The 71,845-nt window shown below is 45.4% G+C and overlaps 1 protein-coding gene and 1 long non-coding RNA gene across 2 annotated transcripts; one reads left to right on the top strand and one right to left on the bottom strand.

Annotated features, from left to right (window-relative positions):
• The first annotated feature begins 3,690 nt into the window (after window positions 1-3,690).
• On the top strand, window positions 3,691-9,076 carry SOX9 (SRY-box transcription factor 9). The gene is made up of 3 exons (XM_035301651.3): window positions 3,691-4,487; window positions 5,390-5,643; window positions 6,202-9,076. The coding sequence occupies exons 1-3, from the start codon at window positions 4,057-4,059 to the stop codon at window positions 7,044-7,046; spliced, it is 1,530 nt and encodes a 509-aa protein (XP_035157542.1). The 5' UTR covers window positions 3,691-4,056; the 3' UTR covers window positions 7,047-9,076.
• Window positions 9,077-23,807: 14,731 nt separating this feature from the next.
• Window positions 23,808-57,828, bottom strand: LOC144582881 (uncharacterized). The gene is made up of 2 exons (XR_013536405.1): window positions 57,696-57,828; window positions 23,808-24,251 (listed from the first exon to the last, which is right to left on the bottom strand). It is a non-coding gene; the product is annotated as an uncharacterized LOC144582881 (long non-coding RNA).
• Window positions 57,829-71,845: the final 14,017 nt, after the last annotated feature.

The raw sequence follows: 71,845 nt of genomic DNA on the forward strand, positions 1-71,845 counted from the left end.
ATTTTCCTTTAGCTGTTGCTGTCCAGCCCAGCGCCAGTCCTGAGACTGGCTTACCTGCCGCTCCCTTCCAAAAGGAACTCGTGTCCGGCATGAAGAGCGAACGATAAACACTCTCCAAGCCCCTCGAAAAGTACTAATTACAGGAGTGGCTGGGGAGCCCGGGACACGGGGACCTGTCCACCCAGGGATTGGAGTCGTTTGCCTGCAAGGGACCTGGCTCAAGGAACTGGAATGGAGAAGGGGCATCCCCTTCTCCCATCACCTCTAATGAAAACACTGCCCGGGGCTGAGATCCTTGGGGGACGCCGCTCACCGCACCAAATTTTCCTAAGGACAGAGGCGTCCCTACTGAAAACGGATTTAAACACCATCCCCATTTTTGCTAAGGAAGTTTGGATAGGGAGGTTGTGGTCCTTAATTCCTCAGATGAAAGGAAGCCCATCCGCTCGCATCCCACACCCCTATCCTGAGCACTGCGCGTTTGCGCGAAACTCGCCCAGGGCCAGCAAATCTAGGCTCGGGTCTCAGCTCCCGCATAGACCCGGAGGAGAGATTGGCGGCCCCCGCTGGGGAAATTGAGCCCGGCGCCGGCCCTGGACGTGCAAGAGGGGGAAGGCGGGGAGTTCCCAGACCTCGGTTTCCCGAGGACTTCCCTGGGGAACCACTCGCACCTCCGTGTCTCCGCTCCCGGCGCAGACCTCGCGGCGCTTGCTCCAGAGCGGGTATCCGAAAGCACGTCCCGAACGTGGAGACTCGCCCTCCGTCTCCTGCCTCTTGACCTGCGCCCTTCCCCTCCCTTGCCGCCTCAGTTGGAGGACCCTGGCTCGTTTGGCTCCTGGCAAAACGCTCTGGCTGACACTGGGTCAACAGCCTCAGTTTCCAGATCTGTAACGTGAACATCAGGGGCGGGGTTCCTTTCCCTCTACCTGTGTCTGAGGTCCTCTGGTCGGGGACTGCGCGCGTCTTCCTGGGTCAGGGAGGAGGGATCGGGGCGACCTGAGAAAGGCACCACGAAGCGAATGGACCCCCTGAATGGGGAAAGGGGAGTGGACACCAGGAGGCCCCTGAAGAAATGCAGGACCGATCCACTCGCGCGAATTGACGGCGCCACTCACTAGACTTGGCCTGACCGTGGCAACACTTGGCACCTGGGGGACAGGGGCCTTCTCCTGGCCTCAGTCCCCAAATTCTGGTGTGGAATAGAAACGTCTGGCATCTCGAGCGCTCTCTTTTAACCCGGTTCTCTATAGATATAAGTTATATCTCTGAGCTGCGCAGAGGTGGATCCGGACAGGAGGGAATATCGCGTAGGAATTCCTGCAAATATAAATCTCAGCAGCAAAGCAGTCCAGATTGAGTGGAACACACCACCCCCAGCCACCACCATCCAAATTCTCCCTGGTTCTCGGAGTCGGAGACAGTTTCTGGGCTTTTGGCGCCCTCTCTGGATACAGATGAAAACTGCAGACCATTTTTCAGTCGCCTGTTGATTATAAGTTTTCAAGAAGATAGAAAATTCAAAAATGCTTGCATCAAACCAACGGGAAATATATAAAGCACCGTCGTTTATGATATGAAAGTCTATATATTAGTATCGTATTGCATAGTTGCATTAAAAATATATTTATGCATATACATATATATCTTGACAAATATTTAGCGAAATATTCCAAAATATCATGAAGTCACAGCCCTCTTCAGTGACTTTATCCCAGCAAACTTGGTAATTACAATAAAACACAACTAAGTACAAACGACCTGGCTAAAATGTCTGCCCGATGGTCTCCGAGTCTCCTGAATCAGGTGTCTGAAAATTACACAGTTATACTGTACACACAATGCCTTTCTACCCAGGACGCAGAAATGGGTCCACACGATGCAGACTTTTTTCTCTTAGGAAAGGACGATGCTTTTCCTACACTTTCTGAAACTAATCACAGAGCTATGAATACAAAGCTAGCTATTGTGTGCAGATCTCTTAAATTTGTAAAGGAGCTATAGGGCACCCGAAACATCCCATTTGAAGAAGTTAACTTCGTTTAAAAAAAAAAAAAAAAAATACTGTTGAACAAGGCTGTAACTTACTACCTTATGAAGTTCCATTTCCTGTAAGAAGAGTCGGGCTTCTTCCGAAGAAAATGAGAGAAAACAAGATTTTTAAAAATTCTTCCAGAAGGACATTGATTTGGATCTTGCGATAGTGTTCTCACTTCGCACATTAGAAAGGAAAATAAAAAGTTTTTCATATGATGTGGGCCGATTCACCGTAAAAATAATTTAATGAGAGGCAAATTTTTGCAAGAGCCCAAAAAGCGGAGGGGGAGTTTAAAATTAAGAGTTTTCCAATGTTGTGCGTTTATTTGAGATTATAAAAGCCCGGAACCCGCAAGCGACCAAGATTTTTCTTCTGTCCCAGAGCAGATAGCTCCGCACTTACCCAACCTGGCACTAAGCATTTCGTGTAAGCACAAAGGTTGTGCTCAAATCACACTTAAAATACATCAGAGACACTACCAATGCCTCCCCCAGAACTCCCAACTGCATGAAGGTCTCAACCGCCCGGACTAGAGTCAGAAGCGCAGGCACTTCACCCCTTCAGGTGTTTAGTAAATGCCAGGAAAAGCAGGCAAGCACCACGACTCCGCCAAAGTGGAGCGTTTTGTCTGCGGTGGTGCCCATCTGTTTTTTGGCCTTTTACAAACCAAGTGACCGGCCCGGGCCTCGCGGCTCCGGACGGCCGCACTGGCAAACTTCGATCTCTCAAAGCCAGAGCAGTCTGCACATTCTCCCCAGACAGGGGGGACTCGGCTGACGTTTTTGACTCGGCCAGGAAGCAAAGACCAAAACGTCAGCGCAGTAGCCCCGTTACTAAGGAGCGTCGGCGGGGTCGGGGGGTAGAGGGGGCCGGAGGAGGACTTGTCAGAGTTCAAGGTCGGTGTGGCGCGGGGCGGCCCCGAGAGCACTGGGCTCCTGCGGCATCGCCAAGGCCGCCGCTTCCAGCCTTCTTGGGGACTTAGCGCTTCTTTCCATTGACTCCCTTTGCAAAAGCTCAGCCGAAACCTGACCAGCCGCACCAGCCCCGGCGAACCTGAGCATGTTAATCTATTTATATGGATTATTTCGGAGGAACAGCGGGCGTTGAGTCACCAAAACATTTGCTTCAAAAGACTATTTCTAAGCACTTTTGCAGGCAGGCAGGCAGGCTCCAGGCGCGCAAACTCGGCTACGCATTAAGGATCGGCTGCCTTTCGAATACTGCAAACTCCAGCTAAGTTCCCGGTGCCGCGGAGAGAGCAGTGAAAAGAAATGTCGGATCTACTGGGGATAGATCCCAGTCTAGACACACACACTTGCACACACGCACACCCAAAGATTCGCGCAGAGAAGGCACTAAAACTCTGGCATTCCGAGAGTACGACAAACTTACACACTTGAAGTCCCGGGTCCCCCGCCTTCCCCGCAGCATCCCCCCCCCCAGCCCCCACTACCCCACCATCCACCCTTTGGCTGCGCTCCCCTCCCCTCTCCTCCCCTCCCGTCTCGTCACCCAGCCCAGTGCCACAATCCTTCTCCCTCCTCCAAAATCGGGTCCAATCAGCTTCCTGCCAACCCTGGGACTGCCGCGCTGTGATTGGCCGAAGTCTCTAAGGTGAGGCGGGTATTTATTGAGGAGACCCTGGGCTGGGAGTTGGAGAGCCGAGAGCGGAGCTCGAAACTGACTGGAAACTTTAGTGGCGCGGAGACTCGCCAGTTTCAACCCCGGAAACTTCTTTGCAGGAGGAGAAGAAAAGGGGTGCAAGTGCCCTACTTTTGCTCTTTTTCCTCCCCTCCTCCTCTCCAATTCGCTTTCCCCCACTTGGAGCGGGCAGCTGCGGACTGGCCACCCCGCGCCCTCCTAAGTGCCCGCCGCCGCAGCCGGCCGACGTGCCAGCCTCCCTGGGAGTTGCTCGCTCCGCGTCCGGGCAGCCTAGGGGAGAGGAGCCCGCGCCTCGAGTCCCCGAGCCGCTGCGGCTTCTCGCCTTTCCCAGCCACCCGCCCCCTGCCCCGGGCCCGCGTATGAATCTCCTGGACCCCTTCATGAAGATGACCGACGAGCAGGAGAAGGGCCTGTCCGGCGCCCCCAGCCCCACCATGTCCGAGGACTCCGCGGGCTCGCCCTGCCCATCGGGCTCCGGCTCCGACACCGAGAACACGCGGCCCCAGGAGAACACGTTCCCCAAGGGTGAGCCCGACCTGAAGAAGGAGAGCGAGGAGGACAAGTTCCCTGTGTGCATCCGCGAGGCGGTCAGCCAGGTGCTCAAGGGCTACGACTGGACGCTGGTGCCCATGCCGGTGCGCGTCAATGGCTCCAGCAAGAACAAGCCGCACGTCAAGCGGCCCATGAACGCCTTCATGGTGTGGGCGCAGGCGGCGCGCAGGAAGCTCGCGGACCAGTACCCGCACTTGCACAACGCCGAGCTCAGCAAGACGCTGGGCAAGCTCTGGAGGTACGGGTGCCTGGTGGGGGTGGCGCGGCAGGGTGGGCATCGCGGCTGCGGGGGTGCTGGCCCGGGCTGGCTTTTCCCGCCCCGCCTCCTAGCGCCCAGGAGTTGCCATTCCGGGAGCCGACTGGATCGGGCTGGGAGTAGGAACGGGGTGTAACTGGGGCTCAGAGTTTGACAAAGTTCTGGCTTTGCTCTCGGGGACGAGGAGGAGGGGGTGGTAAGTGGAAGGGGAGGAGGAGGTAGCCGGAGGATGGGCGAAGGCTGGTGGGAGACTGGGAGATGGAAGGAGGGGCTGCCAGCCTGCTCTATGGTCGCCTGGAAGCTCAATCGGGGCGGGGGTGGGGGGAGTGAAGTTTGCCTCCCCCCACCCCGCCCCTTAAAACTGCACTCTGTCTTGCAGTCCCCTACACCCATGGAGGGGGCAGGGGAGAAACTGAGGTTGGAGGAGACCCTTGGCAGGAATTGTGAGGGGGAGGAGGGAGGCTGCTTGAAATAGGTGGGAGTATGGGGGGGTGAGAATTGGGGAGTTTCTTACAGCTTAATTTGGGGGAATGTTTTTAGAAGGTGTTGGGTTGGGGGCGATAACTCCAGCAGCAAAGGCGTTTAGGGGGCAGCAGCAGGAGTTGTTTTCATCTCCAGCGTTTCCAAAATAGAAATAGAAGGGAAGGGGCGGGAGGGGGCGGGGAGTGACCGCTCAGGTCGGACTGCAAGAACTTATTTATTTATTTTTTTTTTTTAAGAAAAGTTATGAGCTGTGGTTGGAGGGAGGAGGGAAGATGGGGTTGCCGGCAAAGGAAGCCGAGTGGTCCTGATCGCCGCCTGCTCCCCAGGGACCTGACAGTTCGGCGGGTTTCACTGACCCCCCTCCCTCGTTTTCTCTATGCCCCCCGCCCCGCCCCGCGCAGACTTCTGAACGAGAGCGAGAAGCGGCCCTTCGTGGAGGAGGCGGAGCGGCTGCGCGTGCAGCACAAGAAGGACCATCCGGATTACAAGTACCAGCCCCGGCGGAGGAAGTCGGTGAAGAACGGGCAGGCGGAGGCCGAGGAGGCCACGGAGCAGACGCACATCTCCCCCAACGCCATCTTCAAGGCGCTGCAGGCCGACTCGCCGCACTCCTCCTCTGGCATGAGCGAGGTGCACTCCCCCGGCGAGCACTCGGGTGAGTCGCCCCTCGGCCCCGCGGGACACACCACCCCCTGCCCTCTACCTGGGAGATTCTTCGTAGAGACTTGACGCTTCTCGGGAGGGACACGCCACCCTTTGCGCCTGTCCCACTTCCCTCTCCACCCAGAGCCTAAGAGGCACCCAGACAGACACAGGCGCGCGTACACACACACAAACACACCCCTCAATCCCAGCATCCGAAGAGATTCGTGTTTTGTTTTTTCTTTATTGGGAGGTAAAATGCCCTTACAGCCCTACAAGACCTCCCCCTTTCTTCCCTTTGCACCCCACCCCAAAAGCACACACAGGGCTCTTCTACAAGTAGCAATTTGGTCTTCCGGACCCTCCAGGCCCCAGACCCTCACCTGATAAAAGGGGGCTGTCCAGTGTGTACTGGCGGGTTAATCATTGGGCGACTTATCTCCTGTGCAGCGCGCCTCCCGCGCGGGTGCGGGCCCTTATTGCCCTGTCGCAGCGAGGGAGGGTGCCTGAGACCAGGGCGTCTGCGCAGCCCGTGTTGACTTTCCCGTGCTTGTTCTTTTATCGTCCGCAGGTCAATCCCAGGGCCCGCCGACCCCACCCACCACCCCCAAAACCGACGTGCAGCCGGGCAAGGCTGACCTGAAGCGAGAGGGGCGCCCCCTACCCGAGGGGGGCAGACAGCCCCCCATCGACTTCCGCGACGTGGACATCGGCGAGCTGAGCAGCGACGTCATCTCCAACATAGAGACCTTCGACGTCAACGAGTTTGACCAGTACCTGCCGCCCAATGGCCACCCGGGGGTGCCGGCCACGCACGGCCAGGTCACCTACACGGGCAGCTATGGCATCAGCAGCACCGCGGCCACCCCGGCGGGCGCAGGCCACGTGTGGATGTCCAAGCAGCAGGCGCCACCGCCGCCGCCCCCGCAGCAGCCCCCGCAGGCCCCGCCGGCCCCGCAGGCGCCCCCCCAGCCACAGGCCGCGCCCCCACAGCAGCCGGCCGCGCCCCCGCAGCAGCCGCAGGCGCACACGCTGACCGCTCTGAGCAGCGAGCCAGGCCAGTCCCAGCGAACGCACATCAAGACGGAGCAGCTGAGCCCCAGCCACTATAGCGAGCAGCAGCACTCGCCCCAGCAGATCGCCTACAGCCCCTTCAGCCTGCCGCACTACAGCCCCTCCTACCCGCCCATCACCCGCTCGCAGTACGACTACACCGACCACCAGAACTCCAGCTCCTACTACAGCCACGCGGCGGGCCAGGGCACCGGCCTCTACTCCACCTTCACCTACATGAACCCCGCCCAGCGCCCCATGTACACCCCCATCGCCGACACCTCCGGGGTCCCTTCTATCCCTCAGACCCACAGCCCCCAGCACTGGGAACAACCCGTCTACACACAGCTCACCCGACCTTGAGGAGGCCTCCCACAAAGGGCGAAGATGGCCGAGATGATCCTAAACAAAACCGAAGAGAGAGAGGACCAGCCAGAATTCCCTTTGGACATTTGTTTTTTTTCTTTTTTGTTTGTTTTTTTTTCTTCTTCTTCTTCCTTAAAGACATGTAAGCTAAAGGCAACTCGTACCCAGATTTCCAAGACAGAAACGTGACCTATCCAAGCGCATTACCCACTTGTGGCGAATCAATGGCCAGGCCAAACCGTGGCTAAATGGACCAGCGAAATCGACGAGAAACTGGACTTTTGAAACCCTCTTGAGAGCAAGCGCGGAGGATGATGGAGAATCGTTGGGATCGGTGTGCTCAATCTCTCTGCCTTCTTTGACTTTGTAATTATTTTTTAGCAGTAATTAAAGAAAGAAGTCCTCTGTGAGGAATATTCTCTATTTTAAATATTTTTAGTATGTACTGTGTATGATTCATTACCATTTTGAGGGGATTTATACATATTTTAGATAAAATTAAATGCTCTTATTTTTCCAACAGCTAAACTACTCTTTAGTTGAAAAGTGTGCCCTAGCTTTTCTTGCAAACAGAGTATTTTTGTACAGATCTGTTTTGTCTTACAAAAAAAAAAGCCTGTTGTATTAACATTTTTAAAAAATTGTGTTATGTGATCAGTTTTGGGGGTTAGCTTTGCTTAATTCTCAGGCTTTCCGATTCAAGGAGGAGCTGCCTTAAAAAGAAAAATAAAGGCCTTATTTTGCAATTATGGGAGTAAACAATAGTCTAGAGAAGCATTTGGTAAGCTTTATCGTATATATATTTTTTACACAAGAGAAAAACACCTTGAGCCTTAAATCCATGCTGCTGGGAAATACTTGTGCTCTCGTTTAGTACATTCTCCTGCCTTGGCTTCTTCACTGCAGTCTTAAGAAAGAGGTAAAAGGCAAGCAAAGGAGACGAAATCTGTTCTGGGAATGTTTCAGCAGCCAATAATTGCCCGAGCCACAGTCCCCTGGTTGCCTGCCTGGGCCCCATGTGGAAGGCAGATGCCTGCTCTCGCTCTGTCACCTGTGCCTCTCTGAACACCAGCAGTTAACCTTCAAGACATTCCACATGCTAAAATTATTTATTTTGTAAGGAGAGGTTTTAATTAAAAAAAAAAAAAAACTTCCTTTCTTTTTTTTTAATTTTACCTTCTTTAAAATAGGTTGTTGGAAACTTCCTCAAAGGGTATGGTCATCTGTTGTTAAATTATGTTCTTAACTGTAACCAGTTTTTTTTTTTTATTTATCTCTTTAATCTTTTTTTTTTATTATTAAAAACAAGTTTCTTTGGATTCCTCATCCTAGATTTGTATAAATGCCTTTTTGTCCGTCCCTTTTTTTTCTTTGTTGTTTTTGTTGAAAACAAACTGGAAACTTGTTTCTCTTTATGTACAAATGAGAGATTGCAAATGTAGTGTATCACTGAGTCATTTGCAGTGTTTTCTGCCACAGACCTTTGGGCTGCCCTATATTGTGTGTGTGTGTGTGTGTGTGTGTGTGTGTGTGTGTGTATGTGTTGACACAAAACAATGCAAGCATGTGTCATCGATATTCTGCATCTTCTCTTGGAGTGAAGGAGGCTAACCTGGAGGGGATCAGCCCACTGACAGACCTTAATCTTAATTACTGCTGTGGCTGGAGAGTTTGAGGATTGCTTTTTAAAAAAGACAGCAAACTTTTTTTTATTTAAAAAAAGATATATTAACAGTTTTAGAAGTCAGTAGAATAAAATCTTAAAGCACTCATAATATGGCATCCTTCAATTTCTGTATAAAAGCAGATCTTTTAAAAAAGATATTTCTGTAACTTAAGAATCCTGGCATTTAAATCATATTTTGTCTTTAGGTAAGCTTTGGTTTGTGTTCCTGTTTTGTTTGTTTCACTTGTTTCCCTCCCACCCCCAAACCTTTTGTTCTCTCTGTGAAACTTACCTTTCCTTTTTTCTTTTTTTTTTTGTATATTATTGTTTACAATAAATATACATTGCATTAAAAATAAAATGGCCCTGTGGATTTATTCACACAGTTCTCCTGTTGGATGATTTGGCAAATTTGAGCATAAAAGACAAAAGTGCTGATTGATGTGATGTTTTCGGTTTTTTTAAGTGCTCCTTTGGCAATCCTAGAAAACGCGCGGAGGAAAAGACTGGGTATCTCCAAAAATCTAGGCAGAATAATCTTACCACTCCAATAGGTCACACAGAAAATTACATGTCAGCAGTTGCCCACTCTGGCAAAACGTTTGTTGTGGTTTTCACGACCTCATGCTTCAGGGCAAAAGCTGTCCCTTGTGGAGGTCAGAGGGAATATTAGACCTGAAATCAGGAGATTGTCAGGAGACAGAATGCCAGAGGGGTGACTTGCTTCTCTCGTTTTAATATCGAAAACTTTCTGTTGCTACGAACACATATCCAAGAAATGGAGTGTCCATTTAAAAAGCAAAGGAAGCTGGAGAAAAACAATGTCTACAGCGAGCCAGAGGGAAGTCTGTCATATTAACCCATTAAATGATTCAGAGCCTTCCCGATTTCTCTGCAGAGACAATGAAAGGGGATGATTTTTCTGTTTCCTCCAGTTTAACTCATTGTAAGCAGACGCAAAGCCATCGTAGAAGAAATAAGACCTAATCCTGTTTTCCTTGGCCCCATTTAGATGGGGAGTTTCCAGGTTCAGAGAAACGTTCAGGTCATTTTTCATTAAATAGATTAAATCACTCCTTCCCTCCCACCCTCACATGGGCACACCTGCCCACCCCCACCCCTACACCCCAGCTGATTGAAGAGGTGTCTTAAGGAGTCAGCCACCTTCACCCCCTCAGGCTGGTTTTACTACTGGGCCTGTGTCTCTGACAGTCTTCACCAGAGTCCAACCTCTCTGGCTGCCGTTACCTCACATTGTCTGTTTCTGCTTATTGGATTCCTGGCTGACATCCCACACCAGAAACATGGCAACCAGGAAAATGGTAGTTATCAAATCGAGGCAACATTAGTACTCGGCCTCCTTTGCAAATTCCTTCGACAAACATTGATTGAGGGCCTGTGATCTGCGAGGGACTGTGCAAATCCCTCCCCTTTCAGACATCAAATTCTGTTCCTTGTTTGTAGCCTCCCATGCGCTGAGGCCCTCTGTTCTTACAAAATCTCTATTTTTTTTTTTTTCCTCTTGCCAACACTCACAAAGTCCTTTTAAAAAGTCTCTGTGGTGTTCACTAATTCTTGTCTACCTTAGTCGTCCTAATCCCTTTGTCTATTAAAATCAACACACACCATTCCACTGTGATCACCCCCTTTCCTAGCAAATCTGTGTGTTTGCTGGACTGTTCTCTCTTCTAGAATTAGGCTCTTTTTCCCAGTTTGTGGCCTTTGCCAGGACTTCTTGAAGCCGAAATGTTCTGTTCGTACATAAACTTAAGGGACCTGAGGCAAGTTGTTTTGCTTTCCTGTGCCTCAGTTTCCCCTTTTGCTGAGTATGTTTATAATTCCTCCTACGGATAGCAGGTTGTTAAGCCAGGAGCAATCTGGAAATTGACTGCATTGGAGTCTCCTGCTCTGTACAGCAATCCCTCTGCATTAGAATTTCTGGGAGTAATATCCAGGAAAAAGAGTTTTTCATAAGCTCCCTGAGTGGCTCTGATACACAAACACAACACACAGGAGTGCTGGGAGGGACTTCCTCAGAAACCCACTCACCCCCATATCCATCAGATCTAGTCAAAGCCCAATATCGCCAGATTATAAAATATTTTGGAGGAATTTATAGTCTAAATCCAGAAGCACGGAGTTTATCACCCTGGCAACAGAAACACATTGACTAGAAACCTAGGCGAGTCCCCCACGCTAGAAAGAGCTTGTGGATAGATCCAGGGTTGTTTGTTTGTTTGCACTTAAAATAAAACCTCTTTTTTTCTAACCATTTTAACAAAACTGGAATTTTTAGCAAAAGGGAATAAAAATAAACCCTTTTTGGAATCAGCCTTTTGCTCTATTATTAAAATAGAGCCATGTGGATTCACTTGAGCTGTTTGACTTTCCCACTTCAACTCCATCCTATCCCTTTCCTTCCCTGATTTCCTAACTGAATGTTTTTGAGGCAGCATGGTGGCATTTTTTAATTAAAGTAATTAAAGTAATTGATGAACTATCACTACGGCCAGAGATGGATTTACTACGAAACAAAGCTCAAACTTCAGCACTTCTCAAAAGCACAGGCTCCTTTTAAGACTCTAGACTTATTCTTGAATTTTTTTCATTTAAATTCTTTTTCTTAAAGAACTTCGCCTTAAAAAAAAATGCATAAGCGTTATGCCCCACAAAAGCTGGATCTGCCCCGACCACACCTATTGGCCAGTAAACTGCAGCATTAGAGGCTGCCATAGAACATAGCAAGATACTTTTCTTTCCGTTCTTAACAGTGCCTGACACACAGTAGGTGCTCAGCAAATACCTACCTTCCATCATATCCATGACCATGATGGCTCTGCTAAAGAGCACACTGGGATTTCTGCAGTAACACTCTAAACATTCTACCACTTGTCCTTAGTTTTCCTGAGAGTCAAAGGAATTTTCACTTCTCAAATGACATTCACTTGTGGGCATAAGAGAGGTTAAATGCACACAAGACACATAATGACCTGCCCTCCTATTCTTTCTCTTCCCTCTTCCTATTCATCCCTTTTTTTCTTTCTTTGCCACCTCTCCCCTGCATTTTCTCAGAATCTCCCCTCAACTCCAACAGCTAAAAACTTTGCTGGGCGCTGACTGAGCTATTCCTTTTCCACCGTGCACAGACCAGAACTATTTTACTCGGAATTTCTGGAGGATCATTCTTTTTTGAGCAGATACAACATAGGCCAGGTAATCTCAGAAAATAACCACACTAAATTTGGGGCTATATGTCCTTGAAGCTGTTATTAGACATGTCCCTTGAGCATTCGGGATATTGAGCTTCATGCAATCACCGTTATTCCCTGCTGTCATATTCCACTCTAGAATGAGTCCCACTCCTCATTCTTTCCGTAAACATTTGATTAGGATGCAACCATGAACAAGAAAGACTGCCCTCATGGTTCTTACATTTTCATGAAGAGGAGACACACAAAAATAAATAGTACTTCCTGGTCTTCCCTTGTTTGCATGCCATGGGGGAAAAAAATGCAACTCATTAGGGCCAACTGGGAGAATAGGCACAGGGAAGGAGGAATTGATGGATTTGGAAATGGTTTTGGTGAGAACTTCCTGAGCTCATTTTTCTTCTCCTAATCTTCATCTATTTTTCAGTGACATAAAATTGACTCCATTTACATAAAGGAAACCCACTCTATTTTTACCTTAGCATCTCCCTCCTCCCCCTCTGACCCACCTACCTATAGCCCCCTATTACTCTCTCTACCTCTTAATGAACCATGGATTCATGGGTCTCGCAATCCTCTTTTTAGCAGAGACCCCAGGAGAAAAAAATCCTAGTATCCAAAGGGTCTTTCGATCTCTAGAGATTTGGTTAATGTGCCCTGCAGAAATGGGAAGGAATCAGAAATGAGGAAGGTATGAAGAAAGGTCTTTTAATTTATTCGTGCTTGCATTGCAAAAATCTCTTGTACATTATCCCAGCTATTATATACTCCTCCATTGCTTCCAGAATACTTGCATGGATTGAGAGTTCACTTCTACCATGGAGATCTTTAATTGTGGAAAAATCTTATCTCTGCAGTTTCCATCCAATGGTCCAAGGTGGCTCCCCTCCACACCAGAACAGTGTGTCTTCTCTTTCTTCAAAATGACCTCCTTTCAACTATGTGTGCAGTTTTAAAGTCTCCTTTTAGTCTTCTTTTCCCAATCTAAACACTTCCAATACATTTTACATATGATAGCATTCCCAAACCCTTTATATCTGACAACTTTCTTTGAATGTACTTCACTTGCTAGTATTCTCAAATGAGTGCACTCAGAATATTTTCCAGGACTCCAAATACTTGGCTAACATAGAATACAAATACATTCATCATTCTTGTCATGGGAAATCATGTTTCTATTAAATTAAAATCATATTAGCTCTTATAGCAGCCAAGTCACCCAGTTATGTTATGTTAAGCAATTTCTTACCTATCCTACAATTGTGCAATTGATATTTTGACCCAAATTTTACATGTCCTCCTGCTTTGACTGAAGTATGACATGTACAGGCCCAATGGAAAAAAAATGGCAAAGGGATTTGCAATATTGAGCCCTTATTTTGGAAGCCACTGTGACAGATGTTTTATATACATGATCTCCTGTAATCCGTTTAATAACCCTTTGAGACAGGTGTTCTTATGACAGTTTTATAAAGAAGGAAACTGAGGCTCAGAGGGATTAAGCAATTGACCTAAGGTCAGGTGACTAGTAAACAGCATAGGCAACTACCAGAGGCTCCCCCATCCTCTCAGTTTTCAAAGGAAAATTAGAAATAGAGTTCATAATGGGAAAGGAATGATAAATGGAGAAAGACAATTCTTAGGTTATAAATTATGTTACAGGAACCTCTTCAAAGTAAAATCTGACCACACGACACTCACTGTTCAAAACCTCTGAATGACTACCTATCCTTGGAATAAAATCCAAATTCCTTACCATGGGATTCAACGGCACTACTCCAGTGGTTGGCCAACCACAGCCCGTGTATCAAACAAATCTGGCTCACCTCCTATTGTTGCAAATAAAGTTTTATTGGAACAAAGTCATATTCATTAGTCTACTGATTGTCTATGTGCTTTTCTGCTCCATGGCAGAGTTGAGTCATTGAAACAGAGCCAGCAAAGCCCAAAATATTTACTAGCTGGCCCCTTTACAGAAAAGATTTGCTGGCTATTGCCCAACACAATCTAGCCCTTGCCTAATTCCATGACTTCACCTGTTGCCACTACTCTCCTTATTCTGGATGCCCCGCCCCTCTGCCTTCTTTCTCATTCTCAATCTCTCAAACTCTTTGCTATTTCAGGGCCTTTGTACTTCTTAATTTCATGACTTAACCACCCTTTCATCAGAGTTGTCCGTATTATTTCTTTTCCATCTTTCAGATATCAGCTGAAATGGGCCAAGGGACCTTCCCTTCCCATTCTGGATATAGTAGCCCACACTGCCATCACCTCAATCCTCACTAACCCGCTATTCCATTCTTGTAACACTATCACTTCCTGAAATAATCTTTGTCATTTATGTGTTTGTCTCCTCCAACTAAGGCTTTGAACTTCGTCTTGTTCTCAACTTATCTCCATTGCCTGGGAAAGTGTTTGACACAAAACAAGAGCTCAGGAAGCGTTTACTGATGAATTCATTAGCATATTAAGTTGCTGTATTCTCCCAGATCCTGAGATGGGAATCCAGTATTAGGGTTTAGAAGGAAAAGAATTATCAATTACTCTTTCATTAAATTATCAATTAAATGAACATTTGATGAGTGTTCACTATATGCCAGGTAGCAGTTGGGCTTCAAAACTAATAAGGAGCTCACACACGCAAAAAAAGGGTGAAGATAAAGACATGAAACAGACAAGGCTGTTGAGCCTTGAGTTAGAGATGTATGTAAAGAATGCAGAGGATGGGGAGGAGAAGGAAATAGTCCAGCTAAGGAAAAACACTAAGGCACAGAGAAGGGACTATGAAAGAACATGGAAATATTCCACAGGCTGCTCCTTTGGGGATTTTGTAAGGTGGTTCACTGAGACTAGTATTGGATATGGGTAGGTAAATAGCAGGAAATTAGTTAAGAGATAAGCAGAATCACAGTGAACTTTAGACGGATTTGAACCAGGACATGGCAGAAACTGTTGTGTGTTTTTAAAAAAAGACGTTAGCTGGGTGCAGTGGCTTGTGCTTATAATCCCAGCTACTCAGGAGGCTGAAGTGGGAGAATACCTTGAGCCCAGGAGTTCCAAGCCAACCTGGGCAAATAGAAAGACCCTATCTCAAAAAAAATACAAATTTAAAAGTGGACATTGTTCTCTCTACTCCAACCCAGACTTTTTATTTTGCTGTCAAAATCCAGGAAACCAGATCATTAAGGAGACCCCTTAGGAGTCTCTAGTTTAGTCCATCACAGAAGAGATAAAGCCTGAGCTGAGGCCAAGGCAATGGCAATAAAAATGACTAAGAGGGGGCACAAGGGCTAGAAGTGATGGGGGTTGAGAACTGATGGGATGCAGACCACCCAGAAGGTAACATTGAGGGTAACTTCTGTGTCCTGCCTCCAATGGCAGAGTGAGAGACGGTGTCATCTGAACAAATCATGGAATATAGAAATGTAGTTGGGCATGCTTAGTAGTCAGTTGGAAATACAGGTAATCCATGTGGATTGTGATCAAAATGCAACTTTCTATTTGCCTTTATTGACTCTTTGGATTTTATTCAAGATCTGGATCTTCCCTTGGCCCTGAGTGTTCACTGGCAGTGGGAGAAGGGGTGGGAAGGGAGGGAGACAAGACCTTTCCTATCATTCTCAAGATGATAGGGAAAAAAAACGTTTTCTGCTTATGTTTTTTTTAAAGCCTCATTTTAGTAAATTGAAATGTCCCTCCCACAAACGTCTAAACTGTCTTAACAGTAAATCTTCCCTCCTCCTCAATTCATGAATGCTCCAGGATGGAAACTCAGTCTGGGGAAGAGGGTGATCCCTGTTTTCCCCTCTCCTACTAGCTGGACGCTTTCTCCTGTTGGCCCAACAGAGTCAAAGAGGATGAAACAAACAGTGAGGAAAGGAAAGAGAAAGGGGTATTTATATGGATGGTGCCAAATTCTCCAGTCCTAGTAGATGGTTAAAGCTGGTATTCCTGGCAGGCCAGGCACCTGAGCAGCCCTGCACTGTTTTCCCTTGGGCGCTTTCATGAACTGTTCATTCATGCAGCTGTCCTGACTCCAGCAAACACATCACTATTAGATGGGTAGTTTTCACTGCCTTTCCCACCACAGAGCATGCTCAGAACAACTCCAGCCTCTTTCTGTGGAGGTCTTCTCACCCTTGCAGGCAACTCTGCTAAGCAGGACCCATGATAATGCCCTATTTGCTCTCTCTTTTAGATAAGAACCCACATTTGGTCAATGGAAACACATCCCTCCCTCACCCAAGAAAAGTCAACACTTCTCACGTCTCATCCAGGATACCTAGATTCTCAAGGCATGTACCAGTTATCTGTGCTTCCCACCTGCAAGAACGTTTTTCAAAGCTTTGCGAACAACCTGTCTTGAAGCCCCATTTACTCAGCCTGGGGCTAATGGATAACACACCATACCTTCCCAGTGAAGGGAGGATGAGTATCCATTGATGAAACAACTTTTCAAAAAGCATCCTTTACAGATTTCCTTTCCCCTCTTGGACTCCTGCCCTCCTTTATTGTGGGTTTAAATAAAAACCCTTTACATGCAGTGAAATGCATAGGTCTTAAGTGTGCAACTTGATGATTTGTCATATATGTGTACCTTTGAGAAACTACCACTCCTACAAAATTACAGAACGAACTAATCATAGAACATTTGCTCGTTCCTTCTTTCAGTTCATCTTCATTTCCATAAACCACCACTGGTCTGATCTCTATCACCCTAGCTTAGAATCTGTTATTGAACTTGATATAAAAGAAATTATACAATAGGTATCCGTTTACATCTGTCTTGCTTTGCTTAACACAATTTTTGAGGTTTCTCAGTGTCATTGCACGTATCAGTAGTTTATTCTTTTCTCTTCCTAAGTAGTACTCCATTGCACGAATATACAAGAATGTGTTTATCAATTTTCCTGCTGGTGGACATTTGCGCTCTTTCTAGTTTGGGGCTATTGTGAATAAAGCTGATATAAATCTCTCTTTGGTAAATACCTAGAAATGTGATTGCTGAGTCATAGAATAAACATTGAACCTCATAAAAATAAGGTCAAAGCATTTTCCAAAGTGCTTAAATCATTTTGCACTCCCACAAGCAGGGAAGGAGAGTCGCAGCTCCTCTACATCAAGGAGGATGTTGTCAGATTTTGTATTTGCAACACCCACTTTAGTGGGTGTGAAATGGCATCTCATGCTTTCACTTTACATTTCCAACACCCCTCCTTCCTCAATGCCCTGTGCAGTTCCCTTGCACACGGTTTGGCATTACAGAATTTGAGGATCATCACACTCTTTTGGAACCCAGACGTTTATTTCCTTTCTTTGGATAGGAAGAGTTCAGATATTCATTTTTCTTTTGACCTTTCATTTTTGCAGCTGCCTCGGCACTGTATGACTATAGCTAGACCCATGTGGGGACGTGCCAAGCTCGGTGAAGAAGCTGATTATGCTGGCCCTCTAGGTCCAGCTGGTGACAAATAGGGCTGGGAATTCAGGAGTATCTAATGTGAGACTTTCAGGCTCACTTATAGGCAGCTTGGGAGGTGGAAGAAGTCAAGGGATAAGCGGGGGAAGTTAGAGCCCAAATAAACATCTTGCCTTTTAGGTGGCACTTATGCAAATTGCTCTAATTCCTGGAACTGTGAGGAGCTGACACACATCTATGCAAATAAAGGACCTTTAGAAAGACAATGGACGTAGGACTTCTGCACTTTATAGCTTAAAGTGCCCCTGGAAAGGGTAAGATTTGCTCCTATTCTGAATGTCCTACATCTCTGTAAATTTAGAAGAGATACTTCTCTTAGACTGTTTCCCAAAACAGAACTGGAAGAGTCTGGATCCTCATTTCCCCTCCTGGTTGAGGCCCCTGGGTCTCAGAACCATCATGTGTGAGTCCTTCCCAGTCAAGAGATCTGCCTCCCTCCAGGGCCAGTTTTGAAAGTCCCTGAAATTTCTGAAGTCTTCACTGAACATGAGCACACATCTGACCTCTCAGTGGATTTCATCACCCAGCTGGCCCCTGTGTGAACCCCCGCCTCCATGGAGAATTCTTGAAATCCATCCCATTCTCCACCTGCAGCTGTTTTCTGGGATTTAGGGGGAAAAAATGACATGGTATATTTAAGCCTCCCCGATGCCCCTGCCCCTTGAGCCCGTATTCCCACCAAGACTCCTTTCCCTCCCATTTTTACCTGTGTTATCTGCTCATTTTGATTCCACCATAGTGCAAGCAAGCAACTATGAGAACCAAGCCTGCACCTCATGCTAGACAACAAAATTAAGAGGGTAGGAACATAAACGGAGCCAACAGCAAGCATATCAGAAATCAGCCATGCATAGTAGTCAATCAACAGACATGGGACCAAATAAAATCTAGCTTCCGGCTGGAGGCCAGTGCTCATGTTCATCAAAACCGTCCCCATGGGCATACAGTGTGGAAAGAACTGACATGCTCAGGTCTATCCAACTACATTGCCCAAGAAGTCATAATCGTCAAGACAACCAGTGTTTCTGGCTTATCTACTACCTGACAGGCTCATGCTAAAAGCTAGTGGTACAGAGGTGAAGGGGACAGAAAGACCTCATACCTCGTAGGAAAAGACCAACGTTAAACAAAAAATAACGTTAATAAATGATGGATATTTATGTTTCTTCATTAAATGCAGTCAAAGGAGTTAAGCAAATAAAGAGCTTTCGGTCAGGAAAATTCATCCTCTAGATGTGTGTGCTACTTTTAAATACCAAATAAAAAAAAAAGGTGCTTAATAAATAAATAGGTTACCTAAAGAAAATATCCTGATTTGTACAGCCACTTGTCACTGATTAGCAATTGGATTACTCTACATAGCAAGGTTATGCTTTATTGAAGCATTAGTGATTCAACTGAAATGATCATTATATTCATTATTATTATTATCTATTATCGGGAAATAGAGAAGGAGCAGCAAATTCCTCACTTTCTCAGAAACTCTTCATCTCTTCTGACATGATATCTGCACTCTTCCTTCAAGTTGCCACATTTTTGGTCTTCATTTCTCAGAGCTACCCAGCCTAAAAGTCCCTCTGGAGAAAAAGTCCAATTGTTCTTGAAAGGGAGCCAATGATTATGACTAAATGTCTTTTCTGCTTATTCAGTGAATCATCCTGGCCTGTCATTGGCAAATGGCATCTTAACCTGCTGCTGACTTTATGTGCCAAGATCCCAACAGCAACGACAGAAAACAGGTTTCAACGAAGTTGGGGAAACTTACATGAGATCGAAGACGCTGCACAGATAGGTTCGATGGCAGTTACGGGGCCTATTTGTCCATGTTCTCTGATATATTTGAAAAATCATTCAACTTCTGTTTTTACAGTCTGGCTTGGAAAGTGAAGAGGAAGGAAGGGCACAGGGCACATCTGATGACCTCTAGACACGCTTTTTGGTGATACCCAACCAGCCGAGGAGCAGAATCTTGACAGACTGCAACCCTCCCTCAGGCTTGGGCCCACCCCACAAGCTGCTGTTGTCCTGCCACAGCTGTTTCCGTTTTTTATTACAATTTTCTCCGCCTTTCATTTTTCAGGCCAAAGAGAAGCTCAGGGGGCCCATCTGTTCCTCTCTTGCTCTTTTGCCTGTTCCCAGAAGCAAAGCTCACACATGCACGCGTGCACACACACTCCACACCAGACCCCACAAGCTCCTTTTAGGACAATGAATGGGAACCAGAAGTGACCATCACCCACCCAGCAATACTCCAGGGACCTGAAAGGAAAGGCGGCCTGTGGGGGAGGAGGTGGTGTCCTCAGAAAGCCCTGATGGAAGAGCATTCTGTGGATGGAGCATCGGATACAGGAAAAAAATTCCTCACAAAAACAACAGGTTTTCTTCCAAGGAGGACTTTTTCTTTGTTTCTGTTTTTACTTCAACTTATTAAAACAGACACCCAAAGCAGGGCTTGCAATGGAAATTATCTCAAGTCCAGAAAATCTAAGATAAATGATCTCCTTGGGCTGAAGAAAAATGTTAGAAACTGATAGAGCAATTTACCCTTCAAGATGGAGTGAAACAGTGTCATTTTTAAAACAAAAGGCAAAAGCCAGGCATGGTGGCTCACTCCTGTAATCCTAGCACTTTGGGAGGCCGAGATGGAAGGATCACCTGAGGTCAGGAGTTTGAGACCAGCCTGGCCAACATGGTGAAACCCCATTCCTACTGAAAATACAAAAGTTAGCCAGACGTGGTGGCATACACCTGTAATCCCAGCTACTCAGAAGGCTGAGGCACGAGAATCGCTTGAACCCGGAAACGGAGAAGTTGCAGTGAGCTGAGATCTTGCCACTGCACTCCAGCCTGGGCAACAGGGCAAAACTCCATCTCAAAAAAAAAAAAAAAAAAAAAAAAGGCAAAGTCCCTACGGCCCCAAGTGCAAAGCTGGGTCTTTGAGGACATGGTCACACAAAAGTATAAAAAATGAACTTTTGGGGACTGTTCTTCCTTTGTTACACAGCAGGAGTAAGCCCATATGTCCTGTCCATTTTTTCCTCCCAGTGGGTCTCTCCAGAGCCACCCACCCAGAAAAAAGGAGACAAGTGAGAAAGGCAACGTTGCATATGGCAGCTCAGGCTGCAGTTGGTGCCATTGTTTCCTCACTTATACTGTTATCCAAACGTTTCGAAGCACCAGTTGTCTTGTTTCCGGATTGTTCAGGAACTGACAGCATGGGATCCTAAGACCATTCTGAGTCACGTGAACCTTTGTAATCTTTTTTCAGCTCACCTCTCCTCAATGGATCCATCTCCAGTTACCTCACTGGATAATCTGTCCCACGCCCCATTGCATTGTGGGATGATTCACATGGGTTTCATTGCTGGGCATGACTGCATTTTGTGGCATTTTGCTGCAGGGGGACTGTTCTTTATATTACAGGTGTTTAGCAGCATCCCTGTCCTCTACCCACCAAATAATAATACCCCTCCCAGTTTCAACAACCCAATATCATCGCCAGATATTTCCAGATGTTTCCAGATATTTCCGAATGGGGATGGGGAGAGTGGGGGGAGAAGGAAAACTGCTCCAGTTGAGTTGATCTGTTAGAGATCATGCCTTTAAGAAGATAGCATTCATGGGAGGCTGAGGCGAGTAGATCACCTGAGGTCAGGAGTTCAAGACCAGCCTGGCCAATACAGTGAAACCCCGTCTCTACTAAAAATACAAAACTTAGCTGGACATGGCAGGCACCTGTAATCTCAGCTACTCAGGAGGCTGAGGCAAGAGAATCACTTGAACCCGGAAGACAGAGGTTTCAGTGAGCCAAGATCCCCCTGCTGCACTCCAGCCTGGGTGACAAGAGCAAAATTCCACCTCCAAAAAACACAAAAACAAACGAAAAAAGAAGAAGATGACATTTCAGAAAGGGAGAAAAACACATGCACAGTAACCACCATCCAGGATAGATGGATAGGAAAGATTAGGTGTCAGAATGCGTATGTATCTCATTGATTTTAAAAAGCACATTTTGTCTTTCAGCCAGTCGTATCTTAGATTTGACTAAATGCAAGTCCGTTCAATATGCTTCGGTAGTTTACAGGAACTAACGATTCTTTCAGCGTGGGCCTAAGAGTGAAGAGGGAAAGGCTCAGGAAAGGATTAAAGTTGTGGGCTGGACAGAATTTGGGTAGAAGACAATGGGGACAAGCACTTTAGGGGAAAGAATAGAATAAACAAAACATACAGGTAGTGAATGGGAGGTGGTAGGGAGAGAGGTGAGAAAGGTAAGGTTACATAGGGAAGCTCAGGGATCTCTGGATTTTATTACATAAATCAGAGAGGGTCAGCAGAACTCTTGCATGAGAGGGTGGGGAGGTAGTGGCAGATAATTATGGCTGCATTTCAGGAGATCCTCAGTCTGGGATATGCTCCTTCCTTTCACCTCTTCTTATTTAGAACCTTGAAGACTGAGTCCTCTCCTCCAAAGAATTGGAGTTAGTCACCCTTGAGCTGATGTGTTCTATGCTCCTATGTCTTGTTCCCATGTTCTGTAGATATTTCTTGATTTTGTGTTGTCATTGCCTCCCAAATGTTTTATATGGCTTTGCCTCCTTGACAGCAACACTTCGAAGCATCTGGACCACAGGAGTTGTGCTTTCCTCCGTCTTAGGTACCACCTGTAGCACTTAGCAACCTGTGCAGCCTTGCACTCATCAGAGTACCTGGCACGTAGTAAGCCCTCAATAAGCATCAATGACAAGAGAGAAAAACAGAAGGAAAAAATGAAGAGAGGGAGGGAGGGGAGCAATGGAGGGAAGGGGAGAGGGAAGGAAGATATCAAATGACTTCTCGTAGAACTAGAGAATGATCAGTTTTCCTAAATTGTCTCTGTCCTGATCCAAGTACTCCTTTGTCCCCTTACTGGCACCTGCTTCCCAAATTACTGGAATCATCAGAAAGCCTAAGTCCAGGTGGCCTTGGCTTTGGTCCTGGAAGCAAAAATTTTTTTCTGATGACCTCAGTTTGAAAATTTCCCCCAAATGCAACAGTCACACACCAAAAGCTACAACTTCCATGTTTCCAGTGTTTCCCCCTGCACTGGAGAACACATTTAAGAGCTGCCACAAGTAAAGCCGGGGCCTTCTGTCTCCTCCATCCAAACGCTAAAGAGCTAAGGCCCCCTCTGGGATGCCAGTGAAGGCAAACCATTGCCAAAGATGTGGAGGCCATGAAAACAAAGCAACCAACATAGACAGCCTCTCACCACACCTCCCATAAGGCACGGCCACGGGGATTAGGGTTGGGGCAAGGTCTATTCAAGCTTGCTGTGGGACTGAAGGGGATAACTAAAGCTGGGGAAGGAAGACAGAGTCAATTCATTTAATTTTCCCAACAATTTCCAAGGTCATTTCAAAGGCCACATGAGATAATGACTGCTGCATTGTATGGGGCCAAGAATTGGGCTTCCCTTTCTCTCCATTACTTCTCCACCAGGCTGTTGAAATAGGCTTCCAAGTCACCTCACGCTCTACCTCCCATTGACCTTCTGTGCCGCTGTCAAATCAAATCCTGAAACACAGCTCTAATTATTTACCGCTACCTCCCAACCCTCTCATGCAAGAGTTCTGTTGACCCTCTCTGATTTGCATAATAAAATCCATGAACCCCTAAGCTTCCCTCTCCCACCTTGCCTTTCTCACCTCTCTTCCTCGACAACTCACTGCCTGTATGTTTTGTTTATTCTATTCTTTCCCTTAAAGTACTTGTCCCCATTGCCTTGTACCCAAATGCTGTCCATCCCCAAAGTTCAAGCCTTTCCCGAGCGTTGGACTCTCTAAGCTAAAAGACTCCTTCCTTCCTCTAAACTACCAAAGCATATTGCACAGACTTGCACTTGGTCAAATCTAAGATGCCATTGGCTGAAAGACAAAATGTGCTTTTTAAAATTAATGAGATAAATATGTATTCTGACACCTAATCTTTCTTATACATCTATCCCAGATTGTAGTTACCGAAGCTGGTGAAGGAAGACATAGTCAATTCATTTAATTTTCTCCAAAATTTCCAAGCCCATTTCAAAGGCCACATGGGATTCCCTTTCTGAACTGACATCTTCTTAGAGGCATGATCTCTAACGGATCAACTTTTATGTCTCCCATCAATCCTAGCATAGCGCTGGTGCCATATTCGTACATACACATCAGTATGTATTCATATGAATATGGAAAAATGACAGTAAGAGTGAAAAGCATTTCTACCCTCAAGAATCCTTATATATTCAATTCACTAGGTTTTATAGTTTAAAATGTGCATTTAAATGTTTTTAAAAGCCTGACTCACACATTTTAAAATATTGACTTATATTGACAAGATACAGACACATATGCATGCTATTGAGGAAGAGAATAAACATCACAAACTATCAAGATATTGCACCCGAGCACCTGCTAAGCGCAGACACTGCAAGCTGGCTGATGGATGCATTTTATTTTAATCTCACAGCAGCCCCATGAGATAGGTACTGGGATCTGCTTGTTATAGATGAACAACCAGAAGCTCATGGCCTTAGGTCCCAGCTCCCAAGCAGCTGGGGCAGAATTTGAATGCACGTTATCATAATGCAAAGTCTGGGCTCAAGGACTTCTGAACAATGCCTCATCTAGTTTTCTCATCAAAGAGGCAAAAGGTATTCGCGCTCCTAGAAATGACCACATCACATGCCAGTCTCACAGTTGCTCTGCTGACACTCAAGAAGGAAGTAGAGTATCTCAAAATATGGTTCCAAGAGAGGCCGTACAGGGAGTCATGGTGTTTTCCTACTTCCTCAGAGGGAGAAACCAGCAAGGATCTTCCCACTCGGTTTCCTAGACATTGCAGATAGGAAAACAAAAGCAAATCAATAAACAGCAAACAACAAACCAAAATGTGTTAGCCTGGGCCTGCTGAGATAACATTAAACGAGCAAGGATTTTATTTTTTATCATTTTATTTTATTTGCAACAGGGTCTCACTCTGTCCCCCTGGCTGGAGAGTGGTGACGCAATCATAGCTTACTGCAATCTGGAACTCCTGGGCCCAAGCGACCCTCCTGCCTCACTCTCCCAAGTAGCTAGGGCTACAGGTACATGCCACCATGCCTGGCTGATTTCTTTTTTCAATGGTTTTGTAGTAACAGAGTCTTGCTACATTATCCAGGCTGGTCTCAAACTCCTGACCTCGAGTGATCCTCCAGCCTTGGCCTCCCGAAGTGCTGGGATTACAGGGATAAGACATTGTATTCAGTCTCAGAAGCGGAGATTTTATTAGAGGAAATGCTTGTGAGGGCAGGGGGGTGGGGTGAGGGGTAGGAAGAGCCAGAAAAGTTGGCAGAGCCATCAGACCACAATGCAAATCTGACCCTGAATTAAGGAGAGAAGGTTGGGTAAAAGCTTCCTAGAGCACTGGCCAAGGCCACAGGAGAATTGTCAAGCCAAAGTTGAATGTCCCAAGAACAGGTCTTCCTTAGCAGAGCATCCTTGCTGCACTCAACCATTGGTCAGGAGCAGCCTATGGGAGGCTTGGCTTTGGCACAAACTTGGCATTGAGTTTCAGAGAGCATATTCTCAGGCCTTGTAGTTGAAGGTGTAATCTCATGGAGGGGGAGAGACAGAGAACACTTGAATGGATTAATATAGATTGTGTGCACGTGCATCTGTGTTAAGGTGGCTGCGTGGATGGTGAAGGAAGGAATGGGACTAGCTCATCCCCTGAGCTAGAGAACCCTTGAAAACTATGGTCACAGCTGTTGCCTTTTCTCATGCGCTCTATGAGTCCAAGTAACCACTATTCACATTTCCCCTCAGCTACTTCACTGTATGGAGAGTATGCTAAAAGACCCTCAACTTCCTTTATTATGAATGCAGCTAAGCTTTCCTTTTTAACTACAAAAAATATCACGCACACTGTGAACAGCTTACTGCAGATACATAGAAAGATGTGGAAGAACCCCTGCACTCAGCTCCCAGTGGAAATCTCCACCAGCCACTGCATATGCATCCCTTCCATTGCGTGTGTGCCTGCCTGCAAATGCAAACGAGAAGTAAGGCAACACCATTTATTGCACTTCTATTTGTTTAGCACCTTGTGCTGTGCACCTGTCTCCTTTGAGCCAAACGATGGCCTTGTGAGGTAGGGCCCCTTAGCCCTACTTTCTAGGCATACAGATGAGGAAGCGGAGGAACCAATGAGACACTGAGAGTCAGGGTAGGGCTGAGAACTAAACTAAACTGGAAACCAAGGAGCTGGCAGCAAACGACACAGACCAGATCCTCACCTATGACCCTAAGCCTCTGGGCAGGGGACTGAAGCTCACATCACTGTGGACATTGCCTCCTCTGAAAGATGACAGTAGAATGTATCGCTCAACAGAACTCTCGAGAAGTTCCCCATATTCTCCCTGGGAGACAGATTGGGTCTCTTCCTTCTATGAGTGCCAATATTGTATTTTGACTCAGGATTCAAGGGAGAAACAGAAATCCGTCCACTTATTCAGTCATAATAAATTGTCTCTCTTGCCTTTTGATTACTAGAATCAAAAACCATATCAGGGAGGAGGTCATTCCTGGAAAGGAGGCAGAGTTCCCATACCTATAGCACATAAGCAGACCATTCTATAACCGCCATCTCTTAGTTCCACTCTCAACTGACTGTATATCCTTTTGAAAAGACAGATGATATCCCAGAAGGAGAGAACGTAATACCGCCAGCGCTGCTGAACTTGCACCATGTTTACTTTTGATCATCTCTTTATAGGGCTCTGGGATCTGCCCACTGGGCTTTATTTTCTTCCTAAGGGATTATTACCCTTGCTGGGCCCTGAGTTCATTTTCACCCCCAGTGGTCTCAAGCCATAAATTTCAAACTGCTATTAACATGGCCAGACAGATTTGTAAGACTCCTATAGACAGCATACAATTAACCATCTCCTGTCAGCTGGAAAATCAGCTCAATAGCCATTCAAGTTCATGTCCAAACCCCTTTACATTAATGAAAGCTTAGAAAGGTTCCTCGACTCTTGGAGCTAGACTCTCTCAGGAGCTGTGGAGCCAGGAGGACCTCTGAAAGGGGAGACAGAGTCAGCCACCAGAAAGGAGAGCTCTGCACATGTCAGATGTGCATGCAGGTTATAAGTCAACACAGTAGCACCAGTTGCTTTTTTGTTTTCACCCTGATCACTTTTTTAGAGCAACTGTGCAAGTAAGTCCCATAGGATACCAGCCTGTTGATTTTTACTAGTCTGCTCTGTCCCTGGAAATTGATGTGCAAGTAGATGCCTACCAGAGGCAAATAGCAAAATGGCCAAATGAACATGATTGTCAGTGGCTGAGGGCACTGGATCATAGAGTCTACAGATTATTCCTGTAGTAAAGCAGAAGGAAATGTTCGTGCACAGAGCAGGTCTCTCATCCTTGGCATTGGGGCCATGGCCACCGACACAGAAGAGAAGCACCATAGCCAGCCATCATGATGGGGAATGCCAAGAGTCAATGCATATGCCTTTCCAAAGAAAGGATGGGGCAAGACTGATTACTGCTTAGACTTTATGAGCCAAGATGGGGAACTAATACAGATAAAAGATAAACAAGCAAGGTTACCATAATCTTCTCTCAACTAACTTTGCTGATTTGGTATCTTACTATCCTCTGCTCTTCAACCACTCTGTATTCCATTCATATCCAACAACCCATTCTTCCTCTTCCTCCTCCTCCTCCTCCTCCTCCTCCTCCTCCTCCTCCTCCTCCTCCTCCTCCTCCTCCTCCTTCTCCTCCTTCCTCTTCTTCTTCCCCCTTTACCCTTTCCTTTTTCATCCCTGAATCTCTTGGGTCTGCTTTTGCTTATATTCCTCCTTCCATCTGGGATGTCTTTCTTTTTAACTGTGAATCTCTGTATTTTCAAATTCTACATGGATTTCAAGTCTCATCTCAAATGTCACCTCATTCATAAAGCCTTCCGTTATTACCCCCACATTCCATTTTATGGCAATAAGAACTTTTCTTGGAGTATTTTTCATAGTTATATCTTCTCTGCTATTATTAGGTTGTACATTCTTTGAAGGCAAAAGTCATGTTCAATTCATCCTGATAGAGCTAGAATGAACAGAACAACGCCTTAACACAGTATGTGACAGGCACTCCATAGCCACTAGTACATTAATGAGGGCACGGAGGTGCAGTCAGACAAATAGATACATGGGCTAGACAGCTTCATCTGCATATGCCTTTTCAACTTGCCCAAGACTGAAGTCATCTTGTCCCCAAAATCTTTCCTTCCTGTTAGAGTAAGGGGCCTCAATACCACCCAGCTAAAAGTTTCCAAAGCATCCTCAACTCTCTTCTACTCCTATGCCTTCACAATTAATCGCCAAGGCCTCCTGATTTTACCTATTAAACATTCCTTTAGTCCATACCCCTCTTCCCTACAACCACTGTCCTAGTTCAGAAATCCTTTCTTCTAGATGATTGTATCATCCTTCTTATGGGTTTCACCAACTCTTACACACATCTAATTCATATGCCATCTTGTCCAGCGAGTGATCAATGTAAAACAATCCCAATTGTCCCAATCTCCCAGGTTAAAGTATTTCAAAGCATCCCCTTGCTCATAGAATGAAGTTCAATCTCTTTAATCCAGCCTGGAAAGTTCTTGGTGATATGGTCTTTCTCTGCTCTGAACAGCTTCATCTCTTGCCTCTCCTTGTTTTGCTCTTTAAGGAGAAAGCAACACCATACCCCTTGCTACTCCTTGCTGTGTCTCCTAGCCATGGCTACACGTGAGTGAGTCATCTGTGCTGATCCTCTGATCCCTTCTCCTGGGTATTTCTACTCACTCATCCTCCAAGCCTTAGCAGGGAGTCAGGAAGCCTCCCCTCCTCCTGAGCTGTGTCAGTCCCTCCACTGCACTCTCAGACCACTTTCTTATTCTCTCCTCCTACCGTTTACCACATTAATATTGCAATCGTCTTTTCTCATACCTGCCTCTCTCATAAGACTGAGCCTGCTGTGAAAATGATGTCAGCATTTTATTTATTTTATTTACATTTGCAACCAGAATAATGAGTAGCCTGCCTCCTTTTTTTATTTGTTGTCACTTTGTCAATGTCATTGGGGCAATACAAAACTTTGGTAGAATGGTTTATTTCCTAATTGCTAAGATACCATTCCTTCAAAAGATTCCGAAGGAAAACATGATGCTCCAAGAAGGCTCAGGACTCTTGCCCAGCTAGCTTTCATCTGGTTCATCCTGGCAAGATTGGGAAAGCTAATGGAAATACATCAACTTCCCTGTATCCAAGCCAAGGGTTCTTATTATGAGATGACCTCATTAGTGACACATCATTATTTTTAACCATAATAAAAAGTGAGACTTGTGGAGTAATCAAAAGCAAAAAATATAAATAAATAAGAAGACAGTAAAATAAAACCACAATGAAATTTCCTAATTAAGAAGAAATTTTTAGCCTTCTAAAGACTGGAAACCCCCATGAGGTTGCTACAGTTTCTCTCCCTTTGTCTGGAGGTGACAATATGAGCAGGGAACTCTAACTAAGTTCTCTGAAAAATACAGAAAAAAATCACCAAGTTCTGAAATGCCCGCAGAACGCAGTCCAGGCCTTGAGCCTTCTGTGGGGGAAGTACTTGCGGTTTTTACCATTACTTTTGCAGCAACCTAATATATAGCAGCAGATGATAACGCTTTACCTGTGGTTACTATTCTAGGCATTGAACAAATCAGTTAAGAAAGACTGTTCCCAAAATGGAGCCTGCGCAATGTTTGAATTTCGCCGCCCACCTCCTGCTTCATGCTCTTGATCTTTCTTCACGGTACCAGCTCCGGTAGCCCCCTTTCCTGCCGCCCACAGCCAGCTGTGGAGGAACAACCGGGACATGCTGCATGAAAACGAGTCCGAATTGCTGAGGAGCAGGGTCTGGGGAGCCTAACAGCAAACCACCTGTGCAGCCTGGAGATAATGAGGCCTGGGTTGTCCTTCTGTCTGCAAATTGGAAGCAAAGTGATTATTTATATTGTGCTGTTGTTCAGCTAGATCCTAGCTGAAGCTTTATCAAAGCCTGGTTAATTGATAACAGTGTTTCTAGGGGAAAAAATACAACCCAAATTCCAAACAACAAGGTTGCAAATGAAGGTGTGGGAAAGAGTGTGTTTTTAAAGTGCAGATGACACATGTCTCTGCTAATTAACCAGAAGATTGGAGTCAGTATTCCTAGCTGTTTTCTCCATGCCTCTGGTTCTTACTGAACGTGTCATTAACCCAAACATCTTATTTTATTCCCATCAAAACGGCCACCACATTTGATGTTCTTTGTCATCATCATCTTTGTGCAATGGATTTTTGAAACTAAAATTTTCAGGACTTCACTTTCTACCCCATTGAATTTCATTTGGCCCCTTCTGATCCCTGGCTACCAGACTCCTCAGCTCATTTCTAATCCCGATTGGTAATACTATCAGTATTGGTTATCCTGTCCAACTGTTGATCATCAACACATTTCATAAGCATTTCTTTTATGACTTTAATTTTTTTTTTTATCAAAGTGGTAGGACCGTGGTAAAGGAGAACTCAAATGATCTTTCCCTGAAGATGTTCCCTACCATTAATACCCTGCCATTAATAGCACTGAACAGTCAAAATAGGTTTGTAAGATACGGCCATCTTAAGCACAAGGGTAAAGAAGCTTCACATCTGCCTCAAATCCCTCCGCTCTGTCATGGGTACCATGAGGTGTTACCGAAAAGGGGTCCCAATCCAGACCCCAAGAGATGGTTCTTGGATCTTGCACAAGAAAGAATTCAGGGTGAGTCCACAGAGTAAAGTGAAAGCAAGTTTATTAAGAAAGTAAAAGAATAAAAGAATGGCCACTCCACAGACAGAGCAGCCCTGACGGTTGCTGGGTGCCCATTTTTATAATTATTTCTTGATTATATGCTAAACGAGGGGTGGATGATTCATGCTTCCCCCTTTTCTTTGAGACAGAGTTTCAGCGTTTCCCTCTTTCACCCAGGCTGGAGTGCAGTGTCGGATCTCGGCTCACTACAACCTCCTCCTTCCAGTTTCAAGAGATTCTCCTGCCTCAGCCTCCTGGGTAGCTGGGATTACAGGTGCCCACCATCACGCCTGACTAATTTTTGTATTTTCAGTCGAGATGGGGTTTCACCATGATGGCCAGGCTGGCCTTGATCTCCTGACCTCATGATCCACCTGCCTTGGCCTCCCAAAGTGCTGGGATTACAGGCGTGAGCCACCATACCCAGCACACCTCTCCTTTTTAGACCACGTAGGATAACTTCCTGATGTTGCCATGACATTTGTAAACTGTCATGGTGATGCTGGGAATGTACCAGTGAGAATGACCCAGGGTCACTCTCCTTGCCATCTTGATTTTGGTGGTTTTGCTGGCTTCTTTACTGCACCCTGTTTTATCAGCAAGGTCTTTATGACCTGTATCTCTCATCATGTGACTTAGAATGCCTAACTGTCTTGGAAAGCAGCCCGGTAGGTTTCAGTCTTATTTTACCCAGCTCCTATTCAAAATGCAGTTGCTCTGATTCATACGCCTCTGACGCAGGTATCACCTGCTAGAGCTTCATGAATTAACACCAGACTGTGAAGTGGTCCTCATCCTACCCTCCAATCAAGGTCTTACAAAAAGTAAATTTAGAATTATCACCTGTTTGAATTACATTTAGTGAAAATATCCCTCTTGAAATATTAAATGACAATATAGAAATATTTATATTTCTCAAACTTGAGCTTTAAAAAAAAGGGTGAGAACTGCTGCTGAAGTGCCCAAGCCTCATCCTTCAGGTCCCGGAGTAGGTCAGGTGCCCCGCTAATGATAAGTCTTTATCACTCCTCAGGGACACTGTGAGGCAAAGCTAAGCAAGTCAAAATCACCTCACCAGGCAGTTATTTCAACTCTGACAATCAAATCTTGTTCTGGAAAAGAGAGAACACTTTATACCGTGGGATGTGTTACAGATAAGCCCTTGAGAACTCCCAGCAACCACAGTACAATCATTTAGGTTCATCAGCTGACCTTTCATCTTCCCGTGTGACAAAGCAAGGACACACTGTGCCTTCCCAAGGGCACAGTGTGATCATGAGCAGTCCAGTCCCACAAAGCCTGGTCCTCACTTCTTTTGCCACCAGCATGGTGGTGGTGGTGGAGGCGGGGCAGGGAGAACAGGGATGGAGGCATAGGGCTTTAGGGGATTAGTCAATGCCATCAGTCACCTAACACTTGAAGAGCTCTTCTAAAGGAACAAGACACAATGAAGGCCATTGACTGGAAGGAGAACTATCTAGAAAAGAAAGAAAGATGGTAACACCTAACATTCCTTGGGTATCTACAACGTCCCAGGTATGTTCTAAGCACTCTGCATGCCTCATCTAAACCAAACAACAGCCTAATGGGAAAAGGCACTACTATTTCAATTTTTAAATGTGGAGAAACTAGGGTAACAAAAAGTTAAGTCACAGGTCAGCATCAGATTGCTGGTAAACAGCAGAGATGGGATTTGAACCCAGATAATCTGGATCCAGACTCTGCCCTTGAATGTTCCAGCTTCCCCAAGTGTGGTGTTGGAAGTGCAATAGAGCAGCCCCACCGTGCCAAGTTTTAAGTCTTTCTTCAAGGGCGTGCAATGGAAATGCTACAAGAGAACAGCTTGCACTGAAACACATTTCAAAGTCCTTGAATAAAAGCTGTCTCTGGCCTTTTTCCTGGGTCCTGCTCTCTTCCTAAACCTTGGTAGCTCCTGCCCCACCTGCTCCCACACAGTGGCTTCTCCCTCAACATCTCCAATGACAACTAGGATGGCAATATTCGGGATCCATTTGTTTTCAATTGCCCTACACACACTCACATCTCCTCCTTGGTCATTTCGTAAGAGGTGGGAGGGAGAAATGTGGGTCTGGGGAAGTTTTGGAGAGTATTCGTTCCTTCCATCTCACAGCAGCCTCTCCTTCCCAATACACCATGGAATATTATGCAGCAATCAGAAATGATGAGTTTGTGTCGTTTGTAGGGACATGGATGAATCTGGAGAACGTCATCCTCAGCAAACTGACACAAGAACAGAAAATGAAACACCGCATATTCTCACTCATAGGCGGGTGATGAAAAATGAGAACACATGGACACAGAAAGGGGAGTACTAAACACTGGGGTCTATTGGGGGGAAAAGGGGAGGGCCAGTGGGAGGGGGAGGTGGGGAGGGATAGCCTGGGGAGAAATGCCAAATGTGGGTGAAGGGGAGAGGGAAAGAAAAGCACACTGCCATGTGTGTTCCTGAGCAACTGTCTTGCATGCTCTGCTCATGTACCCCAAAACCTAAAATCCAATAAAAAATAAAAAATTAAAAAAAATTTAAAAATAAAAAAGAATGCCTACCCCAAGGGGATATTTCGCTGGCAGAGGGGCTGGGGCTTCCACTGTAAGAAGGAAGCCGGGTGGAGACAGGGGAAAAGAGGAAGGAAAAATGGAAAAGGATGAGGGGAGGTGGTGATGAGAGAGGAGGGGAGAAGGAGAGGCTGGGAGAGGAGGAAGGGAGAGGGGAGGTGGGGAAGGGGAGGAGGAAGAGGTTGCCTCCTCAAAGGAAGAACCTTTTCCCATGGAAATGCACTGTGGCTGGTGTCCATTAGCATCCCTATGCATAATAAGGGTTCAGCCTATTGTCATGCAAATTAATTCAGATGACAACACTCTCTCCTCGACAACACTGCCCAGCGCAAGGAAGTTTCTCACACTGTCTCAGCCAATACTAGCCAGCCTCTACGTCATCTTTCATTAATTATTTTTCTCCCCTTCACTCCTGCAAGGTTTGTTCTCAGCTACATCCCCCTTCACTTCCCAGCTGCTGCTGGCTCCTTTTCATCCGGAAATGGTCAACATCATCGCCATAAACAAAACTCAATGTTTTTTAAAAAATAAATAGAAATCAGGGGAAATGTTACATTTCAGATCAATGCTGAAAAGGAAGAGTCTGACTAAACAGAGAAACCAAGTAATTTCCAGGCATCCACGGAGCAGCGTTCCTCTTTTCTCTTTTCCCACTGTGGAAAGAATCCAGGCAGCATCTCCTCTCTCCAGCAAGCAGCATTCTCCTGTGGGTCACTCGGGGCCTGATAAGACAGATCCTGCGGGTTTGACTATAGAGCGGTGACTCATCCTTGCCATTGTTTGTCCTGTCAACCTCTTAGTCCCTGCCACTGACCAAGTATTCTGCTCGTCCACATCAGCACGCTTCAGTACAGCCACCAGGCCACTGCCACCGGCTGAGGCCAGTTTTTACCCTGAATTGAGTCCTCTGTCAACTCTAAGAGCCAAGAGAAACAGCAAACAAGGTGGCTTCAGACCAAAACAGAAGGAGGTGACAGCAGAGCTACAGCTCATTCATGCTATAGGCACAAGCTCTAAACCCTCTTTCCGCCTCTCCACCTCTCTACCCCCTGGATATCCAGATACCTGGTCCCTAGTCCTTTACTGGCCTAAGCATCTGATCCCTGAAGCCTAAAGTTAAGAGCTGGCACTTGCTCTCCCTTCTAGAACTATGCCTTCTCGTTCTGTATACAGCACACTAGACTAGGTTAAAGCCCCAGTTTCAGGGTCTGAACATCAAATCCAAATCCTGTCTATTTTCTAGCTGCACGATCTTAGACAAATTACTTACATTCTGTGTGTCTCCGTTTACTCATCTGTAAAATGGAGAAAACAATGTACTAACCTCTTAAGGCTGTTCTGATGATTAAACACATAATACACTGAAAGTGCTGAAAACGACGCCTCGCAGGCTGTAAGCATTTTTACCAAAACGTTAGCAAGGGTTATTAATTAATTTTCCCACACTTCGCCTCTTTTTTTGTTTATCCGACTAACTCCTCTTTCTAGTTTAGCCAAGTTCACTCCTCTACTTACGGCTTCCAACCCTACTCCAGGCAGCTCCATCCTGGTTTCTTTTGCTGTCCAAAATGTTTTGCAACAATAAAATGCATAATATCGTGCAGGATTGCTGACACAGAAAGAATGTGACCCAGAGCCTACCCTTGTCCCAAATATTGAACTGGTTCCTGACAGTCTGACATTTCTACCACACATCTGAGTAGATGGGGTAAAGAAAGACAGGGGCAGAGAAGGACATAGAAGAAATGAACTGTAGCTTACACATTATCTAAACAACAGAAAGGCTTTGTAGCCAGACAAATTATATGCAAATTATATGCAAATCTGTATGTAAATACTTCAGGCCCAGGGAGAAAATCCTGGAGGAGACATTCCCATTCCCTTCACCCTCACTTCCCAAGCTGCATTTTCTTTTCTGATTGGTTAGCTGGGAATTCATTACGAAGATTCAAAGGTGCACATAATTCTCTAAAGAAGTTCATTCTACCTGCCTGTCAAGGGTCAGGGGCTGAAGAGACCTCAGGAAGCCAACATTATCGCAGCTCACACCTCCAACCAAAGGCAGGGCTATGTCCCCAAGCCAAGAGAAAGAGAAAACGTTGATGGCTGTGGACAAGCTAAGAGCTAAAGAAAGGACAAACCCCTCAGGGACCTTGGGCTGGGTTCGACAGGGCCATTTGTCTGGGCAGCTGGGTGGCAGGTTCCTTAATTTCGGTTGGAGGACATGCACTTGCAGAAGTTCACCCTACCAGGATTGGCTCATATTGTTTTATGTATTTGACCAAATTCAAAAGGAAGCAGGAACTAATTTGCTTGGGGGTGGGGACAGAAAGTGGAAAAGGGGAAAAAAACACACAACTACTTCATTTATTCATTCATTCAACAGAATCTTCCTGGGGCTCTAATAAATGTTGGGCAGCCCCCCAACCATTACATAGGGGCTTTCACCTAAGCTTCTCAGAAGCTAAGCATTCCACGCTGAGAAAACTCAGGCTCAGAGCACACACCTTGTTCTAAGTTTAACGCCAGCAGAGTTGCTGAAAGAAAATCAGATCTATAACTACATTGCTGTCATGATAAATTCATGATCCCCAACCTCAGTTGGGCCTTCAAAATAGCCAGACATAGCATATGTTTCTTTAGGCAGCTCATATTCCCATTCTAGTGAGTGGTTACGATTTACCTCTGCTTTCCTCGACCCTCCCATTGAAAATTTCCCCTGTTCCTTCCCTTCAGAGTGATGATCATGCCTTATACTTCACAGAGAAGATGGAAGCCATCCCCACTAAACCTACAGGTGCTGCCCCACTTTACTCATCCTTTCCTCCTCCTTCCCTGATGCTGCAGGGGAAAGCAAGTCCCTTCTGCTGTCAAAGACAAATTGCTCTGAATCCTCCCCAGGGACCTGCGGGCTCAGTTAGTCCTCTCTTGGGGGCACCTTCAAATTCCCTTTCACTTTTTGAGCCTTCTTGTCTGCCTTCAAACAAGAGGTCAATCAATATATTAAGTGGATTACCTGCATCATGCACTTAGACTAATGCTTGTGACCTAGCAGGTGTGTCTAAGAGTTTTCTATAATCATTCTATAAAAAGCTGATCAATCTTACTAGTATTGGGAACGTGCATGAAACACCATGGATATTTCTTTTTTTGTCCAAGAGCAGCACTGTCTGGTGGAACTTTCTGTGATGGCAGAAATGCTCTGTTTCTTCATTGTTAATAGGATTGCCTCTAGAGCAATGTGCAGTTAGCAAACATTTGGAATTTGACTGGTACGGCTGGGAGCAGAATTTTTTTATTTCCTTCTAACCAACTTATATAGGCATACATGCATGTTCAAAATGTTTAGCAAAAACTTTTAAAAAATTGATATTACCCAGCATGACAGAAAGTGTGGAAAGACAGGCACCCCCATATACTGACAGTGGGTGAGTCAGTAACTATGCTCCTTTGTAGGGCAACATGAAAGTATTTGTCATTTCAAATATGCATTCTTCACGTTCTCAGAAACTAGACTAAAATAAACTCATATCAGGGCACAAAGACTCACATAAGAGTAAGAAACTTGCAATTTGCACATGGGTTTGTTTCCAATTTTTCGCTATTGCAAATGACTCAATAATGTATGCCTTTGTTCATCTGTAAACTGAAGATAATAACAGATAATAGGTGGGGTGTGGTGGCTCACACCTGTAATCCCAGCACTTTGGGAGTCCAACACAGGGGATCACTTGAGCCCAGGAGTTCAAGACCAGACTGAGCAACACAGTGAGACACAGTCTCTACAAAAAATACAAAAATTAGCCAGGTGTTGTAGCATGTACACGTAGTCCCGGCTACTCGGGAGGCTGAGATGGGAGGATTGCTTAAGCCCAGGAGGTTGAGGCTGCAGTAAGCTGTGATTGAGTCCCTGCAATCCAGACTGGACAGCAGAGCAAGACCGTGTTTCAAAAAAAAATGTATATATATATATAAAATAAATTTATAATAGATAATAATCATGCCCAGAGTTATTGAGAAGACAGAAGTCAATTTATCTTAAATGTGTAACAGAACAGAACTTCTAGAACAAAGCAGATGCTAAACAAATGGTAACTATTATTATTATTTTTTTTTAGATGGAGTCTTGCTCTGTTGCTGAGGCTGGAGTGCATGGGTACGATTTCAGCTCACTGTAACTTCCACCTCCTGGGTTGAAGCGATTCTTCTGCCTCAGCCTGCCGAGTAGCTGGGACTACAGTCACATCCATCACACTCAGCTAATCTTTCTCTTTTTTTTTGGTATTTTTAGTAGAGACAGGGTTTTACCATATTGGCCAGGCTGGTCTTGAGCTCCTGACCTTGTGATCTCCCTGCCTCAGTCTCCTAAAGTGCTGGGATTACAGGTATGAGCCATCACGCCCGGCCGTGGTAACTATTTTTAATAATAGCAATAACATTGAAGTCAGGATGGGGATCAAAGCCTTGTAACCCCATTCTTAAGGCTTCCTGGTTGTATGATGAGCAGAACTCAGGAGGGACCCACTGTCTGGGTGGAAGAAGCCTTCAGAGGAGAATGTTATAGAGAGGCCTCAGTCACAGAAAGGCAAACTGCTCAGACTCCATACTCAGTGGTCTATCCGGGCCAGGGGTGCAGACAAATGGTTCTCAACTACAGGGGATTTGGACCCAGACCTCAGGCCTAACCCCAGCCCTTCCTTTCAGCAACTCTGCACCATGGGGAGTTAGTCAGACTCTCCAGCCATAGCTTCTTCATCTGTAACATGGAAATGATGCTGAGAATAAGAGTGTGTGTCCCAAAGGCAAGGATTATATGGCTTAATATAAGCAAAATGCTTAGACTTTTGTGTCCAGTGCATAGTAGATGCAATAGAGGTGATGATCCCTGTGATTCATTGGCCTGGACCCATGGTATGGCCCAGACCAAAGTCAACTCCCTTTATACTTCAGTACTTGATACTAAAATAAACCCCAGAGCTCAATTCACTTCTACGTAGAATCACTAGAGATGCGAAATTTCCAGAAACTACAAAATTTGAAACTATAAAAAATAACCATCATAAAAAATTGCATGCATGTGTGCCTGGGTATGATGGAAAAGAGACTTTGGGAACTTTCATAAATATTTAATGCTGCTCCTATATGTGGCACCCTTGGAAGTTTGAAATCCCTTGGAAGGATGAGAAACATAGGCATGTTATAGAGACTTGATTTGTTTATTAGTTTGCAATGCTGGGCATGTTTTCAAACTAGAAATGGGTGAGGAGTGTGGGGCTGGAGAGTCATGGGCTGTGAGGGTGACTACCATCAGGAATGACAGCATGGTATAGGTCACTGTCAGTCAGGGATGAGTCAGGAATTGAGGTCCCATCCACATGCATCCTCAGCCTCGCTGCTTCTCCTTTAGACCAAAGGGCTCCTTTCAGATTCACGTCCCGCCCTCATACTCCCTCCATCTTTTCCCTTTCTCTGCATGATGGAAACAGAGTGAACACTGCAGTCCCACCGACCTGTGCTGAAATTCCAGATTTTTCCTCTGTGTCCTTGGGCAAGTTAATTGAACTCCCCTGAGCCTCGCTTTCCTTACCTGAAGGGCTTGTTCTCAGCCAGCTGTCAGATCCCAGCTACACTCTGAATGGCTGATAAAGAATTAGGTTTGTACTCCTCTGTCATGGCTAAATTCCCTTCCTCCCCCCGGGTTCATAAGCTGAAGTCCTCACCCCTGGTATCTCAGAATGTGACTGTATTTGGTGATGGGGCCTTTAAAGAGGTAATTAAAGTAAAATGAAATCACATGGGTAAGCCCTAATGCAATATGACTATTATCCTTATAACAAGAAGAGAGTAAGACACAGATACACACAGAGGAATGACGGTGTGAGGGCAACACAGGGCAAAGACAGCCATCTACAACTGTAGAGAGAGGTCTCCAAAGAAACCAATCATGGCAAACCCCTTAATCTCACACTTGCAGCCTCCAGAACCATGAGAAAATGATTTAAGCCACCCAGTCTGTGACACTTTGTTATGATAGCCCTGGCAAACTAGTACAGCCTACCAGAGTATTTTTTTTTTGATACAGAGTCTTGCTTTTGTTGCCAGGTGCCAGGTTGGAGTGCAGTGGCACGATCTCAGCTCACTGCAACCTCTGCTTCCCAGGTTCAAGCAATTCTCCTGCCTCAGCCTCCCGAGCAGCTGGGACTACAGGCGCATGCCACCACACCCAGCTAATTTTTGTATTTTTAGTAGAGACGGGGTTTTACCATGTTGGCCAGGATGGTCTTGCTCTCTTGACCCTGTGATCCGCCCACCTCAGCCTCCCAAAATGCTGGGATTACAGGCATGAGCCACAGTGCCTGGCCATGCCAGAGTATTTTTTTAAAGTTTCATAGTAACTTCTAGAACACCCTTGAGACTTAATGGAATAAATCTCTAATGGGAGAATTCTGGCAATAATGACCAGCGATAAAGGAAATACCTCTGACCTATTTCTGTTGTATGTAAAGCTACCTCCATTTTGATACTATTCTGATAAACTTTCTTGCAATCTGAAAACAGCCTGAAGAGTCCAAGGATCTGAAAACTCCACAGTGAGATTTCTAAGTAGGAAAGACAGGGGAAAGATATTTGAGCCGAGTGTGTGTGTTCTTAGAGTTCCTCTTGTCTGAGTCCAGACTTGATGCAGTATCTCAAAATTGCTTCCACTACCGTGGAGCAAGGAAGCACTAAGCCCAGGCACCAAGCATGTCAAGACCCACACAGCCACAAGCATGCAGCCACATCAGCATGCCCCCAGGTTGAATTCTTCTTTCCTCACCCCTTTTCCTCCTCCTTCTCTTTCTCACTGGCTTGCTCTCTTCCCTTCTTTGCCTCTCTCCACATTTTGTGTTTTTTCCACACACTGTCCATTTTCTCCAATCCTTTCCCTCCCTTCTTTCTCACCCTCTAGAAAGGACAGACCTTTCTAGAATCTCAGAAGGGAATTGCAGAAGGGAACAAGGACTTGGTTGAGAGCCTTGCTTCATTTAAGGTCAAAAAGCCTTGACCTCTTTTTCTAGTAGAGGTCGCTGGATTCAGCCATGGATTTCAGTAGGGTTGTTCTTACTCCTCCTCCAGATATGAAATAGTCCAAAAAAGAAACTGAGGTCCTGGGATCATTTCTTTTTTTTTTTGAGATGGAGTTTCGCTCTTGTTACCCAGTCTGGAGAGCAATGGCACAATCTCGGCTCACGGCAACCTCCGCCTCCTGGGTTCAGGTGATTCTCCTGCCTCAGCCTCCTTAGTAGCTGAGAATACAGGCACACACCACCATACCCAGCTAATTTTTGTATTTTTAGTAGAGATGTGGTTTCACCATGCTGACCAGGATGGTCTTGATCTCTTGACCTCATGATCCCCTCGCCTTGGCCTCTCAAAGTGCTGGGATTACAGGCGTGAGACACCACACCCAGCCTCCCTCACCTCTTTCTTCTACTCACCACTCCTTGCCACCCTCTACCCTACACATACCATTTCACAGATAGGGGAAGGCTGACAAGTGCTTGCCTTTTCTACTGCCTCTAGCTCCACCAGGAGAATGCAGAGACCCAACAAACCCCAACACAAAGAGAAAAAGAAGAAACCATGAGCTCTAACCCATTTCCTTCCCACTTGTTACCTGGTTCTCATGTAACCTAGTCTTAAATGTCCAATGACCCTGTTGCCTGCTTCTTTTGAGGGCCTGAGCCCATTGAATTGTTTTCATTTTCCTAGATGCCCCCTTGTGCCATTAACAAAGATGGATGGTTGGACCCTCTGGCTACCTTCCATACTACTTCATTTGCAAAATCCAGGAAAAAGGACTGAGCATCGCATTATAACCTCTTACCAATGTGGGCATGGGCGGGGAAGGCTAACAGAGCGGAACAACGGAAGACAACCCGAAGGCAGCTCTTCCATCAAATGAGTCCTGCTTTTGATTTCACAACTCACACAAAACATCCCACTATGCCTGCCAATCGCCCCAGCAGGGGAGTGGGGGGGGGCCAATGGTGGGAGAGAAAAAAAGCAAAGGCATCATTCAAGCTGTCTGCCCTGAGCCCATCATCCCCTGTCTGTGTGGACTGTGCTTCTCTATCCTCATAACTCACTTCCCAGAGGTGTCACAGTGTGAAGGGCCCGGGCATGCTTCCTCATGGCTTCCCTAATCCTCCCGTGTCAAGTAACATATGCATCACTCCCTCAGTCTCAACTTAGTCTTGGCAGATCCTCCACCAACATCTGTTGCCCGAGGCCTGCCCCATACAAGTTTCTCCTTCATCAAATGACAAGACCAGTAGGTAAAACTCATCTCTTCCTTCCCTCTCTGCCAGCTCACAGCTTGGGGTCTCAAGGTCTAGCACTTCAGCGTCAAACAAGCACCAAACAGGCCAAGAGGCGGAGGCGGGCCTGGGAGTGTATCGCCAGAGACATCTTCCTCCCCATCCCCCATCAGAAAGATGTGCTGGTGACCTCCTCGACAACATCAGTAATTTGTCTTGGAGAGCCGCCATACCTACAGCAAACACAGGAAGGATTAGGACACAACATATGCTGCACAGCAACAGAAACATGCTAAGGTCCTTCCTGAGTCTGAAGGACTATTGAGGGGGAGGAGAGAGAGAGACAGAAAGCAAGAAAGATGAATGTTGAATATGAGAAACCCCCTTTATTCGTCCAATATTGAAAGGAAATGGATGCCTTAGAACTGGGTGTGTTGATGTCAAATCCGATACGGGCTTTAAAGCCCATTGGTGACAGATGTGGACTTTCGCCAAGTCAACCACAAAATAGGATCAAAGAAGTTGAAAAACAACAACAACTGGGCTCCCTGGCTTAAGTTTTTTGCTGCCCTTGGAATGCTAGCCCAGTGGACATCATCAGGAAGTGGAAGAAAGAGTAGGAAGGGCCGCATTTAAATAAATTAGAAAAAATAGAAAGATCCAGAAGCCAGTCTGATGCCTTGAGGATCTGGGACTTTCTCCACTGCATAAAGAATCGGCAAACACCAGCCGCGGTGGAGATTGATGTCTAGAACCAGCACTGCTTTTTAGAGAGGAAATTGCTTCACCTTATTCAAGGAAAACACATGGTGAGCCATAATCAGTGCATTTCACAGGTGAAAGGGACAGTGAAGTGTTGGGTTTCATAGGCCATATTTTTTGGGTTCAAATCCTAGTTCTGCCACTTTGTAGTTGCATGACCCTGGGAAAGTCACTTAACTTCTCTGGGTTTTATTTTCTCATCTACAAAAGGATTGTTAATGTAGCTGTCTTAAAGGGTTAAAAGGATAAAATATCCCCATATAATATGCTTGAAACAATGTCTGGCAAGGGTAAAAACTCAATAAATATTAGCAACTATTTTGATATTAATTTGTAAAAAAATAAATTTATCTCCTATAGAATGTCTACCTTAGGGCAAAGAAAAGCAAAAGCACTGTGTGTGTGTGTTCACAGTTCTGAATTCAAAGAGTCTCCATCAAGTGACAGTAATTTGCAAATGAAAATTATGTTATACGAACATGTGCAAATTTCAAATTCCTCATTTCTCACATCCAATGCCAGGCTCGGCAACCCATCCAGTAAAGGCTGAAGACTTAAATAACAAAAATAACTGTCTTGAGAAGAAAGATACGCTTTAAACAGCATTATCCATTTGCTAGTACCTTCTAGTTGGGGCCATGAGGAGAGTTAGCAACATCAGCCACTCTGTAATTACCTGGCTACCCTCCTCATCAATGGAATATCAACCCTTCTGTCCCTTCTCTTCTAAATCAGCTCTTCACTACTCTTATTGCATAATCTAAAGATCATTATTTCTCAGGTCCTTTCAGCCCAGCTCTGTAGGGATCAAGTCCCTGGTATGAGGCTACAGCTATGTTGGAGGCCAGCGGGAAAAGGGATATGCTATCATCACTCATTCCAGGGAGAGGCCCCTTTACACAAGACGCCTTATCCACTGGCAAATGTTCCTAGCTGTGCAAAGGAGAGCTGGAAGCTCCGACAAGATAAGAGCTGCATGTCATCTCACCTCACCCACTAACTATTCCTCTCTGGAGGAGCTCCCTGTGTAGAAGAAATTGATACCTTTCCATAGGAACATCTCCAAGGCCAGCTGTGTATAGTCCAGGGTAACAATTACAGAAACAGGGATATGGGGTAGAATATGTTTGTATGAAAATTTCTCATCTTAGAAAATAATTAAGCAATTTAATTGAATGAATAAGGTCGTGTTCTGGTTTTTAGATCTATTCAAATAAAGTAACAGAAGATGTCTGTGACATGTATGACAAATACGTTTCATTGCATCTCAACAATCATCCCTGTGGGGCTTGTGGTAGATTCCTGAAGGACTCCACTAAAATGGATTGTGAAATGACAACCAGCACGAAGTTGGCTGTGATTGATTAGCAATGTCTGCCATATGTGGGGGAGGAAGTTGACAGTGACTGATTAGCAATGAATGCCATAAGCTTGGCCTTGGATATGTGCCTTGAGTAGTATAAAATGAAATATCTAGTTTTTTAATGCAATCCTTCCAAAGAATCTTTGAAAAGTTCCTGAAAATTCGTGGGCCTTCATTTTCATTGCCATAGAATATAGAAGGGAGAGGAGAAGGAAGAACTAACATTGGTTTATTTTTAATGTTTGAATGAACTGGCGTCTGAAGTCAGTTTTGATTTACATATGTTAAAGCAGGTATGGAAAACCCCCTCTCCAACTACTAGATCCAGTCCTAGAGAAGCAAGCAGGAAAATGCTGATTTCCAAATTTGTAACAGATTTCATTTTTTGTCTCCCTAAAGTAATGTGTCGATAAGATTGACTATCGAGACATCTTCATGAAGAGTCCATGAGCCAGCGCTTGATTCTGAAATCTTACTGTGAAACACCAGCTGCAGCACCTCACTTGGAAAGCAGGTAAACTCGAAGTCAGTGATGTTAAAGATGTGGTTCAGGCGGGGGGCGGGGGGGGGAACAATATGAACTGTTAGTAGTTTACGTTGATTGAAATAGATCAAAAAACCTTTTTCTATGTCCTGGATATTACTTTATCCCTCTTTCTCCATCTTTCAAAGATATGCCAGAGGAAAAGAGGTGAATATAATCCTGAATTATGGAATAGGTTTCCCTCCACGAGGAAAGTATGGGAGAAAAGGGAGATTCCAGAAATGCAAATGAATCAAAAATTTGGAATTAAAGTTAAGTGTTATTGGCTTTACTTGGAAATAAATGTTTTTCCTAGTGTATATTTTAAGATTAATTTTTGCTGTCCTGATAAAAGACACAGAGCTACTGCTATTTATTTATTTCCTCTTGTTAGCTTGAATGCAGATGTGATGCCTGGAGCTGCAAAAGCTGTTTTGTCACCATGAGGCTGCATCCATTTGGATGAAAATCCAACAAGTTAAGCTAAGTGTAGAAAGTGTAGTAAGTTAAGCAAAGTGTAGAAAGGTAGAGGGAAGCATGGATTTGGTGATCAGCCCTAAGCACCAAACCAACCCTGCACATATACATCAACCCCTAGACCTCCTTGTGAGGCAATTAAATTTTTAAACTACTTTAATTTTTAAACCTCTGTTATTTGAACTTTACTATTGCAACCCAAAGTTTTTTTGTTTGTTTGTTTTTTTCTGAGGCAGAGTCTCACTCTGTCACCCAGGCTGGACTGCAGTGGCATGATTTCGGCTCACTGAAACCTCTGCCTCCCAGGCTCAAGCAGTTCTCCTGTGTCAGCCTCCCAAGTAACTGGGACTACAGGCTAATGCCAACACACCCAACTGATTTTTGTATTTTTTAGTAGAGATGGGGTTTCACTATGTTGGCCAGGCTGGTCTCAAACTCCTGACCGCAAGTGATCTGCCTGCCGCAGCCTCCCAAAGTGTTGGGATTACAGGCATGAGCCACCACATCCCGTGAAACCCAAAGTTTCTCTAAAGCAGCTTTTTACCTTACTACAATAGAGGTCCCTTTTGGGCACGGGGGCTATGCGGATTTCCACAAATTCATTTAAATTGGACATTCAAAAATTTATTTAAAAAATAAGCTTAAACTGTCAAGGGGTCACAGATTAAAAAAAAAACATATATGTCATATCAGCTGGCTTAAATGGGAGTTTGGGCACAAAGAGATGAAGGCCAGATTTCCAACATGATTGACTTTTCTAATATATTCTCGACGATGAGAACGCAGCCTAAGACTTAGGCAAGGCTTTTCGAAATAGAGCATTTCCCAAAGCTGTGCCCTTGGTGTCAAAACCTTTGAGACTTGAGTCAGAGAGAGAGCCCATCTGTAAACACAGCCTCCACCCACCTTCAGCTTATCCTGTAAGCAAAGTATAGTTGAGTCAGCTCTCGGCACCTGTGTTAATAATTTGGAGGGCTTGAGATCTGCCCTTCTTTCTGTGCAGCTCACAAGAACAACCCAGCAAACTGCGATGGCTTTAGATTTCAGTGCCCTAGCGCTCATGGGGAGGATCCTTTCTCTTTTCTTACAGACCTTGCAGACACAACCACCAAAACAGTCAGGAAGGGCTTGAGGTGGGCCAGGAAGACCTCCTTTTTTCAAACGGCTGGCTATTACTCATTTGCCTTGAGAAGATCAGCAAAGAATACAAACAGAATTCTTCTCACATCCTGATTTATCCAATGAAAACCATATGTAGGCCATCCTGCCCCCTCTTTTCCTACAGCCTCTCAGAAACAATTAGTAGAAAGGATGGATGAGATCAAAACAAGAGGACATTCCTTTAACCTCTGCTCTGTGCCTGGCACTGTGCTGGTAGATACCTTCCTATGTATTTAGTCCTCACAAGAATTCTACAAGCGAGGGCGTAGTGTCCCCATTCTGTGGATGAGGAATGAAGGATTAGAGAAAACAGGTGATTTGCCTGAGGCCCACAGCTAAGTGTTCTGGCAGAGAACATTAGTGTTCATACACCCCCGTGGGCATCCTTAGAGCTTCTGGTCTTCCTTGCAGTGATGTTGGTCATGTGACTGAGTTCTGGCATGCAGACAGAAGCAATGACCCCCCACTTCTCAGCTGGACCCCTGAAATATCTTGCATACCCCTGTCACTGTGACCAGAAGCAAAAGACTATGATGGCCAAGCCAGGGAAGTCAAAAGGAGCCAAGATCTTTGAGTCATCCCTTGGAGGAGAGATGGACATCTTTTTGAATAACTATGCAGTTAATATTCTCAAGCGTATTTATCACTAAAGCATGACCTAAAGTACTCTGACTTCTACAAAGGTCCCATTCCAAGGGGGTCCCTGCTACTCTACTGGGGGATCCTTGAAGCAATGGGAGCCAAATATTACACAGGTTCACTGTGACCAGAGCATCCAAGCCAGTGAAACTACTACAAAATGAATTCAGGATTGCGTGTGCACGAGTAAGATGTGTTATGAACTCTGGAGAGCACACTTTTCTTTTGTGTCTCTCTCTTCATAGAACACGGTGTTCAGATACAATAGAATCCCAAAAATACATGTTGAATTGAATCTAGTCTAGCCTCAGGTCGGGCTTAAACTTCGTATAATAGCCCTTGGTAAATTTCTCTTAAATTTTCTCAGTTTCTTCTTTTTGTCAATGTAAATGGAGTTAAACCAATGGCTGTCCCTCAACGCATCTAAAAGGAAGAGCCCAAGAAATATATAGCATGACTGGTAGAAATAATTTAAAGAACCACATCCATGTACAATTTTAGTATGCACTGACTCTTCAGGTACGTATCTGAGGCTGGGCTAAACTCTGAGAAGCCAAACCAGTGATTATCCCAAGAAGATCAACTTTTATTAAGAAACTGTCAAAGAAAAGTAGGTGGAGAGATGGATTAGTGGACTGGAAAGGGCTAGAGGCTACTGGTGAAAAGCCGCAAAGATTCAGTTAGAGGATTTTGTATCCCTAGTCCTCGTTCTCATTATATAGCATCTTCCATGGTATGTGACTGTTGATAAATATTCATTGGAATGGGGACTGACCTAATGTAATGCAAATCACATGCAAAGCAACATGTAAATTGGAACCATTATATGAAGTCAATAGGTGAGGTACTATGCATATTAAAAGTACAGGCCGACAGCTCAGAAAGACCCCTAAGAGGCCCATAAAACTAGCAGGGGACATTTCATTCCGAAAGGCATCTGATAGTCAAAGACAGAACATTGCTGCCAAAGAATGTCACCAAGCATGAAGCGGAGAGAGCAAGGCGGTAACAGAGAGAAACAGAAACCGGGACTGATGCTTGCTCTCCCCATCCCTTTCAAGGCTGTATTCAAAACAGTTCTCCTTCATCGCCTTCCCATACTGATCAGATCTGATACTGATTGATTGGTCAAATCCACTGAGTGACAGGAGGGCAGACTGATCCTCTTGTACATTAACCACGCTATTCAGGATGGCTCCTTCCAGCCTTCTAACAAAAGAGCCAGGGACACTGAGACACAGCCAGAGGGGCTGGTCACTTTTCTGGCACCACACTCAAGACTTTTACGGGCTTTTGTGTCCCCTGAAAGCTCTCTTCCCATGAGTGTCGCATGCTCACACTCAATGCATGCGTGTTTTGCACAGATTAGCATGCATCTGCAGAAATGCACAAATTACAAAGGCATCCTCATAGGCACACGGATGCACATTTTCCGCCTCCACCACCCTAGCAGAGCTGCAGGAGGATTTGGCTGTTGTGAAGTTGCTGGGCCAGGGAAGGTCACAGACTGTTTCTGACGAGAGCCCTCCCTGGTGTTTGCTTTCTGTGCCTCCACGGACCTCCTGACAGAACTAGGGGACATGGAAATAAGTCAGCAGTGACCCTTCCGGTGACCCTTGGCCTTGCCAGCCAACTCCTGATTGCAACATTCTGGCTTCAGTGACAGCCCTTAACTCAGGCCTTCTGATGGTGCCACAGGGGCCATGGAGCTGGTAACAGTAAACATGGCCAGGCTCAAAAGCTCCACATCAGCTGTCCACAGGAGAGACAATGCAAGGGTGGGAGGTGAGGGGTGGAGCAGAGGCAAGGGGACACAGGGACGTTTCTGATTGCTCAGCAAACTGACACCCTCCCTTTGGCCATAGACCCCTCTTATCTTCTGTGTTATGCTGTTACTCAAGCTAGGATCTGGTGTTTTTCAGTCACTGGATGCAAACCTAACATGCACACCAGGACTCTGGTCATCGAGGCTCTGTCTTCCAACCCCTGTTCTTCTGTCAGGTTGTAGAAGCCATTCTCCCAATTACCCTGTGATATGATAAACCATTAATGTAGACTCTGACTTGACTTTTTATATCAATAGCACTTGTACTATTTATGTGTGTGTGCCACACACACATGTACACAGCACTGCAGGTGATCGAGTTGGTACACCCCTCTACACCAGTGATACTTGGTTTTTTCCAAAAGGCTCTTCCATGAGACAATCAACACGGAAGGGGTCAAAGCAAACTCCTGGCTCTCTAGAGCCTCATGCGCGGAACTGTCTCTCAACGCAATCAGAACCATCTCAAAGACTCTAAAAGCAGTGACTCCACCCCTCTATCCGATTGTCTCCTTTCACAGATGTAAGACCCGAGACCCAGGAAGCAGAAGTGCCCCAGTTAGAGTTGCTCACATTGCTGGGCCACGGATAAAGTCATGCTTGCATTCATCCTTTCCAACACACCATGCCACAACCACATGCATCACACACATTCCCAGGTGGATGACCGATGTCCAGTCCCTCCAGCCACTGCTTCCACAAACATCAGAGCTCCTCACTCCTGCCTGGGTTCTTATGGGTTAATACAGATAGCAGAGCCTCCTAATAACAACAGCAACGATGACCTAAAGAAAGTTAAATGTAGGATGCAGAGGTAAAAGGTAAGATTCTGGGAGCCAAACACATTCCATGTGTTCTGGCAACTTCTGAAGAGTCTACTAAACTAACTTGCAACACTTGACGTCCACAGCCTATACAGACCATGTCTGATCTGAGTTCTTCCGACAGCAGGCACCACCCCTTCCTCTCTTCTCCAGTCCAAAGGCGTATCCTATCTTTTGAAGCATTTGCCTTTCCACTCCAAAGTTTAAGGAGTTGGAAAACAAACGGTATAAAAAGATGAAAATTGCTGAGAGAAAGTTAATGCTGTTAAGTGGTTCTTTATAGGGCAGTAAACCCCAGGTCTTCCCTGTCTCTGGAGGGATCAGCAGAATCACCTTCCGAATCCTGTCTGCACTCAGCTTCTCCGGGGGCAGCACAGGCTATCTGGCTCTCAACAGAAGAAAATCGGCTGCCGAAACCTCCGTCTGCTTCTATGCATACTAAACATACTCCGTCAAGGTGATACAGGCTTAACATTTGACCTGCTTTTATTTTTCTTTTCTTTTTGCAGAAGTGGTGGTAAGTTTACTTTTTTTTTTTTTTTTTTTTTTTTTGAGTTTGCTTATTTCTAAAGCTACAAAATGAAGCTTGGGTCACTTTTTAAAATATCAACTGCCAAATCATTCTCAGAGTTCCCTTCTAAGGATTGGCCTGACACTTAGCCTCTGTGCTCTAAAGAATGCATGCCCTGCTTTTAAAACCTGGATCTTCTTGACTGTACAGCTTTACATGGAAGCATCGTTTGGTCTTAGCCTGAGACTCAGACCCACATTCACAAGCGTCTTCAGAGTAACACCTTCTCCAGAGTTCCAGGCCCTTGTCAGTCCTGGGTAGTTTATTAGAAAAGGACTCTTCTTTGAGCCCCAGCTTGTTAGGCTGAACTGTTGAATACAGTGCCAAGGTAGCTTTACAACTTAGAGCTCCCCAAGTCATTCATTCATTCGTGTATTCATTCATTCATTCATCTACAATCTTTTATTCATTCAGCAAACAAGACCAGATAAGCAGAGGAACATGATCCCTGACCTCATGGAGCTCACAGCCTAGTCTAGGAGGCGGACAATAATCACAGGGCTAAAGCTGTCAGAGCTTCGTTGTCGTGGCAGAGAAAGACAGAAGATGAGTCCTAGAGGCAGGCACGGGTTGGTCCTTCAGGGTCAGGAGGCCCCGGAGGCCATCAAAGGATTTTGGTATTCAGCCTGGGGACAGTGGGGAGCCATGGGTCCCACCTCTTCCAAACCCCTCTGGTTTTAGCTAAAACTTTTTACATCCATCCACACTAAAAGTCCTGCCCCCCAAACCAGAGATGGTCTTTCATGTTACACTACTCACAACAGCTCCCTCATACCACACGCCCCTCGTGAAGAAGGCAAAGTGGGTGTTCAGAGTCTGAGAGTCAGCAATGAGAACACTAGAAAGAGCCTGGGTTCCCAGTCTGGACCAGAATCTCAGAGTGGCTGGAAAACAAATGTAAAGGCGATCAACTTAGAAGTCAGTCATGGAAACATGGCAGACGGCACAATACCTGTGTTTAGAAGCTGAGATGGGCAATTGACCATTCCATTGAGGAGCTAGCTCATGCTCACTCAGGCAAAGCCGTGGCTTAGCCAGTCACCCTTGCAAGTCCTGACACAGGCAGCAGCCCCCGCCCCAAGGGCAGGTAGCTTTACTAACAGCAACCCTTTCCAGCTTAACAATAACAGCACAGAAGGTGAGCTAAACCACAGTGTAATTAGCAAAATGATGGGGAAATATGTAAGCAATTCAAGTGGCATTGGAGTGTCCATTAAATGGACACAGGAATAGCCCTTAACATGTGGGTGAAGGAGAAAACTCAAATATCTGACCCTACTTGGCAATTCTGCAAATGTCTTTCAGAAGTCTCTAGACCATAACAAACCTTCGGTTTGAAAACTCCTTCCAGAATCCAGCTCAGAAAATTCATTGTCACCTTTTTCTTTCTTGTCATCAATTACCTTTGCCAGTTAGTCTTTTTTTGGGGGGGTGGGGAACGGAGTCTCACACTGCTGCCCAAGCTGGAGTGCAGTGTCACAATCTCGGCTCACTACAACCTCTGCCCCCAGGTTCAAGCGATTTTCCTGCCTCAGTCTTCCAAGTAGCTGGGATTACAGGTGCCCGCCACCACATCCAGCTAACTTTTTTTGTATTTTTAGTAGAGACAAAGTTTCACTATGTTGGCCAGGCAGGTCTCAAACTCCTGACCTGGTTATCTGCCCGCTTCGGCCTCCCAAAGTGCTGGGCTTACAGGGGTGAGCCACCGCGCATGGCCTCCAATTAGCCTTAAAGAGGTAGGAAGTGCATAGAATAACCATTCAATGGTTAAACTCAGGCTTGAGGCAGGACTGTGGGATTCTGAGCAGCAGAAGCCTTGCACCAAGAAGGTATATAGTCTGATTTTACGACATTGTCTGAATCATATTCTCTGAAGGTCTAAGAAGACTTGACCTTGTCCAGTAAGTGGTCTCATTGGCTGGACTCAAAAAGAAAAGACATGAAAAACGAGGAAGGAGGTAAACAGAAAACAAGCCAAGTAAAATATGAGACCAGTTCCTAAAGCCTGGATGTTTGGGGCTGACATATTCCATCCTGTTCTTAAGGGAGAATGAACATTATACAAAACTTTCCCAAGATCTAGAACAATGCCTAAAACACGGAAAGGGAATTCCAGGATGTGCCACTAGCTGCCGAGGGATATAACACAGTCATTATTATCTCACTCGGCAGAATACTCTCTCTCCTTCATTCTCTGTCCTAGTTCATGATACCACCACCCACTCAGATGACCAAGGCCAAAAACAAAACAAAAACCCAAAAAAACGAAACAAAACAAAAACAGAAACCTCCCCACCCTTGGCTGCTTTTTCTTTCTCTCTCTTGCCACAGTTAGCTGAAATTTCCATTTCACCTCTGCAAATGTTCTGTTCTCTCTCCCCATCGTTGCTATTGAATTTGGGCCATGCTTATTCTCTCTGAAATATTATTATTTATTATTTTACGTTATTTTTGACACGGAGTTTCACTCCTGTTGCCCAGGCTGGAGTACAATGGCATAATCTCAGCTCACCTCAACCTCTGCCTCCCGGGTTCAAACGATTCTCCTGCCTCAGCCTCCCAAGTAGCTGGGATTACAGGCATGCACCACCATGGCCAGCTAATTTCTTTTATTTCTTTTTAGTAGAAACAAGTTTTCTCCATGTTGGTCAGGCTGTTCTCAAACTCCCTACCTCAGGAGATCGGCCCATCTTGGCCTCCCAAAGTGCTGGGATTACAGGCATGAGTCACCATGCCCAGTCTCCAAAATTTTATTATAGTTCCCCCAAATATTGGCAGGTCTGGATCCATCATTTCATCCAACCCTGTACTCTGATTCCACCTCCTCAGAGAACTCTCCTCTGGTCAATTGATCTAAAATGTGACTCTCTGTCACTCTTTATCCTTACCCATCTCATTTTCCTTTAGCAAACTTTATTCATATGTAACTGAATATATATATTATATATATATAAATATATATCATATATTTAGTTATATATCACCATTTTCTTCACATATGTCATACATCTAGTTCATATATATAAAATATTTATCATTGGCTTAATATTTCTTTACATATAAATATATATCACATCCATATATAACTATATATCACATATAGTTATCATATATTTAGTTATATCATCTATTTAGATATATAAATTACATATTTTATTCACATATATCATACATTTAATTCCTATATATTTATCATTGGCTTTCTCTTCTATAAATATTTGCTATTGCAGGGTGCGGTGGCTCACACCTGTAATCTCAACATTTTGGGTTGCCAAAGTGGGTGGGTTGCTTGAACTCAGGAGTTCAAGACCAGCCTGGGCAACATAAGAAGACCCAAGCTCTACAAAAAATACAAAAAGTTAGCTGGATGTGGTGGCACACACCTGTAGTTCCTGCTACTTGGGAGACTGAGGTGGGAAGATGGTTTGAGCATCACTGTACTCCAGCCTGAGTGACAGAGGAAGGCCCTGTCTAAAAAAAAAAAAAAATTGCTACCAGTAAATGAAAAAATGAGTCTCCCTACCCTACTCTCACATACTCTCTGGTCCATCCTCTGAATTGGTGAGACTCATTTTCTGAAACACACCCTTGACTGCATTAGTTTATTACTGCAAGTGTTCCTATGCCTTAAAGTTACCCATAGAATGAGCCCCATGTGCTAACGTGGCAAACCCAGGGTGCCACAGCCTGGCTCCTGCCTCTCCTGGAGCTTCATCCCAAGCCCACACTCACCTCCTCAGGCCTCACCCCCAACGTGCCAGCCATGTACAATGACTATCAGCTCCCCAAAAGTACCATGCTCTTTCCACCCTCAGTGCCTTTGTGGAGGTATTTCCTAGCCTACAATGACCCTCCTCCCTTTGACTCCCAGGCAAACCCCGAAAAGCCACCCCTCATCCACCTACCACCCCTGCCTCATTCCTTCCCCTACCTTGCATATCACCTCTATTGATAGTTACAGAACCTGTGGGGTATAGTGTGTGTGCTTGGATCTTTGTCTGTGTCCTTCCTTGCTCTAGGAGTAGGGACACAGCAGTTTAGAAAACATTCAAGATTTGCAGAGTTGGAAAATTTTTCTTTAGTGTTAGCCTTTTTTGAAATCATAAAATACAATGAAACTTGTGACAGAGATGAAAGCAGTCTCCTTAAATCTCTCCTCAGCTCTCTGTTTTTGTGCCCCTCCCTTGAGATCTCATATATGAGACGAATATATATATATGATCATATATATGATCTCATTTATATATATTCTCTATGTGTCTATATGTGTGTGTGTGTGTGTGTGTGTGTATACACACACACATAGGGAGAGAGAGAAGGAGGAAGAGGAGGAGGAGGAGAAGAAGGAAATAAAGAGAAGAAAATAAAATAAATATACAGAGAGAGAGAGAGAGAGAAGGAGAAGGAAGAGAAGGAGGAGGAGGAGGAGAAGAAGAAAATAAAGAGAGCACTGAGACACGAATATTTCATCCAAGTGAGGAAAAAACAAAAAATGAAAAGAAATGGCCTTCACTTTTTTATTATATTGATTACATAACTGCAGCTTGAACTTCAATGACAGAGAAGTTGGCAAAGTGGCTGCCTCCACCAAGAGGAACTACTGGGCACATCCGATGAATAAAAATGGCAAGAAGCCTCAAATGGACTGGAAATTACTTTGAGCTTTGACTTTTATTTCTCTGTAGTGACAGGAAGCCTCACTGGGAGATTAAAACTCTCAGTCCCAGCTCAGGCTGTCACCCTTGCAAGCAAACCAACACACACACACACACACACACACACACACACACACACACACACAAGCCCTGCACCTCCGAGTGCCTTCTCCTCTCACCTCCCCACTCTTCTCTCCACTCGCCTCCCCCCCTCCTCCCCTCCTCTCTCCTCTGTTCTCTTCTCCTCTCTTCTCCTGAGTTTCCAGCTTTCCTATCAAATGACTCCATCTGTCCCGAGACCAGTTTCCTTTTCTTTGCTCTGTTTTCTTTGAGGACCCATGCTGAGTGGAGACTGAGCCAGGAATACTAACAGTTGGTGACCATCCAGGGACACCAGCCACTGTTGTTACCTTCACTCTCATCAAAAACAATTAAAACAATATGCATACAATAAAATAGAAAAGCATGCTTCACTTCTGGGAAAGGGACGGCGGATTACGGCTGGAGTCACCGCATCCTTAGCCCCCACTGGCTCTCTCCATAAATTACCCGTTGAACTGTCCCAAAGAAGGAGGTGGGGGACAACAGTGCCAACTTGCTAGACTCCAGCATATTCACTGTTTCTTACATTTGCTCAAGGAACTTTTCTCTATCTTAAAAACTTGAGTGTGAAGATCTCTGTTTTGACCTTGTGTTACCCAAGTCTTCGAGAAAAGTCTGAAAATAAATTTTTTTATAGCCAGCAAATATTTCAGCAGGACTCAGCTTCATGCCTGGCCTAGCCCAGGAGAAACACATTCACAACCCTGCATTCAAAAAATATAGCCCTGTTAGTGGCTCTCAGATACAGTCATGTACAAAAAAAAAAAAATCTTATCTTCTAGATATTTGCTTTTTGGTGCTGGGGAGGGGAGTCAGAAAACTAAAAAGAACAGACTGGGCATGGTAACCTATGCCAGTAGTCCCAGTACTTTGGGAGGCCAAGACTGGTAGATCACTTGAGCCCAAGAGTTCGTGACCAGCCCAGCCAAAATGGTGAAACCCCATCTCTACTAAAAATACAAAAATTAGCCAGGCATTTTGGCATGCACCTGTAATCCCAGCTACACAGGAGGCTGATGACGCATGAGAATTGCTTGAACCCAGGAGGCAGAGGTTGCAGTGAGCTGAGATTGTGCCACTGTACTCCAGCCTGCATGACAGAGCAAGACTCTGTCTTGAAAAAAAAAAAAAAAGAAAGAAAAAGAAAAAGAAAACAAAGTAGTTAAAAGCATGGGATGCTTCCACAGATGGTGAGTGCTGTGGAACAAAGACGGCTGGAAAGGGTGTATGATGTGCTGGGAGTTGGATGATTTGGGTCCAAGCAGCCTCCAGTAACAGATGCCACGTGAACAAAGGAAGTCCTGAAAGACAACGTGAAGGAAGATGCAGATACCTAAAGATTCAGGATTACAGCAAAGCTTCCTGGGCATCTCTCATTGTCCTACCCCGAGGCATGAGAAGCAGATGAAACTCAGAAGGCAGGAGAAGCCACAGAAACTGCATTACCTGCTGTACTTGTTGCCATCTGGTGGGCCCTGGAAACCATCAGTGTATTTGGTTACTGTGTTTACACAGCCGGCAGGACACACACTGTTCACTCAGGGCGCCCCAGAGCTGTCGGAATGGTCTCTGCTTCCCTGGATTCCTGAGGCCCCCGCATCCGGGTGCTGGAGCACCACCCCTTGCTGGGGTTTGAGAATTCCCCTGGGTTGTCCAAAGACAGGGGCCCTCCAGGACCATCCCAGGCAGGGGCCAGGTCCTCATCTAAGCCAAGTCCTGGGCCTGAGTGTCAAGTCAGGAAGAAAGACTTGGGAAGTTGCCTGAACCAAGAATGGAGATAGTCCGGCTGAGCAGACTGTTGGACTGAGGATAGCAAATGTATGCAGGGTGTCACACTGACCGACATGCCTGACCCAGGCAAAAAGCTCATTTAAGATTGGTTAGGATTAATAATTGTTGGTAAAACTCTGTTTCAGGTACAGGAAGTTTCTACCTGTCTACCAAGCATGTTACATGCAGGTGGTGTTTTTGGTTTTCATGTAATTATATTTTTGACCGATTTTTAGAGTGAAAAAACTGAAGATTAGAAAGACTCAAGACGTCTCATCGGTTGGCCCAGTTGAGTGGCAGCCAGCTTTTGAACTTGAGCCCATTCAGTCCTAAAACTTGGGTTCTTGCTCTCTGTGCTCCAGCCTCATCCACCTTTAAGATAGAACATCGAGGGCTGGGCGCAGTGGCTCACGCCTGTAATTGCAACACTTTGGGAGGCCTAGGTAGGCAGATCATTTGCAGTCAGGAGTTTGAGACCAGCCTGGCTAACATGGTGAAACCCCATCTCTACTAAAAATACAAAAATTAGCCATGCGTGGTGGCAGGCGCCTATAGTCCCAGCTACTCGGGAGGCTGCAACAGGAGAATCACTTGAACCAGGGAGGCAGAGGTTGCAGTGAGACGAGATTGTGCCACTGCACTCCTGCACTCCAGCCTAGAAGACAGAGAGGAAACACCTCCTGATCTTTGGAGCAAATCCACTCTCCTCTTCTAATTTAGAACATCAGGAAGAGAACAGTTTGCATAATGAAAAATCAAGGAAGGAGGTTATTCACCCACTTAAGCCTCGATAAATTCTAGTAATTATTTTCAGAGAAGCTGCATTTCTTTCGGCTGCTACGGATAGTACCTAGGAGGCTGTGAAGAGGAAACAGATGGTTTCAAGTTCAGATTCACATGAGCGCCACAGCAGAAAGCATCCAGTAGGTCCTCAAACTTGTAAACACAGTTATATCTGTCATCCCTGTCCCTCACGATGTGATCTGCACAGTGTCTTGGACCAAATATTTCTAACATTGCTGGGACACGTGTCTCATTTCAGTGGCATGGAAAGTTGTCCTAAGAAAGGCTGGAATGACTGGTGGCCTCCGGATGAAAATTAGGAAACCAGAGTCCCAAGAGGTGAGAGTTCCTATCTGAAGTCACTCCCCGAGTTAATATAAGAGCCTGAAGCCAGGAAAAACCCAGTTCTCTTTCAGCATCATGTATCATTCAGGGCCCAGGACAGCCTTCTGTCACCCATGGGAGAAAGTCATCAGGAAAGCAATAAGGGTCCACATTAAGAAGAAGAAAAATGTCCCCACCCATCCTAACCCTTCTGTACCACCTGTCACCTGAAAACCTGAAACTCAGAACTGTCTCCAAGACGCATCCAGCCAGAATCCAGAGAGACCTTTGAGGCTGGGGCTGGGCCTACTCACCTCGCATGAGGAGGCAAAAGCAACTGCTTCTCCTCCTCCCAGAGCTGACCAAGGCAGTGGGTGGACTGGCCTGGGCCAAGGCAAACAGGGACATGGCACCTGAAGGCACTATTGACAAACTGGGTGTGATCATGGACCAAGTGGGGCTAGAATGGGAAGGACGGATTCTCCGAGGCCGCACAGAGAGTGCAGAAGAGAAAAGAAACTTCTAAACTCTCTCCTTTAGCCTCGATTATCCCTTGAGAAAGCCCAGGTGTTTTACCTCCCTCCTTCCCTGCTTTTCTGCCTTTGCTCTGAGAGCTGGGCCTTCCTGCAGGCTGGCTGTTTAACGAGGCAGGTTGAGAATTTTCAGCCTCTAACTCATGTGTTCTAATCCTATTAAGTATGCACCGGCTTCAAAACTCAGCTTTTTAAAAACTGGTTTCCCCACCCCCAGCACCACCCCCGTGTCCCCCCTACCTCGTCTCACTTAGTCCGACTTGCTCCATTCCAGCTTGAAAAGCCATTGCTCAGTTGTTGGCAGGGGTCCCACCAGCGTTGTTGCAAGGATTTGGGCTGTGATTCAGCTACCTGCAGCTGTTCCCCAGTTACCACCCACGTAAAGGAATTTCTGATATTAAAACGGGTGACAAACTTCCTCCCCCTTCCCCCAACACATTAGTTTGATTGACATCCACAGCCCAAGTGTCCAAGTTCACCATCACTTGGTTCTCCCTATTCACCTAATAATACATTTTATTCTACCAACCAGCCACTCCTCCCCACGCCTTATACACACAGCCTTCTCACCCTGAAGGGCATCCCCTGATAAGACCATCGAAATACCATTTGGGGGACCTTTAAAAACAATCCACTGAATCTTTTTAGAACTCAATTTTGTTCTCCCTTTATCATCTAATTAAATCTTCCCACCACTGCAATAAATCCTCCTAATTCCGCCCCCACCCCACCACCAACATGTAATGTCATCAAGTGAGAATGGAGACAGGCAAGGACAAGGGAGGGGGCTGAAGTTGAAGATCCAAGTTCAGATAGTACCATGGAGCTTTTCAGAGCTCATGTTGACCAGATGGAATTGTCTCCAGCAGAGCATACTGAGCAAGTATGCACAAAGCTGGGCACAGGCCTGAGCTCCCCGGCTTCAGCTACTTTCTTTTGTGTGTGTGTTGGGGCTGGCAAGGGGGAGAACGGGGTGGATGTGCAAATAGTGCAGATGGTCCGGCAAGGCAACTGCCCATCCTCCTTCTGGCAGGAGTCCCATCGCAGCCTGGGCTCATCGACTACATGCTTCCTTTCAGAGGAGGATGCAGCAGAAACCAACCTAACACCCACACAAGCCTCAACATTTAGCTTTCAAGGTACCTACCTTAAGAGTGGACATTCAAAAGGAGGCTTTTGATCATTGACCATGCTGGAGTGTCTGGATACCAGGCCCTGGGCTTTCTCTGAGTTTCTCATATTCTGTTTGGCAGACACTCTGTGGGGGAACAATAGAAATGGCCCCACCAGTCCCATCAACCCAAGGCCGCGTCCCCTTGCTTCTGGGCAGTAGCCAGTAATGTGATCCTTCAAGGCAGTGCCAAACCCCCTGTTGGGAATTCAGCCAATCTTAGGGCTCTTCGGGGAAGAAAAATTCCTTTTCCTGACCTCTGCAGGTGATCGGCTTGAGGTCCCTGCAGCTTGAAATTTGATTTGATCTTTGATCTCTGCTTGCACAGCTGCAATGGTTATTACGCTCCATAAAGTGTCCTGGAGCCCTTCCTTGCTCACCTGCCCTCCATAGTGAGTGCCTGTGGCCAGGTATTCCTGAGCAGGGGAAGAATATTACTTCTCTGTTTTTCTCATCCTGCACGCCCTTCATTTCAGTCCTGCCTTCTCATTCCCCTCATTCCCAGGACTTAACCCCAAATTCCAAGACCGTGGACATTTTCAAGTCCTTCTAAATGAGAGCATGTGGTTTCATTAAAAAAAAAAAAAAAAAAGTACTGTGTGTTAAGAGCCAAATATTTAACAAAGGTCATAGTCCCAGAAGAACACCGCATGTGTGTAAAGACGTCTTGTAGAATTGTGGTCCTCAAAGAAAGTTTTCCTGGGTTCAGTCTACTTCCTTGTCATGGTGAAATCATTCTGTGGCAGGGAGATATGTATAAGGAAGCAAGCTTAACACGGTTCATCAGACCTATTTCTTTCTTATTAGTAGCAAGTGACATAATAATAGGTGATACCTACTGAAAGCTTATTATATTTTGGACATCATACTAATTACATGCATGGATGCTTTTAAGCTTTCCAAACTCTAAGAAGAATGTGCCATTATCTTCCCTCATTGTACAGATGAGGAAACTAAAATTTGGAGGGGTTAAGGAGCTTAAGATTACATGAGCGGTGAGGAAATAGAGTTGAGATTGCCTCACATGTCTGTCCGATCTTGAACTAGTTCTTAACCAAGTTCACATTAGCCCTCTGTGGTGTTATTTGTCTACACTGCAAAATTACACAAGCAGAAGAGCAGCTATGTCTTATCTACATTGCTCACAGTCTGAAAAAATCAATTCAAGATGTATTGATTGGCTATCCTGATTTTAATCTGAAAATAAGTTCCAAATGATGTTTTCACCTTTCATATATTTTTTTATTTAAATCATACTTTCATTCAACAGCTTTAAAGAAGAATAAAAAAATGCCCAAATAGACATGATTTGGAAATTTTCCTACTAACATTTCATCCCTGGGTCCCCCTCCTACTGACCTCACCTTTGGGCCCGGGCTTGGTAAAGAGATTTCTCTGCAAATCTCCATCTAGCAAACACTTCTCTAGTGACCGTGAGATTCAAGTTTGCTTAATTAAATGTTTTAGCTAGTATTTTTTTTTTTTTAAGTTTCCATGAAGGTATGAAAAAGCCACTGCAATTGTTTTAAAGCTCTCATAATACTAACTTCAGTTCCTTCAAGGAAGGGGATCATTCCTGTGCCTTCTCAGGCTCCTATCCCACCACCTCCAATGAGGGTTTCATTTTCTTACACTTCAACTCCTTTCTCTCTCTGTTCACGTGGAAGAAGCATGAAGGGAAATTTGAGCCCTGTTGGGTCTCTCTGCCGACCACATGAACCCCGAAAGTCTGCTCTCCCGTCTTAAAGTTGTTCCCAGCATCTAACCCCTTCCATCTTCCTTCATTTTATTTTCCTTATTGGGTGGAGGTTTGTCTTAAGTTTCCCCCACTTCAGATTAATAACCTCAGCAGGTCTTTCCTTACTAAAATGTACGAACTGTATGCATTCTCATAGCATCTAGCAACCTTCACAACAGAGTTGGGACAAAGAACTGGATTACCAAATCTCAGTTTCTACAAAAAACGTTATCCTTAAGAAGCAGGCAGTGTGCCCTTTCCACTCAAAAGCATTTTCTCAACGTTTTGCTGTAAACATTTTCAAAATAGCAGAAAAATGTTGAAAGAATAGTACAGGAACAATCCATACAGTTAGCTCCTAGTAATTGTTAAAGTTTTTGTCCTATTTTCTTTAGCATCATATGTATGCATGTAATTTTGGATTGCTATGTTGTGTTGTGTTGTGCTGTGCTGTGTTGTGTTGTGCTGTGCTGTGTTGTGTTGTGCTGTGTTGTGTTGTGGTATGCTGTGTTGTGTTATGCTGTGTTGTGTTGTGCTATGCTGTGTTATGCTGTGGTATGCTGTGCTGTGTTGTGTTGTGCTGTGCTATGTTGTATTGTGCTGTGTTGTGGTATGCTGTGTTGTGTTGTGCTGTGCTGTGTTGTGTTGTGTGATGCTGTGTTGTGTTGTGTTGTGGTATGCTGTTTTGTGTTATGCTGTGTTGTGCTGTACTGTGTTGTGTTGTGGTATGCTGTGCTGTGTTATGCTGTGGTATGCTGTGCTGTGTTGTGTTGTGCTGTGCTATGTTGTATTGTGTTGTGTTGTGTTATGCTGTGTTGTACTGTGCTGTGTTGTGTTGTGTTATGCTGTGTTGTGTTATGCTGTGTTGTGTTGTGCTGTGTTGTGTTGTGGTATGCTGTGCTGTGTTGTGTTATGCTGTGCTGTGTTGTGTTGTGCTGTGCTGTATTGTGTTGTGCTGTGTTATGCTGTGTTGTGTTGTGTTTTGCTGTGTTGTGTTGTGGTATGCTGTGTTGTGTTGTGTTGTGCTGTGCTGTGTTGTGTTGTTCTGTGCTGTGTTGTGTTGTGCTGTGCTGTGTTGTGTTGTGTTATGCTGTGTTGTGTTGTGCTGTGCTGTGCTGTGTTGTGTTATGCTGTGTTGTGTTGTGCTGTGTTGTGTTGTGCTGTGTTGTGTTGTGGTATGCTGTGCTGTGTTGTGTTGTACTGTGCTGTGTTGTGTTGTGTTATGCTGTGTTGTGTTGTGCTGTGCTGTGCTGTGTTGTGTTATGCTGTGTTGTGTTGTGCTGTGCTGTGTTGTGTTATGCTGTGCTGTGTTGTGTTGTGCTGTATTGTGCTGTGTTATGCTGTGTTGTGTTGTGTTTTGCTGTGTTGTGTTGTGGTATGCTGTGTTGTGTTGTGTTATGCTGTGTTGTTCTGTGCTGTGCTGTGCTGTGTTGTGTTGTTCTGTGCTGTGTTGTGTTGTGTTGTGCTGTGCTGTGTTGTGTTGTGTTATGCTGTGTTGTGTTGTGCTGTGCTGTGCTGTGTTGTGTTATGCTGTGTTGTGTTGTGCTGTGTTGTGTTGTGGTATGCTGTGTTGTGTTGTGTTATGCTGTGTTGTGTTGTGGTGTTGTGTTGTTCTGTGCTGTGTTGTGTTGTGTTGTGCTGTGCTGTGTTGTGTTATGCTGTGTTGTGCTGTGCTGTGTTGTGTTGTGTTATGCTGTGTTGTGCTGTGCTGTGCTGTGTTGTGCTGTGCTGTGTTGTGTTGTTATGCTGTGTTGTATTCCTGAACCATGTGATGATAAGTTGCAGACTGCAGGACACTTTGCCTCCTGAATGTCTAGAATATCAGTGATCCCCTGGGTAACACCTACCACGGATGCCCCTAAGAAAGTCACAATAGTTGCCATCATCATCTGCTACCCAGCCTCATTAAAAGCCCCCAGTTGGATTAAAAATGTATTTCAGAGCTGTTTGTTTTTGATTGTTTCTTTTTCTTTTTTTTTTTTTAACTCTGAACTGGAAGTAAGATGACAACTGCCCTGGTATGCCCAGGCATGTCCCATGTTATCCCTGAAAGTCTGAGAAACATCTCCCTTAACTCTGGCCTAGGTAAACTGGGATGGCCCAGCAACCCCACCAGGAACCAATCAAGTTCACTGTACATGTTTATGAAAACTATTCAGCATTTAGTCTCTTTTAATTGATGCTAACCAGCTCTTACCCAGAAAAGTCAAGTTTCTAAGTTTCATATCTAAAGAAGTCTAATACACACAATGAGATTTGTTATGGGTGGTAATGGGGGTGTCCACAGAGAAACAGCACAGAGATCCATCACCTACTCACCAGTAGATAGAGCCTTACAAACAAAAACCTCTGCAATGAGGTTTCTTGTCACCACAATAGCGGTGTATCCCTTTTGTTTTGCTCTGTTTTCTAATGGTCTGATTTTTTTGCGTGTTCCAAAGTGTTCACAGGTGAGCTGATAAATGGAATCGTCAGCACAGGCAACATGCAGAGCCATGAACAACAAGTTATCTGAGTGCACTCAGATAATGATGATGTTAACTTATATCTAGATAACACTCAGATGATGTCCACGCATCTTTTAGTCTTCTTACCAGACTGTGTCAAGATGCAAAAGGTGGCTATCAGGGAGCCTGCCCCTCTCTTACATCACACCTGTGGACAATTCATTCATGCTGGTACTGTCTGCAAAGCCCTACATAAAGGAATGTGAGAAGCAAATAAGGCCCATGGTTCAAGGCCCAGCTCTGCATTTAAATTGAACAGTGCAGCCTTGGTCAAAGAATGTCTCTTCTGCAGGCCTCAGTTTTCTCACCTGCAATGCCAGGAGCTGCTATGGCCTGAAAGACAAGGCTGCTTCTCTTCTTCACCTGCCGCATTTCAGGCACTCCCAGGAAAAAGCACCTGGGGTTCCAAATCCTTCTTCAGATTAGAATGACAATTCCCCCACTCTGGTCTCTTTGACACCAGCCTGGTAATCCATGGAAGGTCAGGACACTGGCAATGAACAGGATTTGAGGGTGCTAAGCCCTGTTCCTGCCCCAGAAAAATGCAAAGGATGCACATGGTCCCTATCCTTCAAGAGGAGCCCCTTCCATTCTCTCCCATGACCTGCAAAGGCTCACTTCCCTTCATCCAGTATCTGTATGAAGTTATGGGAAATAGGTTTGAAGAAGGGTTAATATGCTGGCTCTAAACTAACTGGGCTCTGAGCTCCAGACTTACATTAGTTGCCTTCTCAGTACCTTCCATGGATGTCCAAGAGGCATCGCAACCTTCAAATGTCTTCAACATAGCCCTCATTCCCTTCAAACCATTCCTCCCAGCCTTCCACAAAGAAGAGAGCAGCATTGCTGTTCACCTCGTCACTCAAGACAAAAACCTAGGAGTCCTTCTTGACTCTTCCATTGTTGCCACAGCCAAGTCCACTCCATCAGCTGGTCAGGTGAGTGCTACCTTCAGAAAGACAGCTGCGTCTGTCCCCTTCAATCTTCCCTGTTGTCCCTCTAATTAATACTGACACTATCTTTTGCCCAAACTACTACAACAATCTTCTGTATTTCCAGCTTCCTCTCTTGTTCTCTTGTCTCATCACTGCTCAGCAACCACCAAGTGATCTTTTATAAACCATAATCTAACCAGATCACTTTCTTATTCAAAATCCACCAAGATTTCCCACCATATTTTTTAATCAATTCTAAACACCTCCCATTGGCCCAGCCTCTTCTTGTTTACCTTGACAAGATCATTCCATATCTCCTTCACTGACTTCACACCAGCCCCTCAAACTCATTCATCAGATCCTTCCCTCCCGCTACCATTGGCACCTAGGCTGCACTGCATTTTAGTGCCACCTTCACCATCTTCCTGCCGCCCTACACCTATTACTGCCCCACATTACTACTCTCCATCCTCCCACCTCACACGTGTCACATGTCTCATCTCAGACCCTGCACAGGGTCTGCAGGATGAGCCCGTGAGAACAGGCACTTTGGTCTGTTCTGTTTATGAATGAATCCCCAGTGTCCAGAACACTCCTGTCTCAAGGAGGCACTCAATAAATATTTATGGAATTCATTGACTAATGGAACATCATTATTCCAATGAAAGCAAACAAAGATGCAGGTGATAAGCAAAAATGCCTTTTGCCCTTTGCCTTTCCTGTGCCTGCTTTTAATTCACTTAAAAAATAGATTTAACTGTTATAAAGACATCAAACCAGGCCGTAATGCATTTCTGTCATAATAAAATGTCACCCTGTTTATTTTATCCTAGCTGTTATCACGATCAGTAATTATCTTGATCTTTTACGGGTCACTACCTTTTTGTCTGTCTTCTCCATTGGGATGGAAACTCATGAGTGCAAGAACCTTCTCCTACGCACTTAGTGTATCCCAGTGCCAGGTAAATGGACTGGCCCATAGTAGGTGTTCAACATGCATTTGTTGAATGAATAATTAAATGAGAGATTAACCAGAACTGGAAATGTCATGAAAGACATCACGAGCGCTTCAAGGGCAGTAACTTCAATGTCTTTTCTTCTTTGCAACTCACTAGAAACCTAACATAATACTTTGTGCTTAGTAGGAGTTCAGAAAGCTTATTTTTGAGTTGAATTTCACTGTACTAGCAAAGTTTCAGAGACTGCATGTCCTAATTAGGAAAATCTTCTGGAGAGGATAAAGGCATGGAGAAGGAGTCTGTCAGGAGACTCAGGTTCCCAGCTTGGCAGGATATAGACAAAGGGCTCAGTGGGCTCATTTGCATTTTGTTTTGCATAAATATGCAAGCTGAGTGGCAGAGCCGGAGTCTCCAAGGATGTCAAATGGCAACGGGCTGTGTTTTCAAATAGGATATTCAGGATCTTACAAACACAGGGTTCCCACCCAAAAGAAGGATCTTCGACTGTCCTGGTGATGGGGAGACACACTGATCTCTTAGCTGAGCAAATGTCCCTTAACTGGACCCTCCCTATCCCCCGGCCACTGCCAGTCACTTCCCCATGCTCACCCCCTACAGCGATTTTGGCAAGCCTGGCTAAGGTGTGGTCACTTCCAACAGGCCCCTGTTGACAGAGCTTAAAACAAACCTCCCTGTTCACACACAGGCCCCGGTGCAAGGAGGAGCCAAGTTAGGAGACAGACTCTCTACTGGCTGAGGCTACCAGTGCAGAAACCTTTCAAAAACAGAAAACAGCACTTAAAAAACAAAGCAAAACAAAACCTCATCGTTTCTGAGGCCAACACTGAGTGCTGGGAAGGCTCAGAAAGACCATGGGATTTTTTTCCCCCTAGTTAATCCAGTTGCCCTGATTTGCATGGGATTTGCATAAACAGCACGTTGTATTCAAGCAGCCCTTACTTCAAGGGCCAAGATTAAGGTTGGGGATTTGTCACCCCGTGGTAGTTTTGTTCCCCCTCTGCTGTTTGGCAGCTCTGGACACCTAAAATCACTATATAGTGGCCAAGGTGAAAAGCACATAAGCTATGGCGGAGAACCAGTGCAGGTTAGAGGAGGCGGGTGCAGGGCTGGGAGCCCTCTCCCAAGAGGGGAGGTTGGACGATAAGAATTGTAAGGTCACTCCCTGTTCTGGAATTCTATAAATCTCTGCAGGGTGCCAGGCACTGAAGGGCTGGCCTCAGCAAACCCTGGGATGGCATTGGAAACTAGATGTATTGCAGCCAAATTCAGGTTGTGCTAATATTTGTTGTAAGCTTTTCTGTGACAGTGACTGTCACATGGGGAAAGGGAAGAGGGAAACTAGATTTGCCGGGAGAAGGGATGGGCAAAAGGAATGTGGAATTCTTCCATCAGCCCCACCACCATCCCCCTCTAGCCAGGGTACAGGGAAGGGCCCATTAAAAGCCCTACACTTACAAACCTCTCTCAATGTTCAGGCCAATTGTACCTCCTCCCTGTATAAGACACAAGCGTGGAGACTCACTTGTTGGCACTGGTCAAAAGTCACTTTCCAACTTTTGATGTCAGGCTCAACACGAGGTACTTCCAGAAGGGCCTTTCCACCCATGGTTGGTACTCCCGATGTGGGTCTTTGAAATGTCCCATGGTTTTTGGCTTGGAGGAAGTTGCCTTGGCCCAAGCTCTCTTGAGTCCACACCCAGATAGCCCAACTTAGTTTCTGTGCTGTGTCAATCAAGATCATGGGAAATACAATGGGTAATAACCACCCAAGAACAGAGCAGGCAAACCTGCAGATGCTCATGAAAGGGGATGGGTCATCAGCGTCTGACATCTCCACTTCTTTCTCCCCCATTTCCTCAACATATGCAAAGAGTGCATGCTTCTGATTTCTACAGCACCTGGTGCCCTAAACTTCCTGGAAAACCCTGTCCTGAGAAAAGGCAGGAGGTAGGAATGGAAAGAGAGCGGATGGGCCCTAAGACCTTCCTGGCTTGGCTTTCTCTATGTGCCAACCACTCAATCTTTCTAAAATCATCCAGGTCATCGCCCTACACCTGTGCACCATGCTAAAGGGGAAGGAAAAGTGGATGGCAGCAAAACAAACAAGCAAAGCCAAAATATGGGTACCAGGTAACCCTAACCCTTCAAAGCTGTGCAGCATACTCAAGTCATTTGAACTCTCTAGGGGTTTAGTTAATTTTCTTTATAAGATTGGGATTTTAAAGTCTGCCCTACTTAGCCTGGAAAGATAGTCCAGAATCACAGGGAGCATCACACAGTGGACTACTGCGTTTAGGTAGGCATTGAGTATTGTTATTAGCCCAGGCTAAGGCATCCCTGGAGAAACAGACTTTCCTAATGTTTTTTCCAACTGCTTCACACACACAGTTATTCCAATAATTCGAAATCTGATTTCCTTTCAATGTTTTATGATCTACTTGATTTTCTTCTTTTATTTCCTTATTTTTTTTTTCTTTGGGGGTCTGAGAGGAAAGAAGCTGGGGATTCCTGGAGTGTTTCTATCACATGCAGACTCTCCAGCAGCTGTAGGCTACACAGGCCTCACCCACGTGGGAGGAGGGAGATCCATCACATCATTACTTCATTGCGTAAGAAAACTCTGAGATGCAACTATTCTATCTCACTAGGAGGAAGGTCTTGGCTCTCTCGAGTCGTCAAATGCCCAGGAACCAAACTGGCCTTCTAAAGATGTGGAACACAAAGTTCTGTTCCCATTTTTGTTGCTGACCCCCTGTGAAGTTCAGGTGCCTGTGGATTTCTTAGCCTAACTATAAAGTTTTTAATAACTTTAATTATCCTGCTTCACTTCTGTTTTTTTTTCTTTCTCTTTTTCTTTTTTTTTTTTTTTTTCCAAAATCAGCCTGAAGGCTCAAAAGATTAAACTTGGGGAAAATTTCCTAATGCCCTTTAGGTAGCTGGTTTCGTTTACGCCACAGTTTTCCTGCAAATCTTTGGATTTGCACTATAGGAACAACATACCTTGGACTTCCTTCTGTTTACACCTGAGACTGATATGCACCAGCTATTTATGTACAGATCCTTGGGATGCTTTTTTCTCCACCGTGAAATGTTGCCAAACTCCAGGAACTAGGGATATGGGAAGGGGGGTGGGGGGGGAACCATATTGTTGCAATCCCCTCCTCCCCCTTGATCATTAATTGTATCCTGCTGGGAGCCCTCCATGCACTCTGGGTGAGCATGTGTCAAACACATTTCCCTCTTCCCAGCACTTGCCAAGGGTGTGTTAGCCTCTTATTTTTGAAACCTGCTCTTTGAGACATGGAGAAAGTCAGACGGGAGGAAGGAGGGGGAGGAGATTGCAGCGGAGCAGCAGCAGGCTGGGGTCAGGCTCTAGGCTACAGCCTTCAAGTCCGAATTTCCTCCCCGGACAAAGGATGGGTGGGGTAGTTGGCTCTTCTACAGTGACCAACTGGTGGCTGAACAGGCAAGAGGGACCCACTGTGGTGACTGGAAATTAAGAGATTACGGACTTAGTTGGGGTTCTCCTTAAATGATGGAGTGGCTGATTCTCCCTCTAACTCCCTCTTCACTAGTTCTGAGGCTCCCAGACAACCTCAGCAGTCAAGTAGTGCTGCTTCCTATCCCAGAGGTTGTGAATTCTGAGAGAGGAAAATATGCAGAAAAATCCTTCCTGGGTATTTATTCCCCCCAGAGGGCAACAAGCTATGGGGCCAAGGGACCAGGAACTGTCAGTTGTCTTCTGTTGGAGGAAGGAGCAGGTGCCACGGGGGACCCTGGAAACTCCGCTGGGCTTTCCTCAGTCGACATAGCTCATGTGGAAGACACCTGCCTTTCAGAGGTGCTCAGGAGGGCAAAGCATGAGATTCAAGTCCACCTTTGCAATTCTCCTGAAGGAACTGGAAGCATGAGTTTGTCTTCTTCTGTCACCCTGCTCAGTCTTATTCTTTCAGATCAAGGTTGGTTCTCAGAAACTCAGCCTCTGAAAAATGCTGAAGGATCATCTACCTTTTCCCAGAGTCAAGAAAGGGACCTCACCAGGCACAGCAGCATATGCCTGTGATCCTAACTACTCAGGAGGCCGAGGCAGGAGGATCGTTTGAGGACAGGAGTTTGAGGTTGCAGTGAACTATGATTATACCATTGCACTCCAGTCTGGGCAGTATAGCAAGATCCTGCCTGTAAATTATTTTTAAAAAATAAGGGGGCCGGGCGCAGTGGCTCACACCTGTAATCCCAGCACTTAGAGAGGCTGAGGCGGGCAGATCACGAGGTCAAGACATCAAGACCATCCTGGCCAACATAGTGAAACCCCATCTCTACTAAAAATACAAAAATTAGCCAGGCATAGTGGCACGTGCCTGTGTTCCCAGGCACTCGGGAGGTTGAGGTGGAAGAATCACTTGAACCCAGGAGGTAGAGGTTGCAGTTAACCAAGATTGTGCCACTGTACTCCAGCCTGGCGACAGAGCAAGACTCCATTTCAAAAAAAAAAAAAAGAAAGAAAGAAATATAAGGGTAGGGAGACTGAACATGTACCATTATTATTTTATTATTATTTTGGAGAAATGGGGTCTTCCTATGTTACTCAGGGTAATCTTGAACTCTTGGCCTCAAGCAATCCTCTCACCTTGGCCTCCCAAAGTGCTGGGATTACAGTTTCAGCTTCTCCCCTTTATATTATCACCCATGAAATCCTCAACCTTTTATCAGTCTCATCCATGGGTGGGCCTTAGGGTAAATGGTAAAACTTGGTGGGAAGGAGTTATCATACCTGGTGCAACATCACAGGGCTGCGGAGAACCCAGGCTTATAGGCAGACAGATCTTGGTCTAATTGTATCTGTTGCTCACGTTGCCTAGGTAATGCATCTATCTGAACCTTTTGAGCTTAGGGTTGTCATCTCTAACTTTATTTATTTATTTCTTTATTTAGAGATGGAGTTTCACTCTTATTGCCCAGGCTGGCAATGGCACAATCTTGGCTCACTGCAACCTCCGCCTCCTGGGTTCAAGTGATTCTCCTGCCTCAGACTCCTGAGTAGCTGGGATTATAAGTATGCACCACCATGCCTGGCTAATTTCGTATTTTTAGTAGAGACGGGGTTTCTCCATGTTGGTCAGACTGGTCTCAAACTCCTGACATCAGGTGATCCGCCCACCTCAGTCTCCCAAAGTGCTGGGATTACAGGCATGAGCCACTGGACTAAATTTATTTTTTTAAAGATTGAATGAGATTATGTATGTAAAGCACTTAACACTTTGATTGGCATGGTGCTTAAGAAATCTTATTTTATTATTGCAAAAACAAAGTTAAGAATGATAATAGTGACATCTGGAAGCCCCTGTTGGACCTGCCACATCCACCCATACCATGTCCTGACCACCACATTGCTACTGTCCCCCAGCCAGCTCAAGGTCATCTTCTCTTTGGATCGACAGCACACATATGCCCATTAGCTGTAAGCTCTTTATCATCCCATGAGGATTCATCCCAAAGGGAGACAGGCAAGAATCAGCCAAAGTCTGACTCTCCTCAGACCCTGTCTTGATTTTCATGAAGCACACAACCTGCTTCTGCACTAACAGGCACAGGTGCTGTTCCCATCACACACAGCCCCGGCCTCCAATATCCCTATCGGCCAGGCTCTCGAACCCAAGTCACGGCTGGCTCCCTGAGGCAGCCTGAAGCATAAAAGTGCACGTAAAGAAAATGTTTCTCTCTGCTGAAAACGCACAGGGTCCCCTCTGCCTCAGTCCCTGCCACTCCCCCGACATTGTCCTACTACTGTTTCCTTGTAGCGCATCTGGCCAAAGCAAACAGCTCTCCTGAGCCAGCTCTCCAGCAAGCAGCTGCAATACAAAGTTGGCAGGCATTTTCAGGAAGCCTGGCCTTCCCCCGCCTGCTCACCCTGTGAGCTCTCCTGGAAGACACAAAAATGAAGCCTGACCTTTTAATTAGCCCTTGCACAGGGCCCGACCTCATTCTCTGGAGGAGCTGGACCTCCCCTCTTACTTCCCTGCCATGCTCCTCATCCATCCTTCACATGTTGGGTGCCTGGGTACTGGGATTAGCTTCTCTCCTCTTTGGGAAAAAAGCATATGGTGAATACAATGTTAGGAACTAGAGGAGTGGTTATAAAGGTTTCTTAGTGTCCTATATTGATGGCTCCCTATTGGAGTTTGAATTGAGGTTGGGGACAGATGAGGATCTCAGATCTAGGAGTAATGAGAAGAGAGAAAATGGGAAAAACAAAGAGAGGAGGAGAGAGAGGGAAGGAGGGAGGGAGGGAGGGATGAAAGGAAGGATTTTTAGCACCTTTTATCAATCCGACAATGTGATAAGTGTTTTTATGTGTTTTTTCCTTTAAACTCTGTAAGATCATAGGTTTTGATGATCCTCATTTTACAGGTAAGACATTGAGTCCCCAGAGAGAAGTGACTTGCTGAGGTCACTCAGTTAGCAGATGGCAGAGCAAAGACAAGAACCCAGGTCTTCTGACTCTGAGACTGGAAACTTCACATCAGGTTGCTGCCATTGTCCAGCAGCTTTGGGGTTACCTTTAAAAAATAAATTATGTTTTTCAGTCCCATCAGCTAGAATAATGCATATGTAGACTCAGGGGCCACCATCTAATTCCACCATCTAATTCAACAATCTGGCATGCATTGTTTTGGTTAAGGTTGGCTGAAAAACTAACTTTGGTGTTCCTGAGAGCTACTTGGAGGTGGTCATTGTGGTAGTGGGAGTGGGACCAAAAGTGGCAGTGGTGGTGGCAGCAGAGGTGGTAGTAGCAGTGGTGGTGGCAGTCACGGTGATGATGATGGTGGTGGTGGTGATGGTGATGGTAGTGATAGTGGAGGTGGTGTTAGTGATGGTGGTGGTGGTGATGTTGATGGTGGTGATGGTAATCATGATGGTAGTGATGGTGTTCATGTTGGTGGCAATGGTGGTGGTGATGGTGATGGTAGTGACAGTGGATGTGGTGGTAGTGATGGTGGTGGCGGTAGTGATGATATGACAGCCTTGTATTTATTTATGGTGGTGGTGATGGTGATC

Source organism: Callithrix jacchus, chromosome 5 (genome assembly GCF_049354715.1).
Source record: "Callithrix jacchus isolate 240 chromosome 5, calJac240_pri, whole genome shotgun sequence".
NCBI lineage: Eukaryota > Metazoa > Chordata > Mammalia > Primates > Cebidae > Callithrix > Callithrix jacchus.

Excerpts from the sequence above, each read along its gene's own strand:
- SOX9 (XM_035301651.3), top strand. The coding sequence starts at position 4,057 with ATGAATCTCCTGGACCCCTTCATGAAGATGACCGACGAGCAGGAGAAG. Across the intron at positions 4,488-5,389 it reads ACGCTGGGCAAGCTCTGGAG|ACTTCTGAACGAGAGCGAGA; the intron begins GTACGGGTGCCT and ends CGCCCCGCGCAG. Across the intron at positions 5,644-6,201 it reads CTCCCCCGGCGAGCACTCGG|GTCAATCCCAGGGCCCGCCG; the intron begins GTGAGTCGCCCC and ends TATCGTCCGCAG.